This window comes from Nipponia nippon, unplaced genomic scaffold (genome assembly GCF_047370975.1).
Source record: "Nipponia nippon isolate SJK-2023a ecotype South Korea unplaced genomic scaffold, ASM4737097v1 scaffold_2, whole genome shotgun sequence".
Classification (NCBI taxonomy): domain Eukaryota; kingdom Metazoa; phylum Chordata; class Aves; order Pelecaniformes; family Threskiornithidae; genus Nipponia; species Nipponia nippon.
Window position 1 is genome coordinate 54,363,876 of NW_028262336.1, and position 72,089 is coordinate 54,435,964.

The window sequence follows — 72,089 nt, forward strand, 5'->3', positions numbered from 1 at the left end:
AAGCATAGGTAACCGAATAGATCTTCCATTCTATAACGAGGACCTACATATGTAGCTCACACACAGGTATCTACACTGCAGATATCTGAACTTACTGTCGCGTCCCACCTGGGGAGGAGGGGGGAGGAGTGGCAAAGATTTGCAAATCCTCTCGGTGTGGATTAAGGTGGACCAACGCTGAAGGTCCATACACAAACACCAGCTTTAATAGATAGCTTTTATAAAGACAAATATTGAGTACAAATATTCGATACCCACCAACACTCTCACGGTTATATCCACCCCAGCTATGTGGTTTTACAGAAAATCAAGGTAGGCCATGCAGTACTTGACTTCAATGTAACAGCTTTAACAACTTAATCACCTTAGGAAAAGTGAAAGAGAGAGAGCGAGAGAAGGAAAAGAGAATCAGCAGTCCTGGATCCAGCGCTGGTCCTGCCAACAAGGGTATTCGGTGAGGGAAGAAGGAGAAGAGTGAGGAGACGTGAAGGTTCTTATAGAGATGATGATTCTGCGCAGGGTGCTCGGTGATAATAATTCCACAAATCACGCACGCACAAACATGAGCACGAACACAAACACAAGTACCGGCACACACAAGCACACAAACTACAGCACATTTATCAGGCTACATGATTAGTATAAACCCGCCTAAATTTACACTTATTGGTTAGTGATTAACATTTCATACACTATTGGTTTACTGTATTTAAATTAGCCTTGCTTGCTATGTAAATTAGCATGCATGCTCCTTTCAGGTGTGGGGGGGCAAGTCTTTTCGGTCCTGAATTGAGTCAGTGGTTGTGAACTCCCCTCGCCACATTTACCTTTCACCTACTTTCTGCAGTTTTATCTTCTCTGGCCACTGTCCAGTCTTTGGTGCCAAGATGTTCACTTTTATCAGCTTGTTAGCTCTTCTTCAAGGTTAGAGACATTAGTTTTCCACAGTTTGTTATCTTTTTGCTCCCTTCCAAATTCCTTTCCCAAGGCACAAGTGGTTAGTAGTTTTGCTAATTGGAAAATTAGATCAGTGACCAGTCAAACCAAGAGGAGTGATACCGGGACTGTCCCCCAGGCAGTAGGTGTGGGGGGGAATAAGATGCTTCACAGACCATGGGGAAAGGGGCCGAGGCAAGGCTGCCCTGTCTCCACAGGGCTCCCTCCCTCACCCTCACTCCAGGATACTGTCCAGTCCTGAGTCCTAGCGACCGTTGCTCTGCATTGTGGTTTTAGCACCCAGGCTGTTTGAGACATCTTGTTGTTTTACACTAGCAGTTCTCTACACTTACTTGTCTTAATCAGAAGCTGACTCTCATTCAAGGGGAACAACCTAGTTATGTAAAAAAAGGGGCCCCTGTTTCAAGTATTTTAAAGTTTCACAGTTTCATCTCCAGCTGCTGATGTAAAGCAATGCAGATGCAGGATCGCATCTGCCAGCACAATGCAGCTGCTTGAATAACTTAGGCTACCTTGAAAGGCTACCTTGCTTATGAATAGGAATGAATCGAAGCCTGGGTATCCTGGTTAGTCAATGGAGAGTAGTGGTAACCTGAGCTAGTCAATGGAGAGAAACGAATTCCTTTAAGGCACATTTCATACCTGTTTCAGGTTATGACATCTGGATGAAATTAATTATGTGCTAGAAGTACCTATTTCTCTCCTTTTAACTATGAAGACATTCTAAATGACCAGATTAGCTATACATACATCACAGTGTAGATGTCTGTATTTGTCACAGGAATTCCAAGTGTCTCTACATGATGGCTTACAGGAATATGTAAACTTGCTCTTCAAGCTGTGCATTAGCCAGTTAAAACCTCTAAATTGAATAGTCAGTAAGCACAACCTAATAAAGCCCTTGAAAGTTAAGACATATTAGTTAAGTTTCAGTGACATATTAACACTCAGCTTCTGTTTCAGAACTGCCAGGTGTACAGCCAATTCAGAGAGTTAAGCGCTCATCAAACTTAAATCTAATGCAAATTTAATGCAAAACTATATCATTAATTCAAGCAAGTCTAAGACAGCTCTAATGCTTTTGCTGTTGTGTAAAAACATGCATAAAGTTACAAAATTAGTTACTGACCAGATTTATGGGTGGAATTTGATTGCTTAATTATGAAAGACTTGTATCATTTGAGATATGAGCCATGAGATCTGCTTGGGTTAAGAGACATGGCACAGGAGGCCTGCTGCAGTCTTGCCTCCTATACCAATTGCTGGAGATTAGGTGATATGCTCAAGTGAATGTTCTCAAAAAGCACTAGTAGCTGATGTTCAGGCTACTGGTTTATGTGGTTTATGTGCCTAAGCCCTCAAGAGTTGTGTCTGCTGCATATAAGTTGTAGCGGAGTAATCCATTCCTTTCTTTGTGCACGTACAAAATGAAGCTCTCACAGCTATGTATGTGAAGTGAGAAGATATATTGGTTTAGATAATGCAGTGTACACTGGAGTCTTTTCTTAAATGGCTATTAATTCAAATCTGGTCTGTGTAACCTATGGCTGAAAAAAGGTCATTATGATTAAGTAAAGGAAAGTAAATAGTATGTAATAGAAATAAATAGAAATAAGAAAAAAAAAAGAAAAAAAGAACATTTGAGAGCAGTTAATCACTAAGCAAAATATTCATGTGTATCTTGTAAAGGCAAATTTTAAGGCTGGTGAACAATTAGTACAGTATTAGCTGTAATGTCAGTTATTTTTAGTAGAAGAGAAAAAAAAGACATGACTGATGTGAAGCACTATATTATGACTATGAAATTGGCATGCTTCAAGCTATCAAGGGAACTCTCAAGTAAAGATTCTGATTTTATTACATTATTACCTATGATTGTCCAGACGTTTGTACAAATGTAATACAGGATTAAAAGGAAATCAGAATCATTCTGGAGCAGCAAGTAAAGGCTAGACAGGATATCTTGCATCCAAAATGGCAATACATACCCTTGTTTAGAAGTCTGAATCTTATTCTTCAGGCAGAATTTGGGTCAAGATTAAGATACAGATTTAGGTGTAAATGAGGCAATTGTATGAAACTTAGTGAAAGTGTAAGTTCAACTATAAATGTGACTACTATGAATAAAATATAAATTAAGCTGCCATTACATTCTTAACAAACTACGTCTTGATTTAGTTACCTGAACACAAGCATCCCGTACCTTTCAAGGTGTCTTTTTCTGGCTTACAGGTGCCATTCAAGAATGGCTTAGATATTCTGTCACACCTTACTTCTCTGTCATATTTGCCAGATAACGCAGATGCTGTGCATATACTAGGGAATCTCACAGGACATTATATGCCTCTGATTAGGCAAGTGAATCAAATTACCAGGTTAAATTGTTCATAGAGTCCAGACAGTAGTTCATCTGACTGAGGAAAACTATTGATCATTTGAGACCTGCTCATTTAGAAGAGCACAGTCAAACCTCTCTCCTATCTGTCAGGCTCATACAGATGCTTTGGATACTCTGTAGTGCTGAAATGGCACCAGAGGTGTTAGGGCTGCAGGCAGAAGACTATATGCCCGGTCGGAGTTTAAGCTAACATGGAAAACTATTGGACATGAACTGAGAAATTGCTGGATATTACAGATGACCATGTAACAAGTGGCAAAAACTACAGTACTGGGCTCCCCAGTACAAGAAGGATATGGAGCTATAGGAGAGAGTCCAATGAAGGGCCATTAAGATCATTAAGGGCCTGGAGCACCTCTCATGTGAAGAAAGGCTGAGAGACCTGGGACTATTTAGCCTAGAGAAGAGAAGGTTCATGGGGAATCTCATCTGTATATATAAATACCTGAAGGGAGGGTGTAAAGAAGATGAAACCAGGCTCTTTTCAGTGGTGCCCCCTGACAGGACCAGAGGCAATGGGCACAAACTGAAATACAGGAGAGTCCCTCTGAACATCAGCAAACACATTTTCACTGTGAAGGTGACTGAGTCCTTGAACAAGTTGCCCAGAGAAGTTGTGGAGTCTCCATCCTTGGAGATATTCAAAAGCCATCTGGACATGGCCTTGGACAAGCAGCTTTAAGTGATCCTGTTTGAACAGGCAGGTTGGATCAGATGACCTCCAGAGGTCCCTTCCAACTTCAACCATTCTGTAATTCCCAGGTAGCATCATGATGGATGGGCTGGATTTCACAGGAAGGTAGGTGGGAGTTATGTGAGAAATGATCAAATTTGACAGCATGTCAATAATACCATACAAAGCCAAATTTGACAAGGTGATGGTACAAAAAATATCAATTTGGGTATAGAAGTAAGAAAATTGGAACCAAAGGGGTAAACGTTATTAGGGCTTGTTGTTTATTTGGAAGGACACTGGAATGGAGAAAGAGAAGGACAAAGGCAGGAAAAAAGAGAGTAAGCGGTGGGAAAAGAAATTATAAGTTATCCAAACCATGTGGTCAGTGCTGTTTAGAGTTGGCAGCCACGTGATTGGTCACCATAGCCTAAATCAAGACAATAAACCAATCTTCTTTTTCTAACCATACTTCATGTGTCAAACATGTGGTCAGAACAGAACACAGGTGACTGAGTACTTTCACTGGCTAGCAGGAAATCACCTAGACAGGTGGGTCAAGCATCCCAGCATCACTGTGTTAGTGCTCATTCGAGGCCCAACACCATCAGCATCTACCTGTCTGTTTCTACCTAGATGTCTGTGTTCAAGCAAAGTGTCCCTACAGCGTCTATTTTAATAGCTGAATCCACTCCTTATTTGCTGGTTCCTACATTTCTGGGACCTATGTATTCCATTTCTTATGCCCCTTAAGTTGTCTAAACTTGTTTTTTGTTTCCAGGTGGTTTCTGCTTTTTCTTTTCATTCCTCAGTGTTCTCTTTCTTACTCTCTTCACAAGATTACATTCTCATTTTACTTCTAGGATACCAATAATTTACCCTTACTTTACTTCCCCCTGCTTTTCTTTTAAAGAAAAGTGCCGATCTCTGATCTCTTTACTTAACACTGTCCATACTCTTCATCCCATTTATTCATGTTGTTTTCCCCTCTGACTTTTGTACTATTTTCCAGTAGTGCATTTTTCTACACTATCATCTTAAATTAAGGTTCCTTGTGGCTACCTAAAAAATTATTGTCCTCATCTTGATTTAGCTCTTATACTTTGGATAAGCAAGTCAAGCAATTATTCACCTTATACTGGAAACGAAATGTACTCAGGGCACAGAAGCAACACTCTGCAGTCTTGGTGCAGTACCAGCAATCTAGTGGGACAGAAGCTTCAGGGAAAATCTTAGTTAGATCCTACAGCTTGGGCTTGGAAGAAATCTTGTCTTGCTAGAAATCTTAAGAAAGCTTGATTACTGCACTATACTGAGTCACTAGCAACATGTTCAGAGTCAAAATTTTAAAAGCCAGTCCTTAATGATATCTTTTCTCACCAGCAAAATAAGTGATCCATTCTTGATGGGTAGCTGATCCCTCTGCAAATCTTCTTATTCCTGCTCCAAGCCATCGCAGAGCTAGATTACTTTGATGTATTTTGCTTGTACCTAATTTGTTTGCTTATCTTATTCTTAGAAGTAGTTCAACCACTTTTCCCTGCACTGTACTAAGTTGAACCTAAGGAGATATCAAGCATGGAAAATCACATTCTGAATAATTAAATACTGATACAATTTTATATGTAGCTGAAAACAGTCTTCTAAAGGGAAGTCTTGTGTTGAAAGGACAGTTCTGCACCATTCTGACTGTAAAATTCTCTAGAGAGCGTACAGATTTTACTTTCTATGTGTAGATGGTCAGTTAAGGGATGGTACAAAGTCAGTCCAAGTCATGCTAAGTATATCTGTAGAAGTACCTTAAATAGTTAAAATTTAGAGGACATCATATTATCAGTTGGACTATACTGAAGAATAAAATTACTGAAGCCTCTTGTGACACATCTTCACTAAGTTGTTTGCTCAGTTCAACTATTGCATTATCCCATAAGAAAAATAATATTTCTCATAGCTTTTTCAGTCATTATTAGATTTGCATTCCAAATCTAAGACCCAAATTCTAACCATATAAACTGTGCATCATAATATACACAGGAATGTTTGTTTTTTTTTTCCCCCGCTTCACTTCCCCCCAAATTAGATTTACATCAACATAGGAATAAACATAGTATCTTTCAATGGTTAATGATCAGCTCCATATAAATAGCTTCCTACAGGGAAAGGAAAGAAAAAGGAATTTTGAATTAAAGTTGAATAAAATATTCATAATAAAAAATCTCATGACTAATCAAGAATACTTGACTAAAATCAAACAAAACCTTCCTATTAAGAATATATTCTTTTTCAGTGTTGGTGAAAGGCAGCCCACATTTATTAATATCATTCCTGTAGTTGATCTCTAATGACAATGACCTTATTCTTACATTGTTCAGATCATGTATATAAATAAAATCAAATAGATTTAACTTTTTTATTAGTTTCTGTAGTTTTCTCTGCAGCGTGCTCAGTTACAGCTGTTAGGAGGACTTCGCAGAAATATTTATACAGAGTAAACAGATGACTTTAGCAATATTATATTATAATCACAAATATGTGTGTATAGTATTCAAAAAATAGTTGTTTGGGCTGACATTTTCCATGCTCTGTGTGTCTATGTAAATGTTCTTTTCAAAAAAGTTTTGGTCAGACCATTTTGATTAATTCTAACAGGGTTCTAGGAAGACAGACAGTTTTTCTAACGTGAAACTTTGATCTGAGGTGACCTCTACAGCTGATTTGCTACTGTTTTTTAAAATCTGGGTACTTGATTTTGTAACTTCATTTCCTAATGTAAATTTACACATATAGTACACAGGATTTGGAAAACTTTTCAGACTTCCAAATTTTATCCAAAATTTTTAACCCTCTGTCTTGCTACACAGATTGTTACTTGCCACTTTTCTTTAGCATATTCTGGTCAAACAGGGCAACAGGCAATGCAAATCTACCAGTACATAGAACCTCCACGTCTTTCCAAAATCCTCTGACAATATGAGTCGTAGTTGCACCGTAAATTGACAAATATTCTTTTCAACTTTTGACCAAAGAACCCTGTATACTTGAAAGAGAACTAGGAAACACTTGTTTTTCAATAGTTAATTGTGTTCCACTAATCCTAGTTATATTCACTTTAATGTGAACTTTATATCAATGATGACAGTTACAATCCTACAATATTGTTTTTCCTTCACTGATAAAATGAGCAAGATAAAGTGATCTGGTTTATGTCGGTCTCTTTATGCTTTCTGCTGATTTTATTTGAATTTTTCTACAATCTAACTATACCTTCAAGGCACTAAAGCGCCTCTGCTGAATATTTGCAGATCTGATTGCTCCAGTATAGGAGAGAGAATATTTAGTACAATTTTGTTCCTTTCTACTGAAAGAAAAGCAGCAGCGTGCTGTCCTGTTGTCACTCTTGAATTCTGTGATTTGTAAATTCAGGATTATAGATGACTGAGGAAAATTAATTCGTGTTCCACTTTCCACTGGATTTCAATATTTACATCCAGACTTCAAAAAAGTAGTCTCATAAAAATAGTCTTGGCTGAGATGGAGTTAATTTTCTTCATAGTGATTTGTGACCAAAACAGTGTTGATAATACAGGGATGTTTTAGTTATTGCTGAGCAGTGCTTATACAGAGTCAAGGCCTTTTCTGTTTCTCACACTGCCCCACCAATGAGGAGGTTGGGGATGCACAAGAAGCTGGAAGGGGACACAGCCGGGACAGCTGACCCCAACTGACCAAAGGGATATCCCATACCATATAACGTCATGCTCAGCATACAAAGCTGGGGAAGAAGGAAAGAGGGGACATTCGGAGTGATGGTATTTGTCTTCCTGAGTAACCGCTACATGTGATGAAGCCCTGCTTTCCTGGAGATGGCTGAACACCTACCTGACAATGGGAAGCAGGGAAAGAATTTCTTATTTTGCTTTGTTTGAGCATGCAGCTTTTGCATTACCTATTAAACTGTCTCAACCCATGAGTTGTCTCACTTTTAGCCTTCCAATTCTCTTCCCCATCCCACTGCAGGGGAGTAAGTAAGTGGCTGTGTGGGGCTGAGCTGCTGGCTGGGGTTAAACCATGACAGCCCTTTTTGGTGGCCAATGTGGTGCTTGAGGGGTTCAAGATAACAACAGATTTGATTGGAAAGTGCTGGAGCAAATTTATAACTGTTATAGCTGTTTAGCTACTAATTGGCAGGCTCTTGTGCTTGCCACTGGGTTTGTTTACCTTACTGTATATTAGATATATTTCCATCTTGGGATTACCCTCTTCTATGAATTCTGAATGCTTTCATAATCGCACTTGCAATGTTTCAGTTTAATCTATATGCCTATGTAGAGAAATCTGCGTCTATATTAGTCACTCTACTCTCTCTTGTCACAATCTCAGTGGCATCATTTTAATCACTTATTATATCAGGGATATTCAAGATAAACATGACAGTAGTCAGAAGACATTTTACAGCTTCTGGCAGTGCAACACTCTGGTGGAAGTCATGAGTTGGAAAAAGTTTCCATTTCTGTTTGTCCATCAGGCACTGCCAAAACCTGAAATCTGTTTCCTGAATGCTTGAGAAAAGGCAGAGTGCTGTTCAGATTGTGACTATTGGTACTGGGGAGGAGTAAGGTGTCTTATCTATAGATGCCTCATCTATACAGAGATGAGAGCTACTTCTGTTCTCAGCAGTTATGATGGCACTACCCATGGCTGCCACTAGAGTTACCAACTCCTTCACTCAATCGTTTTACCTGCAAGTGCTGTAGCTGATGCTTAAGTAAACCAAGATCCAGTCAATGTTATAAGATTTTGAAAAGATGATTGTCTGTGTAAAACACTGTATATATTAGACAACTAAAGGTATTGCATAAAAATTCTACTAGCTGATTATACTGCACTTTATTACTGGTATAAAGGAAACACCATCCAGAGACAAAGCTGTAATACAAATGAAATTACTAGTTCATTGTGACATAACCATAGAGAAGTAAGTCTGCTTAAATAAGTCCCAGCCAAAACCAGGACAAACACTTATTTAATCTATAAAGATTGTTATAGTTCAGTAAAGGACAAGATATATGCATTGCAGGGATTTTGATAATTTCCTCTAAAATTGGTTTGTGTTAAGAGGTATGCAGCTTTATTGTTTTACACAGAATGCATCACTATCACCTGCTTTCAATGAGTTTTAAAAAGGAACAATGAACATAACTCAGGCAGGAGCAAAATAGCAGTGAATGAAGTTTAAGCATCTTATTTATCATTAAACAGCTTAAACAAGACAGCAAGGAGTATTGTGTGACTATGGCTCAATTTTAAGTAGAAACCTTTGTCTGAATACAGAAGCATACAGAAAGCATATTTATTCCAAGCATATTCAGAGGTATATTTATTTATATTTTGAGAAATCTATCCTACACCTCAAGTTTAACAGATGTTAGCTCAGCTAATTCAGGATTTTGGAAGATTCCATTGTATAAGTATTTAGCATCAGTGACTGAATTTATTATTCCATTATCATCTGTGAAGGAACAATGAATGATAGTGTCATAATTTCTGAGATATATAAAAGTTGGCACTGAAAGATAAATTGATGAATGCTGCTTACCTCCCACAGCACTACAGATTTGTTTTCCTGATATTTCATAGTATCTGTGTTGCATCTGACAACTTCATGAGGAATGGATTTTTGCAGTGCTTCTGATGTTCCTGTCCAGAATAACACTCCCGATTTTTTAGTGCCAAAAATTTGAAGGACTTTCCCAAAGAAAGTGTTTTAGATGTGGCAAAAATATTTTTCCAGATTCTCTCTGGAATCAATTTTTTCTATTCTCCATAAACCAACTTAGACCATGCTGTGAGTTATAAAGTTTAGCAGAAAAGTGAAGCATTTGCTTGGGAAGATTTCCGTAAATGGCAAAATGGCATCTGATTACTAAGATGGAAGTTATTTCTCTGATGTCGGGGGGGGGGGGGGGGAGGTCCTTTCAGCTCCTCGTGTTGTTTTTTTTTTTTCTGTGTAGGTCTTTGAAGGTCTCCACTGAAAATATTTAAAAAAATATACTTGAAAAGTAAAGTACGTGGACAATGTTTTGGAGAAGTAGGCTTTAAAAAGTTGGTTTAAAGCACGACTCTTGTTTGAGATCTTGGTGCCAAGATATCTTTTGATACAAATAAGCTTTAATGAGATTTCTTCATTACTTTCCATGGTTAGAGGTTAACAATGATTCTAAATGATGTCACATCTGTTTTCTTGGGAATACTTGTAAGATCATGATTCAGATGAATCATGACAATTAACACCTGAATCTTGTAGAAATGTAGACAGATATTTCTTCTCTGATTGTGCTGACACACACTGTGCTGCTATATTTAGTTTGGGTTAATGTTATAGTCATCCATTTGACTGGTGGCCATTAAATGGAATCAAAAAGGAGCAGAAATTTAAAGAACTATATAATCAAAACACTCTATAACAATTCTTTTGCTGGATTCCAGACACTTTGTACTTTTTATTAGTTAGCTATAGTTAAACTTATTAAACTATTTCCAGCTTGCTTATAATATTTGCCTTTCATGAATCTGTTTTCCTATAACAATGGACTAGTTTGGGTCGTCAGATTCATGATATATCTCTGAAAAATCTTTGACATTTCTGGCATATAGACATCACAGGTGTTGGACAGAAATGTACTCCAACTAGAAAAAAAAAAACAACAAGATTTTTTCTTATTAAATAAGGTTGTTCTGTAACTAGGGTTCTTTAACTGTCCCTTCCAAACAAACTGAAAATAATTGCCCTCTAATTTATGATGCAAGTCAGAAACATTAACTTTCAATGACAATAGGATGCACTAATTTTTGCATCAGCAAAACAATTAGAATTTGCGTAGATCAGAATTATCATCGCATATGATATACGAAGCGTGGAAGTGCAAGAATAGAAAAATACCATTATCTCAGAGCTAGTACAAGGGAAGACAACTGCAAATTGTACTGAGAGGAGGAGGAAAGAGAAGAAAACAAATCATATTCCTCAGAGATGCATTTCTTAATTAACCATTGATGATACTGGTGGATATGAGGCAAAACTAGCAAGTATTGTTACTTCAGAAGATCTAAATGTCGCATAAAAAATTATGACACTAAGAATGGGAGTAATAGAAAGATTTAACTGAGTAAGAAAAAGTACAAGGTGAAGTATGTAAAGGTTAATAAGAAGAAATTTTGCTATAAAATAGGAAAACTTCAGAAGTATTCAAAAAGGAAACAGAAAACCCTAGGTATGTTGATTACTGGTGTGCAACCGTGAAACATCAATATGAAAAAAGAATGTTAGGATGCAACATCAAAATATTTTCAGTGTCAAATTGACATGAGAAAGAAAGAGGTGAACAAGAATTAAACTAAACAACACTGTCAGTAGGAGTATAAATTGCTATAAAATAATCATGAGAATAGTTGAGAAAGAAACTGATATTTTCCAGCTGTCACAGTAGTAACATTGTGGAGCAGCTTTCTTATATGAAAGAGGATGAGGGGCAGCTAAATAGTTTTGAGATGAAATCTGATCCATTTCTGAAAAGGCTGTGATTGCCTATAATAGCTTATGACAATTCTCCATGCCCTTTCTTGTCATATTCCCACAACCACAAAGTGCTTTCTTTTGCTCAGTCTGAAATGTTTTAACTATTACATAATACACGTTAAACTAATAAATACAACCCAATAAAATGTTTTTGAACTTTTATAGAAATGAAATTATTTGTTAATTACCCATGTTTCATGAGTTTATAATTTCTGAGAAAAAAAAGTGTTCTGTGGAAAAAATTCTGAATATATTTGTGAGAGGATTCCTTTCATATAATTTTAAATATTGGACTTTCTTTTACCACCCCACAAAACCCAACAGACAAATCAAAGCATCTCCAGAAGCTGTCTTTCCACCTATCTATGACAAAAAACAGTCTTGGAATGGGAAAAAAATAACCCTCTTGAGGCATCCCTCTGTGTGCCTATAGACTCTAGAAGAATGGCTGTGAACCCTGTGAAGAGATTTATGCTCGTGCAAATAAAAATTATTTTTGCAATATAGTTTTTGTACCAGATATCAAAATCTTTGTTATTATTTGCATAAGTATGTAGCACAAACAAGATACCTGTGTAGCAATTCAAGTCCCTGAAAGGGGACGTGTAATAGCATTTAAGATGCCCTAAATTTTGTAAGAAAGTTTAGGAGCTAAAAGACAGGACCCATGGGAGACTTCCTTCTGGAATAGAAACTTTAGGCCAGATCAGAGTGCAGGATCTGAAAAACAGTACTAGATACTTAACTATGGGCAAATGAATCCTGCCTGATGGATACTAGGAGAACAATTCAGCTAATCATACACAAGTAGCTAGTAGAGAGTGACCAACCCTAGAAGCCAGGGGAATTCCAGTGTGTAAAGCAAGAAGAGATTAACCAGATAATATTAAATAGGGAAGAAGGGGAATATTTTATCACTTGTATCTACAGCTGAATAGAACCATTTTTAATCCATTCTGCTGAGTATCATTATTTATTAACAAGGTAGTAAACCTACACTGAAATCGATCCTGTTGATGAGGTTTCTCTAATGCATACCCCATACACTCTGCATATATTTTTAGTGGTTCAGCAGCATTCCGTGCTGGAAAAGTGATGATCAGTCTTGTGCTCTAGAGTATCTGCCTCTTTCTTATTGCTAAAAATGAAAGCATACAACTTCCTTTTTTGATTTTAACTCAGTATCAGACTAAATTGTATTCCAGACACTTCTAATTGCCACTGTTTTTCTTCTTATTAATTAATAGAAAGAGTTGACTCTTGGCTGCCTGCATAAATCTCACAGCTATTTATACACCTTCCTGGTACAATATATTAAGCCCACTTCTACACGAAGTGACTGTCTTGAATACAATAATTTTTGTAGCCATATAGTTTGCTTGGCTACACTTCATACATAGTCATATAGTCAGTAATAATTGATAGTTACTCTCTTTTGAATGTTCCTAAACACTTTAAACACAAAAAATAAACTTGAAAAGCATTAATTTTTCAATATAATTACATGCACACATTATGCGTGTAAATGCCACTTAATATACTCTCTTCTCAGGGATTTTTTATTTAATATTAAACTAATTATATTATGAATTTGTCACTGACATGCAAGTCAAAAGACTATAAAAGGCGTATTAAATAATGAGATTTGGCTAATTCGACAGAATTATACAGGTGTAATAATATAACATAATTGTTCCATGGAACCATCTAGTGACTGAAAGATAAAAGATCAACTTTGCTAGTGTCAAAGTTTTGAATATGTTGTCATCATTATTGTAATTGCTAATCCAGTATTAGCAATAGACTGCCCTCTATTAAACAATACTAAAAAAAAGTTACAAAAGCAATTACTCATCTGCTTAGTCTGAAATCTTTGAAAAAAAAATGTTTCTTTAAATTATTTTAAGTAACCTTCTGTTAGATTGTTTTTGATACAGACAGTATCACCAAGAAGTAATTGCCACTACTTTCAAAATTGTCTTCTTAATTTAAAAATTATTTAGGAGTTGAAGTACATGTGGAAATGTACTAAGATTCCACTGAAACATTGAGAATTGTATCTGTTGTAATACTTCTAAAAATGAAATGTATTATACAGAAAGAGGTATGCTTACTGAATTTTAGGAATTGTAAAATCAATTACAAATGTTGTCATTATACAACAAAGCACTGAACTTATGCTTAAGTTAAGCACTTATATTTGGTAAGATAATTTATATCTCCTTCTGTTAGAGGAAACTTGAGTCATACTGTTGATTTTCGGAAAACTTGTGAACAGTTCTAAACCACTTTAAGAATCTAAACCTAAGAATGTAAAGTGACCTAAAATGAGATAAGCTTTTCGACTAAATATTTAAGTAAAATTATAAAAATGTTTAGGTACTTACTCCTATTACAAAATAGACTCAATAGCATAAAAATAAGGCGATAGTTGTTTTCATTACAATTACTGTGAACCAGAGAGCAAAGAGTGCAATCTATTAACAAGTATAGAGTTGAAATGCATAAAAATAGCCCTGAGAAAACACAAGACTGAGGAAGAAAACCCCTTAATCCTCCCAGCAAAGAAGATGGAGTGCTGATGACTCAGTGTAAAAATATGTAGGAAGGATGAAAATTTAACATCAAAGAAAAACAGTAAATAGTTGTGTTGGTGGACTTTATTGTATTAATAATGATCCATGGTAGAATTGTCTGCTTGTATTTTGACTAGTAACAAGTCATTATATTTTTTATTAAATTCTTAAAACATTAGTTAGTCTAACAAGAAATTCTAATTTTTGGATCCTCACATAAGGAAAGTGTATTACTCAAAGTGTGCCCAACAAGAGTTATTCTCCAGAAAGGTACACAAAGTTTTAGTTTTAGCTCAAACTACAACTGCCCCTCTTCAGTTATATTTACAGTTGTGGGGGAAATAATGCAGAACTTTAACATATCATATTGCCAGAAACAAAACAATAGTATGGAAAATAACCCCAAGAAAATAAGATCTGATGTCAACAAAGTGCACATTATGATATTGCAGGGCTAGTTATAGCTTTACTCTTCTTTCTGTTTCTTTAATGTTACATTGCTATAACTGCATCCTTCAAATCTTCTACCCTTAATACCCAAATATATTTGTAATATCCTGCTTTATTTCTAGTTTCAGTTGGCTCTCAGATACATATTAATCCTAGGATTGGTATTTTTCCAGTGATACAACAGCCAGCTAATGGGTTTTTAATAACCAAAGAGGATATTAAAAATTATTTATTTGCCAAACTTCCATTGTTTTTAATTTTAATGGCATGCAGTGATTGGTCAGGCTACTCTGTCAATCTATGAATTCTAACCACTGCTTTCTTTCTGAAAATCTGACATAGAAATGACTGTACCATATTTTGGCATACGTATCAATTTTCCTTTGAATTTTTTTTTCAATGTTTTACAGGAATATCATTCCATTAAAATATATACCATGCAAAAATACAAAGAAAACAAAGAATAGCTATAAAACTGCTAACTGAATAAACAAGTGGTTAAGTGCTAGGCAGGGACGTCATTAGTCTTCTTCAGAGCAGGAAATATTTCAGTGCTTCACAAGACAGTAAAGTAACTCCATTGACCAATCACTGACCAATTGTTTTCAAAACAATAAAAATGTCTTCACAGAAGCACATGCACATATACTACCATATCCACATATAACAGCAACAGTAATTTAAAATGACATTTAATTTCACAACCACAAAACTTTGTCTTATAGATCAGGAATTTAGCAATAAATTGTCATTTGTGGTGGTGCCCATCAGCTAGGTGGACTCTTAAAATATTCAAAACATGTATTCTCTTTCTCCAAAGACTGCTTTACTTAAAGGAAAGCATTGATTTTTGCCAAGAGATATACAGAAAGACAATCAATCAATGACAGCTTTGCAAGAAAGCTACTAGTAAAACTACCCTTGGTTCTTACTTTGTATTCCTTGAGGTCATGCATTTATTTTTAAATTTTTGTTTACTTGATGACTGAGGTACAGCCACAATTAGAATCAGTCTTAGTCAATTTTCATTTTTGCATAAATTAAATAAAGGGAAAAATTATGAGTAAGAAAAGAAAAAATATAATTTTAAAGGAAACTTTCCATGGACTGGCCCACTTCCAGTTTGTTGCCTTTAAATGTGTTTTTCTTTTACTTCTTTATGCACATTTATATTTCAAACTATGTGTCGTGGTTTAACCCCAGCCAGCAACTAAGCACCATGCAGCCGCTCGCTCACTCCCCACCAGTGGGATGGGGGAGAGAATCAGAAGAGTAAAAGGGAGAAAACTCGTGGGTCGAGATAAGAACAGTTTAATAATTGAAGTAAAATAAATTAGAACAGTTAAATAGGCAAAGCAAAAAACCCATGCACGCAAACAAAGAAAACCAAGGAATTCATTCACTGCTTCCCATCGGCAGGCAGGTGTTCAGCCATCCCCAGGAAAGCAGGGCTCCATCACGCGTAACGGTTACTTGGGAAGACCAACGCCATCATGCCCAATGTCCCTTCTTCTTCCCCCAGCTTATATACTGAGCATGACGTCATATGGTATAGGAATAACCCTTGTGCCAGTTTGGGTCTGCCTCCCTGTCTGTGCTCACTCCCAGCCCGGCCATGCACCCGACAGAGCAGGGGAAGCTGAAAAGTCCTTGACCAGTGTGAGTGCCACTTAGCACCTATTTAGCAACAGCTTAGCACTACTTAGCAAGAACCAAAGCATCAGTGTATCATCGACATTTTTCTCATCCTAAACACAAAACCCAGCCCCATACCGGCTACCAAGACGAAAAGTAATTCTATCCCAGCTGAAACCAGGACAGTATGCCACCTGATATACCTAATTATATCTTTTAAAAATCTTAATTGCTTATGTTGCTTGTCTGAAGTAAATGGTACCTCCACTTTTCATGGCTTTCTTTTAAGGTGAGGTTATAGAGATTTTAACATCATTAAACGACAGAAGTCATGTAAGACTGAAGTAAGAAAAAACTATTAAAGTTCTGACTATTTCTCCCAAGACAAAAATTAGGTCAATACAATACAGCATTTTACAATACAAATATTTGGATTTGGAAACCGAGATCTTGAAGAGATTGACAATGTTATCCAACTGTAAAACATATCGTCATCCAAAACTACTATGTTTTTCTCAAAGGAAAAACACAAAGCCAAATGTATAAACAAAACCCAAAAATAACCTTCTCCTGATTTTATGATAGCCACAAAACTTTGTCACTTTTTGAAAAAGGTAGATTGTTGCTTCAGGAGAAGACCTACATCTTCAAATAAAAATCAAGCAAATTCCAGTCGTGGGACTTTGTCTGACACTATTCAACTTCCAACCTATAGATTGCTTATGATTAAAAAAAAATACTGTCTCAAGTCACTGAAACAGAGAAAACTGCATAGGTCACAGAGAATAAATGAATGGAAATAATTAAATAATAACTGTGTATGTTACACCTGTTATTAGCAGTTGTAGATAGATTGTACCATGAACTGGAAAAAAAGGACTATCAGTAAACATATGCTGAAACAATAGATCTGAAACTTTCTCCAGAATTGGGTGAAGTGAAGGTCAAATATACGTGTTCATTCAATAGTAACACTGAAGACAGAAACCCATCCTCAACTCCTTGATACTTCCCCCTAAAACAATGTTACTTTTTTTTTTTTCAGTGACAAATAGGTATGATTTCACAAGTATACGATCCTGCAAAATAAATAAATTTTAGAAAAAATATGAACAAAATTTCAATTTTGTAAGAGTCGTTTTCTCGGATGCCATCACTGCATGGGACTATATTTGTTCAGAAATCTGTCACCTGAAAGACATCAACTGAATACGCTGAAAATACAGAGCACTATCTACTGCTAAAGGCACAAGGCTATAAAAGTATTCTCTCTGGGACCAATACAAAGAGTCAGAGCAGTGCTTTAGTTATAAATTTATTGGATATAAGGCTCCAGTGAAGAATTCCAAGTATGTCAGGTAAGAAAGCAGATGTCTCTGTTGTGTTATGCAATATATGTTACTTTCTGTATCTCATCTGAGTTGTATAAAATGAAGACAACATACTAAGCTAGTACAGAAGACCTAAATAGCAAAGGAAACTCCCATTATGGTTCAGTAGTCAATGTAGTAAAATATAATTTAGAAGAAGCACTATTCAACTGCCAGCAACAACATTCTATAAATCAGATTATTTTGAAATAATCAATGAAAGAGAGAGAGACTATTCTTATATTCATAAAAGAATACGAGTAATTATCCAAATAGCTACTGTAGAACAGATTACCCTTTAGAAATCCTTACTCTTGTTTAACATGCATTAGCTTGCTTTTCTTCACATTTTTGGTGATTCTAGGCCAAAGATAATGCTTTTCAGCACAGTAAATTCTATGATTGATCTGATTATAAAATAAAAGTTTCAAAGCCTGTAGTAGAGGTATTTCATGTGTTCTCATCTGTGTGAAGTATTTTTTCTCATTTAATTTCAGAAAATATATAACAGTAACACAGAAGAAATGTAAATTTTCTCACTAGCTTTTTAAATAAAATGTCCTATTTCTTCACAAATGAAATACTGTAAATATAGAAAAGCATGCTCAGATAATACTTCTGGGACATTTTGCCTTATCTACAAAAACAAAAATATAATTAGAAAGGAGTTATTACAATTAAATTGGTAATTTGATACTTCATTGGTAAATTTATGTCAGGTATCTTATTTTCTTGTCAATCAAGGTTTATACTTAAGAGTCAGTATATTTTTCAGAATTTAGTCCAGCATATTTTAGTTTAGCACCTCAAGAACTTGATCTTCTACTCCTTCTCTTAGGAAATGATTCTATAATCTTGTCAAGAGATGGGTTATGCTTATTACTACCAAGTGACAGTGCTTGCAGGTACAACATGATACTCTTTTTTTAAGACCCAAAACAATCTCCACAGAAAGACAACTGAAGCGGAAAAAATCCTCTTAAATGTAATCTTTGATGGTCAGGCAAATGAAGGAACTCAGAGTGGAAACTCAAGACATTTATCATGGCTGCCTTACAGCTTAAGACCAATCATAGTGTAGTCATGCTTATTCACTCCAGTTTAGCTTTTCAATTTACTTTGCATCCGGCATCCAGCAAACTTGAACAATTTAGAGCTAAAGACCAGATCAATTATATCAATTTACTTTACCTTTACGTTATGTACCTTACTTTTATATTTAAGTTATTTATAGGCTGTGTGAAATGTCATGTGCAGTACCCTATTTATGAAGGAGTTGCTTCATAGTCACACAAAGATTTTGAACAAATATAAAACTACAGGCTATCTATATGTCACAAATTGCATGGCATATCAAGAAGGCCCTAGCCAGCAGTTTATTTTCTTTTCAAATAGCTGATATGGGAATGAAGCCTGTTTAGCTACATGCACATGTAAGATTATTCATGAGCATAAGACTTTGTCAGGTGGGATCCCTGAACATTAAATAACAGGCATTCTCATCTGAATATCAGATCTCATCACCCTAACAGTGAAGGGTAATGTATTTTATACATTTTATACATATTCATTTGCATGCATTGTTAATGGATGCTGTATCAAAATAAACATCTTTATAAGATCTTTGTGAAAAATTTGGACTGGTTTCTGACTCTTCACAAAGTCAAATAATTAGGAGTGACAGCTTTCTGACAGTTATGTTGTTGGCTTTTTCTGGTGATAGTCAAAGTAAACCTCCAGATCATTTGAATCTTCTGCCTGTGGTCTTTAGAAACTAAAAAAACTGACAGCTGTTTGACACCTGAGAGATCTCCCATCTATCTGAGAGATGCCAAGTCCTCCATTGTGATCAGTAGCATAAAATAATATATTTATTGATGAGAAATTTACAAATCCATAGGAACATTTCTTCTTTTTTGTGATGGTGTCATTTGACTACTGAGCCAGGGCGCCATGAGGGGTGGCTATCCCACAGGACGGAGCCAGGAGCAGAGGGTGAGCATGGGGCCAGCAAGGCCATTCTCTCCCTTGAGCAGAGCTCTGTCCTGCAGCACTCAGTGAGGGAGCAGGACTGTGATGGGGATGGTGGCTGGGGCCAGCTCAGAGCCCTGTAACTACCCAGGAAAGCCCTGGTGATGGAATGGTTGAGATCCAGTCTGGCCCCAGGGTCAGAATATCCTCAAGGCCTGACACATAGGGCCAAAAGGGACTTGGAACAGTCATTCCTGATGACAAAGCTGTAGAAGCTTTTTTTTATCACTGACAACTGATTTCTGGCTAACTTGCCCTTCAAGACCTCCAGGAGATAATATGCCTTTTTCAGGCAATCCACTCTAATGAGGTTTTGGGTTATTTTAATTTTAATTTTTTTTAGTTTTTCTAGTGTCTAACTTGCATTCTCCTTGCTACCAGTTAAACCAGCTACTTCTTGACCTGATCATCTTGTTACACAGAAAAGAGACTATTCCCTTTCTGTTTGAAGCAGTCTGTTACATATTCGAAGATGGGCATCCCTTCGAACTAGATAAGCCCATGTATTTCACTATTTTGTTTTATGGCATGGTTACTGGCCTTTTTTTGTCTTTTTTTGACTTACTGCTGTTTATGGTACCAGAAACCAGCCTCCACCAAAAACCTAACCAGGGATGAGCAAGATGAAAGAATCACTTGATACATCTTGCAAGCCTGACTTCCATTTATATATGTTAATATAGTGGTTACATTTTTTATTTGGGGTTATATATTTTCTTTGGCATTTCTAGATATATATTCATCTTGACATCCAGCATGGAATTCATTATGGAATTGCTTTCTGCCTGCTTCTCACCCTGTCTTGCACAGTTGTTTATATGCCAGCATTAAGAATGAAGATACACAATCAGATTGAGCTCTGATTTAGCTGATCAAACACCTCCCCACCTCCATAGAAGGTTGTGGTCATATATCAATAGAATAAAAATAATACCAATAATTCAAATATGTAAAATTGTAAGCTTGTACGAGAAGAAAACATGTTTAAATCTTCTATAAGGAAAATAAATAGCAATGGGTATTAAAATCTTGATGAAAATTAGCAAAATTACAAGTGAGATTCAGAAACAAAAAAAGCAATATTTTTGTTTAGTTTGAACTGATGTAGAAAGAATTACCACAGTTTGGAAATAAATTCCTTCTTCTTTTTTTGTTTGTTTTTTTACTTCAAGGAGTGAACTTATTTTCAAACACATTTGAATATTAGCTGATGAAATCTAACAATATGATTGAAAAATTATTTTCCCAGTTGCAATCACCTCATATTGCTTATATTGACCTTTTCTACTGCTAGTTTATCTGCCATAATTTATTGACATCAGGATTGGAGGCAGCCTCGGCTGCAGTGATCATGCACTGGTAGAGCTTACAGTCCGGAGAGATAAGGGTCAGGTGAAGAGTATAGTCAGGACCCTGAATTTTAGGAAAACAAAATTCCAGCTCTTCAAGGAGTTAATCAACAGGACCCCCTGGGAAATGGCCCTCAAGGACAAGGGAGCAGAACAGAGCTGGCAGATCTTTAAGGATGCTTTCCATAGAGCACAAGAGCTCTTGATCCCCAGGTGCAAGAAATCAGGCAAGGAAGGGAAGAGGCTGGCATGGCTGAGCCATGACCTGTGGGTCAAACTAAAGGGCAAGAAGAGATTGCCCAGGCAGTGGAAGAAGGGACTGGTATCTTGGAAGGAGTACAGGGACACTGCCTGGCTGTGTAAGGATGGGATCAGGAAGGCCAAGGCTCGGCTGGAGCTGAACCTGGCGAGGGATGCGAAGAATAGTAAGGGCTTCTATAGGTGCATTAACCAGAAAAGGAAGGTTAAGGAAGGTGTACCCCCTCTGGTGAGCAGAAGTGGCGAGCTGGTGACAACAGATGAGGGGAAGGCTGAGGTATTCAACAACTTTTTTGCCTCAGTCTTCACTGGGAACCTCTCTCCTCACACCTTCCGAGTCAATGGGCCATTTGACGGGGATCTGTAGGACAGAGGTCCTCCCAGTGCAAGAGAAGTTCAGGTTCGTGACCACCTGAGGACCCTGAATGTATATAAGTCTATGGGTCCTGAAGAGATGCATCCCAGAATCCTGAGGGAATTGGCTGATGTAGTTGCTAAGCTACTCACCATGATGTTTGAAAAGTCACGGCAGTCAGGTGGAGTCCCTGGGGACTGGAAAAAGGGGAATATTGCACCCATTTTTAAAAAGGGTAGAAAGGAGGACCTTGGGAACTACCTACCTGTCAGCCTCAACTCTATGCCTGGGAAGATCATGGAACAGATCCTCCTGGAATCTATGCTAAGGCACATGGAGGACAGGGAGGTGATTCCAGACAGTCAGCATGGCTTCACGAAGGGCAAGTCCTGCCTGACCAACCTACTGGCCTTCTATGATGGAGTAACTGCATCAGTGGACAAGGGAAGAGCTATGGATGTCATCTACCTGGACTTCTGCAAGGCCTTTGACACAGTCCCCCACATTATCCTCCTCTCTAAATTGGAAGGATATGGATTTGATGGGTGGACTGTTCCATGGATAAGGAATTGGCTGGACGGTCACATCCAGAGGGTAATGGTCAATGGCTCGATGTCCAGATGGAGATCATTGACAAGTGGTGTCCCTCAGGGGTCCATTCTGGGGCCAGTGCTGTTCAATATCTTCATTAATGACATAGCAGGATCGAGTGCACCCTCAGCAAGTTTGCAGATGACACCAAGCTGAGTGCTGCAGTTGAGACACCTGAGGGACAGGATGCCATCCAGAGGAATCTGGACAAGCTCAAGAAGTGTGGCCCATGTGAACGTCATGAGGTTCAACAAGGACAAGTGCAAGGTCCTGCACATGGGTTGGGGCAATCCCCGGTGTCAGTCCAGGCTGGGGGATGAAGGGATTGAAAGCAGCCCTGAGGAGAAGGACTTGGGGATACTGATAGATTAAAAGCTGGACATGAGCTGGTAATGTGCTCTTGCAGCCCAGAAAGCAACCTGGGCTGCATCAAAAGCAGTGTGACCAGCAGGTCGAGGGAGGTGATTCTGCCCCTCTACTCTACTCTGCTCTGGTGAGACCCCACCTGGAGTACTGCATCCAGCTCTGGGGTCCTCAGCCCAAGAAAGACATGGACATGTTGGAGCGGGTCCAGAGGAGAGCCACAAAAATGATCAGAGGGCTGGAACATCTCTGCTATGAGGAAAGGCTGAGAGAGTTGGGGTTGTTCAACCTGGAGCAGAGAAGGCTGCAAGGAAACCTTATTGCAGCCTTTCAGTATTTAAAGGGGGCCTACAGGAAAGATGGGGAGAGTCCTTTTAGCCAGGCCTGTTGTGATAGGACAAGGGGTAATGGTTTTAAATTAAAAGAGGGTAGATTTAGACTGGATATAAGGAAAAAATTTTTCATTATGAGGGTGCTGAAACACTGGAACCGGTTTCCCAAAGAGCTGGTAGATGCCCCATCCTTGGAAACATTCAAGGCCAGGCTGGATGGGGCTCTGGTCAACCTCATCTAGTTGAAGATGTCCCTGTCAATTGCAGGGGGGTTGGACTGGATGACCTTTAAAGGTCGCTTCCATTCCAAAGCATTCTATGATTCTATGATCTGAGATGAAAATATTACATTCTATGTTACGTGGTCAGCAGTACTGTTTTTATTAAAATTCTAGGTGACAGATCAATAAGGGGTTTAGTATTCCGGACTTCCCCTATCCGAAAAAAAAAATCATTAGCTATACTAGTATTAATAGAATAATTTTCTTAAATGATGTCACTGTTGTTCTTTGCATCTTTCCATATACATCATTATAAGACATAGAAACTCCTTTTACATTCTTTTGTGAATGAGATCTTGTGACTAAAACTGACAGTCACCAAACAAATGTTCAATAAACATGAAAGAATAGTTACTTAAACTTTTTAAAATTCCAATTGAAGTAACTTTTTTTGTGGATGATTTAACAAAATTATTTAAACGGTAACTAAATAATTAAATGAAAACATTTTGGAATATGTGACTTTCTTCCCTCTATATGAGATATATTTTGAGGTTATTAATGATTCAAAGAAAAACTGTCCTATTAAAGCAGGCCAAATTTTTTCTTGAAAACAGATTTGGATTTAACTTTTCAATGTTTGCAATCTGTACATTTACATGAGAGGTGTAAACATTTAATTTTGCTCTTTTCTTCACAAAGCTTTGTGAATATTAACTTACACAAAAAATGTTATAATGTAATGTTTTAGAGAAGGTAGAAGAAAAAAGAAATGTAGGAATACCTCCTTAAAAACTGAATAACATTCTTTACCCCTCTGTTTTCATCTCACTCATGAGAAATTAATAACTCTGATTAGAAAATAACAAAAAATTCTTTAGGTTTCCACTGGAGATTAAAAGTGAGGAACTATTTATAATTGCTACAGATGCACTGTATAGCAATCTACTGTCATGAATGCAGAAATTAGTCATAGATCATATTATAAATAATATTTTCTCTTTTCTCTGGTAAACTGAAGGATGATTTGCAAATATACTTGTATTTTTAGTTACTCTTTTTTGTTCTTATATTTTCAGGGTGTATATATATATATATATATATATATATGTATAACACAATTTCTGTGATTACCCTAATTTATATAATAATTGTAAGCCAGTGAAGGTAATTTAAATTTCATATATGTGTGTGGTATACTGTTATGTGTATGTAAGATAGGTTTTAGCAATAAAATGAGTGTATTTTCTTCACAAATTAATTGTAATTTGTATACAATTACAGCATCCTACAGTATTGGTAAGACTGTTTAATGTTTATCATAGAAAAGAAGTTCCTCACTCTTTTAGGTACCATAGAGGTTTACAGGATTTCTACAATCAATTGACTGAAAACAAAGTGTTGCACCTGGAGAAGGATGGGGTACTGTCTGGGTTTTTTTAACCTATAGGGATGTTAACACTGAGTCATAACTATGATCACTTAATTGCTGATTATCATTTTGAAAGCATTCATAGCTCTCCTGCTAGTAAGCTCCTTCTTTCCTGAAGAAGGAAATAAAAGGAAATTAAAAATAAAATTTGAGTGTTATATCAGTGTTCCAATCTTTCATTATGCAGATGGTTATGTAGATCATTCTCCAATCATGTACATCAGAAGACTGTCATTATTTGACTGTGCTCACCAGCTTCTGTGTTATCAGGTTTTTTGTAAGTAGACATTCATGCCTCAATGCATAACAGTACTGTTTTTATTCCAATCAAAATTAACCAGTTTGAAAATCAAATCAAGTTGGTGCATTTGAATTTGTCAAGCTAAATAGTTTGACAAAACAAAATTTTTTTCTTCTCAATTCCTTCTTCCTTTCCTCTAAAGGACCATGTTTCTTCAGGCATAAGTCCCAGGAAGGAGAGAATTGCTTCTAGGGATGGGAACTTACATGCAGCATTTTGCAATGTTCATTATATATCATATATTTATCTACATGTATTTCAATTATTGTTCATATATGACCACTATATATTCTTGTTTAATCAGAAGATTCTTTCTACTGCCAGCTATTACAGGCATATTAATCTCATGATTTCAGTAATAAAATCCACTGATTTTGCCCATTAAGTAATACCTGATGTAGTGTGCATGTGGTATTATGGGATAGCATCCTATGGCATGTATTCCGTATGGTCCAATCAACCTCAAATTATTTTCCTTTTTGTGGATTTGATTATTTTGTATTTTTGGTTTTTTGTTTTATTAGCCTGCAGCTTCAAATTAAAGATGCAAATTAAATTTCTTAACTACTTTAAATATCCTGTTTGATTACAGCCAGAGTGTTTACCTTTATTTACAATTGATGAACTTCCAGAACATTGTGTGGAGAGATGGCCAAGATCTATGTGTGGTCAGGCAGAGGCTGGAAACTTGTTACTTCTGGCTAAACAAGAAAGTGCACACCTTTTTCCACTGCAGGTGTGCACTTACAGAAAAGGTGTAGTGCCCTGGTGACAGCTGGGAAGGAACGGTTTCCATCAGGGTAGGCATACAGGCCAGCTGATTCTGATCCACATATTCCAGCCAGTCCCACAGCAGCTACAATCCTTCTAGGATCAAAAAGACATGGTGACAGAGCTTAAATAACTGAAGTCCTGCCATGGATGGATACAGGTGGCAGAAAAGCTGGGAAGTGGGCATTATATCTTACACAGAAAAGCAATCTGAAAGCATGGATCTTTGTTCTAGTGAAGGCTGCGAGCTGATCAATGGCTTATGGATTGAAATTAGAGGACAGACCAGTATCAGTGAAATACTGGCAGGTCCCTCCAAAAAAGAGGAGGAAGTTGTTTTTTGGCAACCAGTATAAGCCTCACAATTACAGGCCTTGGCACTCACAAGAAACTTTAACCACTTTGACATTTACTGGGTAGGCAAAATGGTTGGGTGCAAGCAAGGTGGTAGATACCTGGAGTGTGCTGATTACAGTTTCTTGATACAGGAACTCAGTGAGATGACTAAGAAAAGACTTCTGCTGGTTAGGAATAGTCGCTAACAGCCTCAGCTGCAGCAACATCAGCTACAGCAAGGTGGTTGAATTTAAGATCATGAGAGAAATGAGGAAGGCAAGTAGAATTACAGTCCCCAACTTCAGAAGAGCTGATTTCTGTTTTTCCAGGGAACCAGCTATTGGAATCCCATGGGAGGCTGCCAGCAGGGTGAAAGGACACAGGAAACCTGCCTGATCTTCCTGTACATCCTCCTCAAAGCACAGAAAGGGAGCATTCTGATATGCAGAAATTGAGCAGCAGTAGCAGAAGGTGGACTGAACAGGGAACTCCTGACCGAGCTCAAATGTGAAAAAGGAGCACATAGAAGGTGGAATCTGGGATGCGCCACATGAGAGGAACACAGAGACTGCTCAAGTGTGCAGGGATGGAGTTGGGTTTGGTATGGAAAGTGAGAAACTGCAAGAAGGTCATCTGTAAATACATTGGCAGAAAAGGAAGACTAAAGTAACTAAGCCAAAGCTCAGTAGGATGGGGAACACAGTGATAAAAGATATAGAAAGTTACTTTTTTCATAGAACCACAGAAAAGTCCAGGGAAGTCCTAGTCTAGAAGGGACCTATAGAAGTCTTGCAATATAAATTTTGACTGGACAAGCCCTTGAGTAACCTGATCTAACACTGAGTTTAACTGTGTTTCAAACAAGGTTGGCCAGATGACCTGCAGAATTTCTTCCCAGCCTGTATCTCCATTCTACTTTTACTCCCTAAATTATGTTCTTTTGTATTTTTCCATTAATGGACAGAGATGTTTTGTTAAGTAAACAAAGTTTCCAGGGAAGCTGCATCTGCAGTTGACCTCACATGGATTGACTACTTCCTTGATGTCTTTTCCAAACTCTTCTTTGTTAGAATCAGTGCTTTTCTATACAAGTTTCTTTTTTTTTTTTATTTCTGGCTGTAACATGTAAGTAGCTGTGAGATATCTTTTCTTTTAACATTCTAATAAGAAATTAGTTTCTTATTGCACAGTCTAAAGGGGTTGAATGAAAATGTTGCTAGAATCTAATAGAAATTTATTTTCTGAGAAAATAAATGAGCACATCTGTTGACTCACAATTATATAACAGGGTTTATCCTTGTTGTCCTTTCTCAGATAGATCTTTACTAACATTAATGGCAGGTCCTCAACACAACAAGGTCAGATCTTTTAAAATAAAGAGTGGTGGTGAAAGCAGTTGTATTCCCTAAGCTATTTGAATAGTCTCTCTTCTGTGCATGGTATTTTGAAAGCAAAAGCAATTTATAAATTAACGCCAAGGTTACTGAACCATTCAATGGTCTAAGAGCTCCCATGAATTCCAATTACTTCTCTTTCACAAACTTATTCCATAGTTATTAGTATGGGGTCAGTACAGTGAAGTTCAATGCAATCAAAGTAGGACAAGGTTTACCTTTGTTTATCTTCTTCATTCACGAGTTGTATAGATTCATTTGACTGTAATCTAATATGTTTGTGGGAAGGGAGTGCTGCTACATTACTTGAAATATGTGCCAGCTCTCAGGCTAAGACTGAGATATATCTCAACGAATGGAGACAGGAGCCTTACTTATACACCAAAGCCTGCTAAGGCAAATGGATTTAGAAATGCTTTATTCCATAATAACTTTAGTTTTTAACTTGCAAGTAATTAGATATTTTACTGTAAATGACCCCAACCCCCTTTCAGCAACATGACCTTGTTATGAGAAGACATTCTGTCCTTTTTGTCTATACTATTTGTATTTCTGTTCTAAGATCTCAGAAGCTGGGGGGAAGAAGAAAAAAAAAACAAACAAAAACCAACCAAAAAAAATCCGTCCTTTGTGGTTGATTTGTGCCAAGGAGTTCTGTTTGGAATAATTTCTCAGTGGAGATTCTGGAAGACCATGTCTAGATGTACCACTTAAAGGACAGGTATAATGAACTGAATTTCTTTTGACTGTGTTTGATGGGAGTCAGACTTCTGAGAGGAGGTCTTTGAGAGATGAATTAGACCTTCTCTGGAAAAACATAGGACTGTCAGGTAATGAAGGAAGACACTGAGTTTCATCTCAAAACTGGAATAGTTGCTCAGTTCTGACAGTATGTATGTGAAATGTATAAGGAGCTTGCTGTTCCACAAAAGGGGAGAGTGTGTTTTGCCCTGAGCTATCCATATCTTTTGTTCATTTTTTTCATATACTAATGAACATAATGAGAAGAGTAAGTCATTAAATTTAATGTTAACTTATTGGGCACTTCAAAATAAAACAGTGCTGTGCTGCCGAGAACAATATAACATACCACTCACAGTGCACAAGTCCTGCAATTAAAATGTTAATTAACACTTTTTATTTATAAGCAACACGGTTATTTGATTATAGTCTCATTTTCCTTGCTCCCTTCAGCAATATGGATTGATCAGTTAGAGTAACAACAACCCATCCCAGTTGCCTGAGGAATGATTTTATTTTGCTCTCTCCATGTGGATCTGATATACACCACAAGGAAGACATTAGCCAAATTAGGCAGAAACAACTTAGAAGTTGTTTCTTTCTTTCTCCTTCTTTCTTTGTCCTTCCTTCCTTCCTCCCTTCCTTTGTCTCCATAGAGAAACTGCAGCTGAATTTAGCTTTTGCTCGTCACAGTATGCGGAGAGCTTACTTGGAGTCAGACCCCTTGGTTAGTTACTGAAATCAGAGTACATCCTTCCAGACCAAGAGTAAGTAAATAGGAATTTATAATGTTCAGTTATACAGCAATTAAATAGAACATGTATGTTTCTTTATCTGCCTAGACTGTTAAAAAGGAGAAAATGGGAGAAAGAGGCAAAATGCATATCTATGTGCATACATATAAATATATATACATTATATATACATTATACACACACACACACGTGGTTGTATAAAGGTGCCAGTGTAATATATTTATTCTAAAATTTGTGTCTCAGGTACTTATAAGCTGTACTATGCTGTATTTCTATACTATAGAAATAATTCTATGTCAATTTATACCTGAAGTTAGCAACATATGGGATGGAATTCCTCACAGATTTTTCCCATTCCCATTTCAAAACATAGTAAGAGAAAATAAAAAAAAAATATTTTGTTATGTATATGCATTTTAGCCACAGTGGAGTGTATCTTTCATACAGAAACTTGAAAACATATGATAATATTGCTCTTCAGGAGTTTCCAGCAATCAGGGACTTGTTCTACCCATTAGAATATAAAGCATGTTTATACAGAGCAAAAAGAAGTAACACAGACAGAAGAGACATGAGCTGTCCACAAAGCCAAGCTTGCAAGTGTGCATGGAATAGTTGCGTTTGTGAACCACTGAACCTGAAAACACTGAAAAGACAACTCTACTTTTTTCTGATCCAAGATGGCTTGTGCACCACCAGCTCTTTTATCATTACAGAATTTCTTACTTAAGGCTTAAAGTAAATGGACCCAGCACCTGTGTCCGTACCAAATCTTTGATACATATCGATATGAACCTCTTTATATTGAGCCACTGAAACAGGGAAAGCATGATTTTCTTTACATTCTTGTCTTTCATCCTAGATGTTTAAGACATCTAGTACAAGTTTATGAACTTTATATGTTATTAGTATAATAGCATGTTTTATACTCTTTACTCATGTCCTGTAGACAACTGTCTTGTTAGATACAGTTTTTCCCTCTTCAGGACAGGACTGTGCCTTCCTTTTTTACATGTATGGGAAAATAGAATCTTTGCTTAATCTCTATTGTAATGAATACAACTATCCTGAAATAGTCAACATTTACCATCATTTTCCTTTTTACATCACTGTTTTACTTAGCTTGTATATGCAAAAATAAGTTCTGTCTTCATGGAACCGCAGACTGGGATTTCCTTCTTTATTTAGTTCCATCAGAGTAGGGAATAAACTCCCACTGGAAAACAGAAAGGTGGGCAAAAAGTGTGTCTGGGTCTTACAGTTTTCTCACTAACCTCATTAACCAATTGTAGCCTTTTTGTTCACATGAGTTCTTAGGAACATTTGACTTCCTAAAGTGTGGTTTGGAATAGATGAAAAGACTGGACCACTGCAAAAAAAAAAAAAAGAAACTCCAGCAGATATTAGCTCCTGTCACTTCTCAATGAGTCCCCTGTATTCAAGGGAAATGTCACCCACTGTCAGATTCAGACAAAATTCAGACTGATGTATACACATATGCATATAGATATTAGGATAATTAAGATTCATAAGGGACTGATAAATTTCTTTACCAAGGAGGGGAAACTTATGGTTTCCAATAGAAATAACAAACACCTGTTTTTGTTTTTTTTTTAAATCTGAATACTTTTTGTGGTTTTTGAAAATCAGGTTAATAATCCTGTGAATTAGAAAGACTAAGTTTCATATATTTTCAGCACTGCCAAAGCTTAAGTCTGTATAACTATAATTTAGAATATTTATGTATAAATAACTGTGATATTTTGATAGGATATTGCTAAATATTCCCCTTCATTGTTCAAGCTATGGCCACCACTATATGTGGATGGGAAATATATGGGGGTAGAAGACCTAAGATATTTTTATAACTATTTTTGGTTAAAAAATCATTCAGGAGATAATCTGTGTAATTTTCTTAGAAAGGTTTATAGCATATATAATGGTATTTGGCGTATATAATACCACACTGAAATGGTTGTACCTCTCTTGTTCACAAAGCTGTCTGTTCTAATAGCCCTTCATCCCTGCCTCTCCTCATTCCCTTTGTAAATAATAGCATTTACTTTGAATAAAAACAGGAAGTAAATTCCATTATATTAAACTAGAAATTAAAATTTATTAAGATGAATTCATAAAGCTGTCTAAAAGCATAGATGTATCTGGCTATGTAAGATTCAGCTCCCTTTAAAATCATCTGCACAACAACACTGATTTCAGTGCTGCGGGAGTGTGCTTTTTACTGTGAATTGTGGATTTCAAAGAAGATAAATAATTTTAGTGGTTGTTATTTTGTGCCATTTAATACATTCAGTTCCTCGTACATTTTCCTCAGTAAATGATCCCCAGATGTAGTTCAAAGGGCCACAACTAAATAAAATTATATGAAAAATAATACTTGGAAACTTCATCAAGATCTATAGCAAGATGATCTTCACTTTTTCACTGAAATGTCAAGAAAGCATTGTGGTGAACAACTACAACGAAGCAGCTGAATGAATTTCATTGAGAATAGTGTACGCGTAAGTGTATACCAAATAGGATGAACCTGAAGGTGCCATGATAGCTGGCTGCTATCATTGAAAGTTTTTTTTTCTGTCTTTGAAATGTCACAGCTGTCAGGGTAGATTCCTGGTGATGGCAGATAGACAAATGTTGTACTCATCTTCAGAAAACAACAAGAAGGTCAGACTGAGGAACTGCAAGCTGGTCAGCCTCACTTCAATCCCTGAGAAACTTATGGAGAGAATCCTCTTGGAGCACATTTCTGACCACATGAAGGAGAAGCTGCCTGAGAACAGCTAGCATGGAGGTACCAAGGCTAAATCACACCTAACTGGTCTGATTGCCTTCCATGATCCATGACTGGATCTGTGGATAAAGAGACACCCACGGATGTAATTTACCTTGACTTTAGCAACACTTGGACTTTTAGCAACAAGTGGAGTTCCTCAGAAGTCTATCCTGTGACTTCTTCTGTTATCTTTATCAATGATCTGGAGCAAGAAATGCAGTGTATGTTTATTAAGTCTGTGGATAACACCAAATTGAGAGAAACCACTTATACACAAAAGGTCAGGGTTGATTTTCAGAGACACCAGGCAAATTAGAGGAATAAGCCAACAGAAACCTTAGAAAATCCAATGAGAACGTACGTGAGGTTCTGAATTGGGGTTGAACTAACTTCTCTTAGTGGAACAGGCTGAGGAGTGACTGGCTGGGGAGCAGCTCTGCAGAAAAGGGCCTTGGGGTCAAGGTGTCAGCAGCGTGGCCTGGCAGTAAAGAAAGCCAACAGCATCCTAGATGTTATCAACAGGAACACAGTACAACAATGGAAGTGATTATTCCCTTTTACATATCACATGTTAGACTGCATCTGAATGTAGTATCCAGTTCCAAGCCCACCAATGCGAGATGGATGCTGATAAATTTTGGTTAGCTCAGCTGGGAGCCATTGAGCAGCTCAAGCATTTGCCCCATGAGGAGAGGCTGAGGAAGCTGGGCTTGTTCATCCTGGAGAAGATATGGCTTTGGGACCACCAAACAGCAGCTCCTCAGCATCTATAAAGGGGTCATTAAGATGGATTTGACTCTTTACTGACATTTATGGTGAAAGAATGAGAGACAAGTCATGCATTAAAACAGATTATTTGCCTGGATATAAGGGGGAAAAAACATCACTGTGAAGATAATGGAGCATTGGAACATCCCAGCTCCCGAAAGGTTGAGTGTTCTCCATCCTCAGAGGTTTTCAAGACTCAGCTGGACAAAGCCCTGAGCAACTTGATCTGACCCTAGAGCTGGCCCTGCTTTGGGTGGACTACAAACCTTCTGAGGTCCCTTCCAAACTGAATTATCCTATGATACTACATGAAAGAAGAGATATCATATATTGTGATTATTTATCACACCACTTGTGTTGCAATAGACTTGCCTAGGAAAAATAAAGTTTTTTATTAAACAATTTATGCTAGATGTCCATTACAAACAACAGTCCATTAGGACTTCCTCTAGAGTATTTATTTATATATATTTATTTATATATATCAAATTACTTAAGTAATTTGACCTTTAACTATTCGTGCTGGCTTCATAGTGGAGAATTTATATACAGTTAAGACATATTAGCAAAAAATATAAGAAATTGCCTTTACTGTCTTAGACAAGTTTTCAGAATTTGTAGTCCTTACTACTTACAGGACACGTAGAACTTTTTAGTTCTGGATTAATAGTCTCTGTCTGTGTGAGATGAATGCTGATGACAATTCATCATCTTGACACCTGGACAAAAAACCAAAGGGATTTCTCTTGGTTGTAAAAGAAAATACAGGTGAACAGTAAATGTAGAAGCTGGAGAGGTGCTACAAAGTATGTGCACAGCTGAAAAAACAAATTACAACTCCTTACTGGAGAAGCACCCTTCACCTGAGAAAGAGAGCCTGGGGTCAGGTGTCCCATTATTCCTCTGGAAGAACCTGCAGGCCATCTCTTCACATTGCATTCAAATAGATTTTTTTTTTTTTCCTGCTCTTATAGGTAGCCTTCCCCTTATCAATCCCATAGGCTGCCTGAAAAATACTGGGAAGAAGAGGAGCCAACAGGATACTTCGTGGTAATTTCTAGGCATCTAGGAAAATCCTGTCTTATGGTACCCGAAGACTTCATATACTTTTGGTGCAGCGAAGTGGTAATTTAGTTGAGAGTTTAAGTTATGGCATTTAGTCTTATGTACAAGCAAAATAGATTGCTTTGAATGTGATTTGAACTTTATTATTATCTTAGGTGTGTAATTTCAAAACACACAAATAAATAAATATCTTTCCTTTTACACTCTTTTAAGCGTAAAATTAACTTCAGCATACTCTTTACTATAAGATCCAAATATCTGTATTTTTTTAAAGACTTCAACAAGTATAAATTGATGTTAAATTGCCTGTACTACATGCAACTATATCATTGCTAATATCCTACTGTCTCCCGTGAATTGCTGGATTTATTTGGTTTCCTTGAAGATATGAATCACAAGAGGAGACTTGTCTTCCTGCCAGGAGTGTTCCTGCAAATAGCTTTCCTCTTTTTGCAATTTTTTTTCAATGTCATCTAGCAAGTCTGAGGAACTTTGTTTCTATTGAGGAGAAAGACAGTTCATCTTTGCAGCTTCTCTCTGTAAAAACGCATTTAAAATAACTTCAAAAGCACACATGTCCTTGGTTTGGGCTTAATGTCTCTGCCCCTATAGAAGATGCCATAAATCTAATGAGACATAAGAAGAGGTGAAAAACAATGAGGAAGAGTGAGAGAACAAAGGGGGGGGGGCAGGAAAAAGAAACATCATTATCTCAATGAAAAATAAAATAAAATGGCAACTGCTGACAGAACCCTAAATTATTGAGTAAAACTAATCACTTCAGAGAAGATGAGATGTTAAGGAGAATGATTTAAATCTCGCAGGCTTTGTGTTGACAGTAATTAGATTATGTTACCTCAACTAACGAAAGATATCTCAACATATGTATGAATTGCACCCATAGTAGGTGCTATGGGTTATTTAAAACTTTGGCTTGGATCTTTTCTAGTAATAAATTTAGGATAAAGATTGACTATTGAGAGGACGCTTAAGAGACTGCTGGCTAGTTTTATAGGAAAAATGTGTGTGTTGATAGATCATATTGATTTTCTCAGTATGAACTGATTATAAAACTCTGAGATACGGATCATATTATAACAGCAATAGTAACATATCTGAACTTAAAGACTGAGCTTAACTGAACATCTGTACCACTGCTAGAATTGCTGTGCAGAGTTATTATCCCTCCACTGCCTTCAAACATGTGGCAGATTTGGAATTCTTTCTTGAACAAAGTTGCTAATGATTTGCTGGGAATACTTAATTTGTTAGTTGCTTAATAATATAATCATGAAAATGCTTTAGGACATGTCTTTGTAAATAGTAGCTCATTTACTCAGCTCATATGTTAGAATATATTCTAATATATATCAACCACATTTCATATTTACTACTCTTCTCTAGAAAATTGTTGGTATCTATTTTAAAGATAAAACTCACTGGATCCCCTTAACCTCCTTCTGCCAAGTATTCTATGTTCTTACAGAACTCTCATTAATAAAAACTGGGCAAGACCTTTTTCTGCTATGAATTGTTGTGGATCTTTTTAGTCAGTGGAACTCTGCTGATTTTTGTCAAGTTGTGGCACAGACCTGGAAGTTTTCTCCATGATCATAAGAATCTTTCAAAAGAAATAATTTTTTCTTAAGCATGTCACCTGTTTGTGACCAGCTTCATAACAAAAATTAATAGTTCATGAACAGGTAAATATTAGGTTACTGACCAACAGAACATGATAATAACTGACATATAAATTTAAATCATCATTCAAGAATGATGTGATTACCAGAATTTTGTTGTTGTCTTTCTGTTTTTTTAAAGGTGGAACTGATTTTTGCAATGAATGGTTTAACATTTTTAATATACTTATCCTACTGTAGGCTACAAGTAACATAACAGGAATCTTTTTCAGTACGTTAAGTGAAGGAAATAGAAGCTTTGCTCTGCCTTGACATGTGTTGGATAGCTACATGGTGTGTATGATGAATCATAATTTGGCCCTAGCAAATTAAAGCAGTGTGTCATTTTGGCCAGAAAACTCAGTCTTCCAGCAGGGGTCAAATCCTTTACTCCTTCTTCAGAGCTTAAAAAAACCCCAGATTTTGAAAACAAGTATTGTAGCTTATTACAGGAAATAAAATAAAATAAAAATAAAGAAAAATACAATGTCCACATTCAGCATTTTGTGGAATAAGAATTAGTATTTATACAGTGCTTTGAATATTTAAAACATTTTACCAAGACTATTCAATTATTTTATTACCTTTTTTGTTTGGTTGTTTCTTTTTTTTTTTTTTTTACAAGAACTATAAATGTCTTAAACTACAAGCCTCAAGAATTACTTGCTTTTTTCTGGCCTTGAGGTAATAATTATATTCTTTTTTGCTGTTTCAATTTACTTCTCTACAATATATGAAAGTATTTTCCATAATCTTTTTCAGTTATTCCAAATTGATCCAGGTATGAAGTTCAAGAAAAAACACAGTCCTTAGAGCTTTCCACAAACCATGACCTGTTTATTTTAGCTGGACTTCCAGTGAGATTTGACTGGCCTCTCTGGATTCTACAGCTTCTTTTTGATGAGATTTGGATGCTGAATTGAGCTTGCATTCCTTAACCACCCACTGTAATCAGACCTGGCATTTTTGGTGACAGATGTGGAATGTTTACTGAACTTTGATGATACAATGTACAACCCAGCTCCCCTGCCCCCTGGGTTTTGAGGATCTGCTAGACTAAATGGTCTTTCTTGGTGGCAATTATGTATGAGGACCTTCTTCAATCCTTAGAACACTTTTCAGAATTGACACTGAGTGGACTAAATTTTGGTCACCCTGTAAGAGCTATTTATAACCAAACACAAACTGGCTTGCATTAAAACAAAGCAAATGCACAAAGTTATTTCTTCACCACTGCTAAACCTGGAATTAAGCTTTTATATAACCTGGAAATGCATTTTCTGAGTGTTTCACTTTTAGCTGGAACTAAGGCGATGATAGCAAAAAAAGCAGGGTTACTTTTATACTATTCTTGTTCTACTCTGAGACTTCCTGGAGGGAATATTACCCAGAAGCACTACTGAGAGAAGTGAGACCTTGACTACATCTGCCCAGCTCTAACCCACTAGGTGATTCTGATATGTGTTGGGAAAATAAACAAAACACACATAATGGTTATAGGTGCGGCTTATCCAAAAGCATTAGACTACATTTCCTAGGCATGCACAGGAAAGAAACAAAGCAGCACAAATTAATTTTTAACAGCTTTAATCCTTATAAAACATTGCTGTGGGACACCAAAAGGTGATAGTAACCTATGTAACAACAGCTAATATAAAAAAAAAAAAAATTATCAAAGAGATTAGCCTGGGGTGACATGAAAAAAAAGGCCATTGGTGGTTTATACCAATGATTTAACTTAGAAAGCAATAAATAATGGGAGAAACAGTGTCTTGGGGAAACATATCCACAGACATCCACCATTGCTCTGTGTAAAGGCCAGGCAGGCAGACAGGACATAGACATTTAGACCTGGTGGAGTCCTCTGCCCAAACAGAGTTCCTGCAGCTGGTCATGTCTAGCCCAGAGGCTGTGACTGGTGCCAGCACGTTTTCTACAGGACACGTGTATGTGTGTATGTGTGTGTGTTTATGGCAGAACAGAAATTACTATCCACTTGCTATGCCCATCCTGCTTAGCGAGTGAATCCTAGATTTTATGTCATTGATTGGTGTACTTTTGTTCTTGTGCCTACCTCACCCCTAAATTCCCCTGTGACAGAGATTGAAAGAAGCTGGTCTTTTATTTCAATTTTTGTATGTGAATTGATTCTGGCAACTGTAATTCTGTAGCACCAGAATCTGCATTATTTCTTATTCATGTAAAGTTTATGTACCCGTTCAATTCTGTATGCTCACCCAAGCCTCACATATATGCAAATCCACTTAGAATTAGTGAAGTTATGATTTATTGCAATAAACTTCATTTAATACACCCTATCTATGGATATATTAGAGTAAACATATCTATTGTTAAACTAGTCAAAATGTTACAGTGGTCAGCTGAATAGACATCCTATGTTTTAAAAATGTTTTTTATTTAAATGCAGGAAAAATAATTGTTATGGAGTTAGAAATTGTATATATATTTGTAGATAGATTGTTATAAATATACAAGATTATCATTCTGATTATGTATACCAGATCTGCTTATTGTTTCATTAAAGTAAAAATAGAAATAGAATTCATTGCACATTTATACTGACAGTCATCTCTTCTTTTAACTTACCTTGTGAACTATGATTGTTGAATCAATGAACAGCTGTCAGAACCCAGCACAGCAGCACTCTTGTTTTCTTTTTCTTTAAAAGAAGAAAGCACGTATAAAATGCAGCAATAGATTTAGGCATTAACTATTTTCATCCTGATTCTAGTCCTCAACTTTTAAGTATCTGTCCTACATACACTCTTGAATTTCTTACATGGGGCTCAGACAGAATTAACTGCCTAAGACAAGCCACGGTCTAATATACCACAGTCAATGTACCAGCTGAACCTGTAGGTTGATCAATAGAAAATACCCTGATGGCTCTCAGCAGTGCTTGTTATGTCTTTTGAGCTTCGTTACCAACAGGAAATCTCTGCTTGCTCTCAGGGTATACTGTAGGATGTGAGCTTGCCTCCTGCCTCCTGCGGTATTTAAACCACTCTCTTAAAAATTTGAGAATTCAGTATAATTTTTTTCTCTTCCAAGATCTTGGAAGGTCAGAAGGTAGAATTTCATTTCAAGACACCTTTCTTTTGCTCAGATAACATATTCTTTGTTCACAAACTTTTCTGATTTGTGAACTCCCGATACAAATTATCCATGCACAATGATGTATTACATATTTGAACTCCCTTTTCTTAATCACCTTTCATAAACACCTTAGAATTATTTGGTGGGTGCCTAGAGGTCACTAAACCACTCGAAGAAAGCAACTGTAGGTATGCTATCATCTCGTGTGGAACAAGATGATGATAGCATACATGCCCAGGTAGCCAAGAAGGCCAACAGCATCCTGGCTTGCATCAGGAATAGTGTAGCCAGCAGGACTAGAGAAGTGATCGTCTCCCTGTACTCAGCACTGGTGAGGCCACACCTCAAATACTGTGTTCAGTTTTGGGCCCCTCACTGCAAGAAGGACATTGAGGTGCTGGAGCGCATCCAAAGAAGGGCAATGAAGCTGGTGAAGAGTCTAGAGAACAAGTCTTATGAGGAGTGGCTGAGCGAACTGGGGTTGTTTAGCCTGGAGGAAAGGAGACCTTATTGCTGTCTACAACTACCTGCAAGGAGGTTGTAGTGAGGTGGGGGTCAGTCTCTCCTCCCAAGTAACAAGCGATAGCACTAGAGAAAATGGCCTCAAGTTGCACCAGGGGAGGTTTAGTTTGGTTATTAGGAAAAATTTCTTCACTGAAAGGGTAATCAGGCACTGGAACAGGCTGCTCAGGGAAGTGGTTGGGTCACCATCCCTGGAGGTATTTAAAAGACTTGTAGATGTGGTGCTTAGGAACATGGTTTAGTGGTGGACTTGACAGTGCTAGGTTAGTGGTTGGACTTGATGATCTTAAAGGTCTTTTCCAACCTAAACAGTTCTATGCTTCTATGATTCTAAGGTATCTTCTGCTCTTTGCTATTAAAGAGTCATGTAGCTTGAAAATCTTAGGTTCTCAAAAAAAAAACAAAAACCAACCAGTGTGAATGTGACATTCCACCCTTATGCTTAAAGCACTCATGTATGAAGAAAACTAGGATTCCTATTTGTGGGATGGTTTCTCTAGAGAATACTTTCTTGAATACAATATAATCCAATTTACAAAGCTTTAAAATACAGAACTATCTTTGGACAAGAAGTAAATGAAATTAATATTCCTTAAGCCCCTAGCTGGTGCTCCCAGCATGTGTCACAGAGAACTGCTTGCTGTTTTATGACATAGTGTAAAGTAAAATAGCCCCAGGAGGAAGCTGTGAACGCTTCCTTTTATGGTGTTAGAAGGTCGGAGTGGTTTGTACACTCAGAAATGTCCCAGCTGCATTTCCATTTGGGCATGCTGTACCAGCCTTGCTCTTAAAATACACATGCTGAGGGATTGCTTGTGCCGGTACAAAAAGTTAGGAGAGTTCAACTCTGCAGGTATGTGATACTGAGTTGCAGAATAGACTTCATGTACCTGGCATGAGTACTCCTGAAGATTAACATATGGTCTCTTTCAGACTCTCTTTGTTGGTTTATACCTCAGGGTGACTCTACCTTCCCTTCTTCCTCCCCCAGGTGGATGTCATTCAACTGGGATGAGCAGTGTGAATTTAATTATCTTCATTCAGAGAAGAAAACTGAGCTGAGATATGGGTAAACAGGGTATGGTATTAAATGAGTGTAGCAGTATTCACAGCTGCTATTGGCTTTTGTTAGAAATTGATCTGCTAGATTGGTTGAAACCAGTTGGATCAACTTTATCAAGGAAGATAAGCGGAATGATTCTGGCAAAAGTTGTAAGAACGAAATACTTGTTAGCACTCAGAAGCTTCTTAAAAACTTTTGTTTAAAACTAAGGAGGTTTTTATGTGACATCTAGACAAGGTTTTTGAGGCTTACAGTTCTAAAGACAGCAATTCTTTCCTTAGGTCCCACTTTTTGTACACATGCTTTATAGCTAGCGGCTTTAGCTATCTTTTGCTTCTTGTTGAGTTGTATTTTTTGATTGATGTGGATTGTTTAACACTGTGAATAATATTAAGAACATTTTCTTTACATTATGAATAGTTATTGCTGATTTATGAAAAATACTAAGTTGTCCTACAACCATGAAACTTGCTTTTTGACATAGGTATATCTTTTGCCCCTAACATTTCTCCCCTTGTTCTCTCTGAGACAACTTCAATTCCCCTTTCACTAAGATATTTCTTTTGGATGAGACAGAATTAGATCAGTAGCTGATCATTATTCATGTGCTTCTATTTCTTAGACTCAAAAGGGAGTTGTATTATGTTGACTCAGTGAAGACATGTATTACGACTCAGTGCAAATAATACTTCGGGTTTCTGTCCTCTAATGAGAAGCCGTATCTAACTGGGGTGGTGGGGGAGATGGGGTTGTGGTTGAAATTTTTCCCAAAAAGGTGACATATATTTGGCAAATTTTCTTAGGAGAAAAATTTCTAGAGAAGAACTTAAAGGCAGGCAAAATGCAATCCCTTAAAAAAACTTGTTAAAAATATATATATATACTTAACCTTTTTTTGTTTGTTAGTCTGCTTTTTTGTGGTTTTTTTTTTCTTCTTGTTAAAACTCTTTCTGAAATAAACTCTGCTATCAGCAAAAAATTATTCTAGAAATGTATGAGGAAGAGGTAAAGATTTTGGCCAGAAATGAATATCCCCTACAATTTCACATTTCATGTAGGGAAGAATAAACTCCCAGTGTTGCTGAAACACAAATAGCAATATAGTAGTTGAAATAGCTAAGACATACTGTAAATTTAGGTGCTGAAGCCTACTTTTTTGAAGAAATATTACTTTGTTACTCTGCCAGAAATATCCTGATAGTGAATTTTTAGGAACCTAATGCCTTACACACACTTATACCAGTAGAAACAACTAGTGGAAAGTTATTGACGGTTTCTGAAATAGATGCATCTATGGTCTTTTTAAATCCACTGATGATTAAAATTTGAGTAACCAGCCAGCATAAATGTCAGAAACTTTGCAGACATAAGCAAAGAAAGAAGAAATGTTGGCTCACTTCTCTGTTCCTGGAGTTTTCCGTTGCTTTAAATGGTGGATTTCAAATAAACAGGGCATGAATGTACGGCAGACTCTTCATTGCCTCTTCCAAGTCTACAACAAATTATGATGTGTTGCTTACAGAGTACTCCTTTTTTATTCACAGATACATTAAAAATTGGTTGCTGTCTGTGTGATCTGTGAATAAATGATGTTTCTTAAAGAAGATTCACCACAGGTTTTGACATCATTATTTTTCTCTGATAAAACGCAGGCAGATCAGTGTGTTGCAGCCAGCCTATTCACTTCAAAAGCTGCTTTGTATGTTTTTTAGTTTCAGAATGATCTATTGGTTCAATTATGAGTTCATCATAGCCCCTGTACCCTGTGACAAAATCTCCAATTTGATAAGCTAGTCAGAGTGGTACACAGTCAGAATAGCACAGAAGTCACAGAGACTTCTATAATTTTCAGAACTCTCTAGAAAAGACAGTGGAAAAATGTATCAGAAATTTTTATTATTTCTCTCTGTGTCCTCATCTGCTGGACAAAGTAGTTACCATGTTGTCATGAACACAACCTACAGAGTTTCCATGTAGGAATTGCCTTTATAATTATTGGAGTGGGGCTTATCTGGTTTTTTTTAGGTGTAACAAAGGTGGTACAGAATACATGTAGGTACTGCCAGACAGAGATCATGAAATTCCCTTGAAAAAGTAATCTTACTTAACTTTATATGTCTACAGCTGATTTCTACATCTTAGTTTGTCACCGCTTTACAGTCAGTGGAGAAATAGGCACCTCTGTGGAATCTCATAAAGCGGATGTCCAAAATAGTTCATGAATCATGCCCTAAAATGTCCAGTTTCTCTCCATTTCTTCTAATGAAATACTAAGCTAACTTTCTCAGAGGTAGATGTAGACTCACTATAGACTTCTGGGCACAATTCAGTTGCCAAAATATAAGTATCTAAGGCCATTTTTTGTAAAATTGATTTATCCTACATTGCCTCCAGCTGACTTCCAAACTCTACCCCCTGCCCTGAGATGGCTGTATTTTGGATGGGCAGATATTACACAGAACCTGGGAGAAACCCAGTTTCGTGTTGACAGAAACCTAGAAGCTAGGCAGACCCTCCAGTGCCTAAAATGCCTGTAGTAGCAAAAGTTCAGGCAAGGCAATTACCCCCATGAAATTAAGTACAATAAATCCCTGACAGGATTTATTTAAATGAGAAGGTTTGAATGATGTTTGAATTATTATGGAAGCATAACAAGTTCCTAGCAGACACATGTTAAAAGCATCCTGTCAGGCTTTATTCCCTTACTGTGAAACAAAGGAAGACATTTTGAAGAGATTTATGATCTCCTCTCTTAGGAATCCTTTTAGGCTTGTAAGAAAGCTGTAAGTACACTTACATAAGTAACATGATTCAGTACTGGTATTTCATTCTCTGCCAGAACCTTTAGTCAGCTCCCTGCTGTGCAGAATGCAGCAAGCAGGCAGGTAAAAGATATTTTGGAGACATACAGATATTTTTGACAGCTGTTTTTTACCATTTTTATTTTTCTGACTTGGGGAGGGGGACTTTTTGGGGTAGCTTCTTGTATTTCTTCCCTTGTTTTTTTGGAATTATGCATGGGTGGTTGTTTTGGGGGGGTTCTTTCCTCTTTTAAATTTCCATTTTTATTTTCCTCCTTCTCTGTGGTTTTTTTTTTTTTTTTTGAGCAATAGTGACATTCCTATTTTTGGCAGTTTGTTAGTGAGTTTGTATGATGTTTTATTTATTTATTTATTTATTTATTTAGACGTGACTTTAGGGGTGGATTTTTTGCTTGTTTTTCAGAAGCTTTTCTTTCCTCCCATAGCACTTCCTTATTGGGTTGGGTTTGTTCTGGGTTTTTTTGTTTTCTTTTTTTTTGTTTTTTAATGCTTTCTTTTTTTAGACAAGGGATTTTTTGTTGTTGGAAGTTGCTGGGTGTGGTTTTCTTCCCCCCTCCCCGCCCCAGCAGTTACCTGTGGGCAGTTGTTTATTTGTCTACTTATTTCAGTTCTTATGTGGGGTTTCTTTAGATATTTAGTTAGAGAGGCTAAGGACAGACGGGAAGTTTCTAGCAGCTCCTCACAGAAGCCAGCCCTGTAACACCTCTGGCTACCAAAACCTTGCTACACAAACCCAGTACAACATTCTTTTGTTTTGTTTGTTTTTCTTGGTTTTTTTTCAGATTTTTATTTAAGCAAGGGCTGGGGGAGTTGGGTGATGGGGTTGGTTTTTTTTTTTACTCCCTCCCCCCTCAGTTTGTGGGGTTTGTTTGTTGCCTTACTTTTGTTCCTTTTTTCCCCCTAAATAATGCTTTCTGTTTGTAGTTACCTCTGGAAGCTCCTTAGGGCTCCCGAAGCCCACAGTTTTCTGTTAGCTGTTCCCTGCTAGGAAGATAACTCTTGAGTGAAAAGGGTGCGTACCCATACACTATAGCTGACTGCTGCACAGGGTGTATCAGGCTCCTGCCCACCTCCAGGGTTGACACCTCTTTCACTGGTGAACAAGAGTGCATCTAACACAAGCTTTGGCTGTGAAGGGGCACAGAAACTTCCTTCCAGGCAGCTGGAGAAGGACCCTGGCACATAAAAGGCCTTGACTTGCAAGGGAGGGTGATGTCACCCAGGTCAGGGTGGCAGGAGATATGCTCTGGGCCACGAACAGAGTCCTCATGCAAATGAGGAGTAAGTGACGTTGTGACAGTGGATGCAGATAGGGCTGAGGTGCTTGTTGCCTTCTGTGGTGGGTTGATCCTGACTGCATGCTAGGTGCCCACCAAAGCCGCTCTATCACTCCCATCCTCAGCTGAACAGAGGAGAGAAAATATAATGGAAAGCTCGTGGTTCAAGATAAGGACAGGGAGAGACTGTTCACCAATTACCATCATGGGCAAACCAGACTCAACTAATTTCCCCAAAATTTGTTTAATTTATTACCAATCCAATCAGCGTAAGGTAATGAAAAAATAAAAACTAAATCTTAAAACACCTTCCCCCCACCCCTCCCTTCTTCCTGGGCTTAACTTTACCCCTGATTTCTCTACCTCCTCCCCCCACAGCGGCACAGGGGGACGGGGAATGGGAGTAGTGATCAGTTCATCACACATTGTCTCTGCTGCTCCTTCCTCCTCAGGGGAAGGACTCCTCACACACTTCTCCTGCTCCAGCGTGGGGTCCCTCCCACAGGAAACAGTCCTCCACAAACTTCTTCAATGTGAGTCCTTCCCACGGGCTGCAGTTCTTCACGAACTGCTCCAGCGTGGGTCCCTTCCATGGGGTGCAGTCCTTCAGGAACAGACTGCTCCAGTCTGCGTCCCCCACAGGGTCACAAGTCCTGCCAGCAAACCTGCTCCAGTGTGGACTCCTCTCTCCATGGGTCCATAGGTCCTGCCAGGAGCCTGCTCTAGCATAGGCTTCTCATGGGGTCACCGCCTCCTCCAGGCATCCACCTGCTTTGGCATGGTGGTCCTCCATGGGCTGCAGGGGGACAGCCTGCCTCACCATGGTCTTCACTGTGGGCTGCAGGGGAATCTCTGCTCTGGCACCTGGAGCACTTCCTCCCCCTCCTTCGTCACTGACCTTGGTGTCTGCAGGGTTGCTCCTCTCACATACTCTCACTCTTCTCTCCAGCTGCAATTGCGCAGGTTTGGTTTCCCCCCCCCCCCCTTCTTAAATAGGTTATCACAGAGGCACTACCACTGTCACTGATTGGCTTGGCCTTGGCCAGAGGTAGGTCCATCTACCAATTGGCATTGTCTCTATTGGACATGGGGGAAGCCTTTCGCAGCTTCTCACAGAAGCCGCCCCTGTAGCCCCCCCCCCCCGCTACCAAAACCTTGCCATGCAAACTCAATACTCCTTCTTTGCCTCAGCCTTTATCAGGAATGTCTTCCAGGTCTTTGTACGTAGAGATAGGGTTCAAGAAGGAGAAGAACTTTCCAATGGTGGTAGAAGATTGATTAAAGATTATCTTGAAAAATCTTGATCCTTACAAGTCCATGGGACCTAATGGGATGCATCCAGTCCAAAAGGATTAACTTATCTGAGTCAAACTAAGGTCCCCTAAGGTGATTGGAAATGGAGAACTTGCCCTGCAAGGAAAGGCTGGGGGAGCTGGGCTGGAGAAGACATGGTTTGCAGAGGAAACCTAACAGTCATCCCCTACTGCCTACAAGAAGTCATTGAGGAGATGGATCCAGGACCAGTGGTGCCTGGTAGAGGAATGAGAGACAACAAATTGGTGTTCCACCTGGTTATAAGGGGGTGTGTGGCATGGGAATGTTTGGTATGAGTTTTATTAACCACTGGAACAGGCTGCACAAACAGTTTGTTGAGTATCTGTCCTCAGACATTTTCTAGACTCAGCTGGACAAAGGCCTGAGCAACCTTGTCTGAATTCAGTGTTGACCCTGTTTTGATTAGAAGGTTGGACATTCTCTCCTACTTGAATGTTTCTAGGTGTGTCACTTGATGGGCATTTATCTTCCTAGTTTCTATCTTGTGCTGTCATATAGTTCAGTCTTCAGAGTTCAGGAAAATATGAAATATTTATTTTGGAGTACCTGAAAATTAAACATTATATCTTCAAACTTATTTCTGGACTTTGTCAATTTGGGAGTTTACTGGGACTGGTAGGATCACATCACAATAAGGAGAACAAAACCAATATGGTTCAACATTCCTTTTGCGCATTCTTGTAGTGAAAGCTGAATGAAAGGAACTGAAATGTCATTTTCTAACTGTACTGTTGATTGGTCTTTGACAAACACTACTTGGTCCTTCAGTAATAACAAATTGATATTTCCTTGATGAATCCTTTTAATCATCTTAATTGCATACCGGATTTAATGAATGTAGTGTCTACAGATACAGATGAAGGAAAGAACTACACACTTCATTCAACACAAACCATAATGATTTCTCCTCTTTATTCCAGTGGTGGCACAAGTGAAGAAAGACAGCAAATATCTATCTCATGCATTTTGTTTGTTTTTCGTTTTGGTTTCTGCCTCCCCCCCAACTAAGATGTATCATAACTGCAGACACGGGAGAACTCAAACCCACAGATTTTCAAGCTGTCAAGTTTTTCACAAACATAAATTTTGCAAGATTCCCCTATCCCTACTTCTTTATTCCAAGAAGAAAACTATTTCTGTCAGCACTTTTAAATCCAGGAATTACTTCTCTGTGCAGTAAGTACCACAAAATTTGGAACTACCCATAAACAATGGGCAATTTACACAGACAATTGCACTCTGATGCTGTCACTTGCAGTGAAGGAAAAGTTGCTCGTTCTATTCAGCATTCATCTTGTTATTGTTTATTTTTTTTGTTTTTCTGAATGCATACGAAATGTTAGGCAATTTTTTTTTTTCCTAAACATTTTTTAGCTAACAATCAAAAAGTTCATAGCAGGTTTTAGTGTACTGTTTATTTGCTTTTTGGAGCCAATACAACATATATAATTTTCTTGTTAGAATTTTATTTCTTTTTCTGGCATATTTCACCTGCTCATCAGCTTAAACACACTTGCGTTTCCCGAATGTACCTATTTTAACTGGAGCACAGTCCCTCCCTGCTGTATTCATGTCTATGGTACTCTTCTTAAATAACAAGGTATGCTGGTGTGATTGCACCTGTTCATGTAGCCAAAAATTGCATTAAAATATTTCAAAGAAATTTTATTGCTGAAAGTGAATATATACTTTGGTGACAATGTTCTCCACTCCTTTCCAATGCTGCTAAATGCATAACAGTTATCAGATAAAGAAAGCTGCGGTTTCCACCAGTGCGAGGGAGGAGAAGAATCCTACCTATTCTACTGAAGCAGATACTAAGGAGAGACCACCTGAAAAGGTGGGAGAAAGAATGTGTGGAAGAAGCTTTTCATGTGAACTGATTTGAACTTCAAAGAGAGTTGATTTTCTGTTTTGTTCCTCACCTCCCCAAGAGTTTCTGTTTTGGTTTGTTTCTTTGTTTTATTTTCTTCTTTTTTTCAGATTTAGACTAAGAGTACAGGAAAAGATGGTTTTTTTCTCCTCAGATAATTTTATTTATTTTGTTAACTATTTTTAAAGCAGTTCTCCTATCTCTGTCTACACCTTCATCTTACACTGGGTTTTACTATCTTTTAGTAGTCATCAGTACAACAAACACAATCTTTTGGGGCATTTCATTTTCTGTGATATAAAATCCATTTCTCATTTTTTTGCATGGGCTAAAAAGTTTTCAAAAAATTTGATATCCTGATTCAGTTTCACATAATACTGATCATGCCATCCATGCCTGGAAATGAGGGATCTGTTCTAATTACTAACTTAAGAAGACTTACTGGTATTGATACAAATGGAGGTTTGAAATATTTTGTCATCAGAACATGTTAACTTGTCCTTTCCTGTGTTGTTGAACAAAATGTAAGCAGTTGGTTTTACCAAAACCTAATTACAAAACTGCTACAGTCTGCTTATTATTGCTTGTAAGACGGTTGGTGAATGGGAGCTGCTCAGAAAATAAAAGATATTTCAGATATGTGAATACAATACTTAGATTTATGAAGGTTATCAATTTCAGAGTAAAAGACAAAACTGCAGAAAGACAAAAGCACTTTGAAACATGATCAGATAAATAATTCGTTAATAAGAAGGTTCTACAAGTTCTTTTCATCAGAGAGAAAAGAATGCGTATGGAGCAAAAAGAGTAACATATCTGGAAACAATATCCAGTAATACATGCAGACATGCGGAGAACCATTCTAACAGTTTCATGGTGTCAAAACTACAGTGGAAATAGTTATTGATTACAGACTAAAAAGAATATCAGATAATTTATTTTGGATGCTTCTTTCTCATGAAATCTTTTTGCTGTTGCTTATTTTATGAATCATGAAAGTTATATCATTACAGGTTAATGAAAAAAAAATGCTTTTTGGCATTTCTAACTTAACTTGATAACACATATTAGCGCAAGAGGTAAAAATGTTTCCATAATTGAATTAATAGATAAGATATTTGGTCTTAAAGTTGCCCTTTGTCAGAGAGAGATGGTAGAACTACAGATGCTGAAAAACTTGCTTCCTCTAAGAGGAATTTTAGGAATGTTTAAGTGGAATGGATTCTGTAATACACAAAAAAATTAATGATCTTCTTAACATCTTTTTTTCACTCTACTGCTTCTCAATACTAGTGCCTGTAATCATTGGTCATTGAGGCACATTTAAAAAACCAAAAAAGACTATAAAAAATTCTGAAGAAGGGAATTGCAGTAGACAAGCACGTATATTAGGGACAGATATTTTGATGTGTGGCTAGCTGATTTTAAAGATAAATGAAAAATAATTTACAAAATGTATGATTATATGTGTTCTTTTACTGCCTAAGGAATCACTGTAGCTTTTAGATGGCCAAGGGAATTAATAGAACATGTACCAGCAGGAAAATGTCTTGCAGACTAAACAGTAATAAATTAAAACCATTTTGTTCAGTGGGCTAGAGGTGTGGCTCTGTAGGCTGGAGTCTTATGAAACTAACTTGAAAGAGGTTTGTTTCATAAATTTTAATTGTAAGCCAATGTAGGTAGGAGTAGATCACTTCAAACAATAGATGGATTCATAGTCAGTCAATATTTCACGTAACACTGATGTGTTTATATTTTAAGGTTTTCATAATTTTATTCTAGAACACACTAGTCTTCATGGTAATGAAACAACAAGGAGAGCAAATGCACAGTCAGCTAAAAAAGAAGCCCATTCTTTTTTTTTTTAGTTATTTTTTGTTATTATATTATAGAGCTCAACCTGGAAAGTATACTAATGTATGTAAAAATGAAAAAAAATGCAAGTGGTTAAGACTCCAAAAAGATAAGGCAAGATAACATAGAACACAATGAATCTTACTTTTAATGTAGAGGTATCTGTGGTAGAAGCTCAAATGTCATCACTTCAGAGCATTAAAAAAAATGAATACTTCTTTGAGAATCAGATTTGGAAATCATTGTGACAGAAATCCCAATTGACTCTTGGGAAATGAGGGAACTGGAGAAAGTAGAAAGCAAAGAAACCATCTGGCGTTTTGTGATAAAGGGTGGAGGGAAGACTAAGAGACATTCATCTCAGCTAGAAGTTCATATTATTGTGTCATCATCATGCCTGCTACGAAGCAATCTGCTTTTTGGAAGAATGGAATAGAAAACTATATGGGAATAATCTTGTGGGCCTTCTCACAATATGAGAAAAAACCAGCTGTTAACTGGAGTGGATCACTGGGTGTCATTTTTATCACTGAACACTTAATAGGATCAGTCAAGGTGAACCTGGGAAATACAAGGAGAAGTCAATAACTAGTGTTCTCATTCTCAAACCACACAGCAGTAATCCACTTCTACACACGTGTCTTGATGCTTGTGATTAGGGAAGATTTAAGTGTGTGCCTGTGAGTCTTCCTATCCCTGTCTTGCTTTCAGTTTTGTTGGATAGATAAATACCCGCATGAACATCGCAGATTTTTTTTTTTCTGAAAGAGTGTTCCTGCCAGCGTAAAGAATCTAAGAACATTTTGTATTTTTCTATGTTCAAATACCCTAAACTGAAGTCCACAGAAAATTGTCACTAGATTTAATAAGGTTGTACCAAATTGAAAGTGATACTTTTCTTCTAATTTCCTTCTTGCAAGCACAGAAAACCTGTTTTGTGCTAGAGTATTTTCCTGCCTTCCTTTAAAGCACTGAAAACTGACCACATCTGCAGATGGGACACCTCCAGGATTCCCTGGAATAATTTAAAAAATAAATGTTTCTTATCATTATTGTATATTTAGTAATAATAATAGATGATTCCCCTATGTCACCGTGTTCTTTTTTTTTTCTTTTTAAATGGAGCACATTATATATGTAGCTTTTTATATTTTACCTTGTTTCCTATATTTCTTATGAAGTGTGCAGAATTATTTTGTGTTCATAGATCCTGTGTTTGTAAATACTGTATGGGTCCTCCTAATATAAACTTATTTTTTGTTGCCTGTCATTGTAGAAAGTAGGGACTAGACTGGATGGGGGAATCCAGTCCCTCATCCTTTCAGTCCTGTGTGGTGTCATTCCTAAAAAATTGTCTAATTGAATAAGAAAAATGTATCTGATATATCGTGATAATGAATTCTCACAAAGGCATGTAAGGATACAAAGTTTTTTGTAGTAATACTATAAAAATTGCAAACAACATTTTCTTTGACTTTCCTTCCTGGCTGCTTAAATTTTAGTGGTTAAGACAAAGATAATAGAGACTGTTTATAGTCCTACTGCCTATCCAAGCTATATATCCTCAAAGACTTATTCAGGAAAAATAAAATAAAGCTTTTTAAATTGTGAGTGTTCTTACTGAACAAACAACCAAAGAAGACCATGACTACTCTCAGCAGAAAATGGAAGTGAAAAAAACAATGAGTCATAATCAGGCTTAGTTATCATGAGCAGCAAGCATGATACCTAGAAAAATGCAGCAGATTTGAGCAGGCAATGGTGCAAATCAATATTTTGGCTGCAAGAGCTCAGTGAAATTTCTGAGGTGTTTCACATGTTTCTTGGACCTATACAGAAAGAAGTGTTGAAAGATAAAATAAATATAACAGCATACAACCAAGTTATTTTAATTTTTGTTTATAATCAGAAAGCAAGTTATTAAAGCAAAGGATACTGACCAGATCTTGAGTAAAGAGGACAAAAGTTATTCAGTAATTTTTCTTAGGGACAAGAGTTTTAAAAATTCCTATTGTATTCCACATAATTTTTAGCTATATATGAACTTTGCCAAGTTTTTCATAGTGTGTTGAAAACGTCAACATTCTTTTTATATAAAGAAAATCAGGCATAAACATGAATGAAATTTAGTGTTGAATTACAGCATTCCATTGGAAGGAAGGAAGGAAGGAAGGAAGGAAGGAAGGAAGGAAGGAAGGAAGGAAGGAAGGAAGGAAGGAAGGAAGGGAGAGAAAGAGAGAGAAAAAGAAAAAAAGAAAAAGAAAGAAAAAGAAAGAAAGGAAAGATCAAGAGTATTAGAAAAGTTTTATGTTTCAAAATAACTAGTAATTTACTGAATGAAAATTACTGGACAAACCTGTAAAGTGAGCGACATCCTCCTACACCAAGTGCCAAATAGTGAATTTGACTTGTGACCTATTCCTTCTTGAAATTGGTGTTTGGCTAATGAGTAGCATATAACAACAATGCATATATGAGGTTTTCAGTTACTTTTGAAGAGGCAGAACACCCAGCAAAACACTTGCTAATTGCATGTGAAATGAATCTGAGCCAACATCCAGAGATCATTTTGGTGACAGGAGCAAAGCAGCATCACACATTTATGCTTTCATGAGGAAATGGAAGTTATGAACTTTGATACAGGACAAGATGCCTTAGAATGTCTGATTATATTTGTTTCTGGATTATGATCCCCACAAGATATTTTACTGCTAGTAAATAATTCTCTGTGTTTTTCTTCTTCCTCTTCTACATATTTGAACATAGAGAGCTTGAGCTCTGGTTACAGCTAGAAAAGTGTAAACAGAAAATAATGTTTACCTGATCTCACAAATCCATTCCTTAGCCATTTTTACTTTCATTGATAGTTTTGTAACTCTGTGGATTTTACTGAAGGAGTTTTCTGTTTAATCTATGTACATGTGTGTGTATAAACAAATAAACTTACACGTATATATACTCCTGTGCATATCAGTTTATACAGTATGTGTTATATATACACACTTATGCATGCATATATATTATTTACACCTGATTATGTATCTATAGAGATATTTTTGACTTTTAATTAATTTAATGACTGAGTAAAAAAGTTATTAATAGCATCCATTCTTCCAATAGAAATGGAAAATGCAATGCAAAACTAGAATTTCCTGTAAGTAGGACAGAATATATCTTGGAAATAGAAATAATCAGAGTAATGAATCTCGCATTTATTTTTTGACTGTGCCATTGTTTAATTTTTTCATATTTGTCAATCTTTATGTCTGAGTATGACATGATGGGGTATAGGAAAAACAAATACATGTTTTTTTTATTTTACTTAGTTTTATTTTATTCTGAAATAGGAGATTATTGTTTATTTGCTCCTGTATTTATTTTATTTTGGGAAGAATAATGTGATAGTGTATATGCATTTTGTTCATGATCAGTCAAAAAGATATGACAGTCCCAACTGCAAATGAGTAAAGGAAAAAAAAAAAAAGGAAAGAAAAAAATAATTCACTAGTATTTTCCAAATAATTATGAACCTCCAATAAACACATGGATAAATAATTTGTTACATCAAACTGTACTAATGTCAGACAAACGCATCCTTAGGAACACACAACTTCAGTCGGAGCTGACAGTATCCCAGTGAAGTAATTATCCTCACTCTGCTGAAAGAACAGAAGCAACTGACTGGGGAGACATGCTACTGCCGAGGTTCAGCATTGCTCACACAGCAGGAGTGGGGATGAAAGGCACCAGACAACATCATAGAAGCCACTCAGCCACCAGGTCAAGATAAGAAAAGAAAAACTGTTGCCGTCAATTCCACCTTTCCCTGAGGAATAAAAGAGCAGCCCTAGATAGCTCTCAGGAAGGATGACAAAAACTGGGGGAAATGAAGACTGTAGAACACCTGCACTCGAGCTACGAAGAAAAGGAAAAACTGAATATCTGTTCGAACCAAGTGATAATCTACTGCCTCAAGGTGCCAGGTTTGTAAACTGTACAATAAAACTGGTAGGTATGTTTATATGTTATTTTCAAAACAGTATGAAAGAAAGGTTAAAAAAGAGGAAGCCGTGTTGTATATTTTAAGGGATAACCATTATCCTAGGAAATATACTCTAAAATGTGTATAAAACATAGAGTACAATCTATAAAAGGTTCTACAGAGAAAAAAGGATATGCTTTTTTTTAATACCTAAAGGATTTCATTATCCACATTCCATAAAACTCTTGTGGTATTGCCATATAGAAAATTTACAATTAAATCAATACGTATTGATAATTTCTGTTTAGGAAACATTGAACTGAAAACATATATTGAATAATCAGTATAGTAAATTTTATTGTTTGCACCACTGTGAATGAATAAAACCCCTGTAACCTAGTAAAGAGGAAAACAAAGTAAGGAAACTTAAGACTGACTAGTATAAAAGTTATTCAAAAACATCACTAGTTACATGGAATTTTACACAGACAGTAATAATGATGCAATAATGATTGCGAAAGGAAATGCCAAGTCCCGCCCCTGGGGAGGAATAACCTCTTGCTCCAGCACAGGCTCGAGACTGACTGGCTGGAAAGGAGCTCTGCAGAGAAGAACCTGGGGGTCCTGGTGGACAACAAGTTGAACATGAGCCAACAATGTGCCTTCCTGGCAAAGGTGGGCAACAGACTCCTGGGCTACAGTAGGCAGAGTTTTCCCAGCAGGTCAAGGGAAGTGATCCTTCCCCTCTGCTCAGTTCCACGGAGACACATTTGGGCTGCTGCATCCAGTACTACTGCTTCCCAGTACAAGAAGGAAATGGACAAACTGAAGTGAGTCCAGCTAAGGGCTAGAAGGATGATTAAGGCACTGGAGCATCTGATATAGCAGGAGAGACTGACAGAGTTGGGGCTGTTCAGCCTGGAGAAGAGAAGACTCAAGGGGATCTTATCAATGTGTACAAATACCTGATAGGAGGAAATAAAAATATGTATGTCCCTATTAGGGGTTAGAGCACGTTTGGGATGCAGCTGGAACAGAATCACATGTTTAGTTTCCTCTAAAAAGAAATATACTTAGCTTGCACCAAAACCACTCTGCAAACTGAGCCTATGGAAATCACAGATGTATTTATGCCAAAATCAAACTACAGTTCCAACTTAAAATAATAATGCAGATGCAGCTTCATGTTTTTCAGCTTATACTATGATCCAGTGTGAATGTCAACATTTAATAGTCATTGAAAAAATGCAGAACACAAAGCTCATTTGTCATAGATTTGTCACTACCAGAAAATGACATCAGTATAGACAATCCAAAATTGTCTGAACGTCTTGAGAGAAATCTCAGTTGAAAACACAAAATGTGACACTTTCATGAAAGAAAATCAGACAAAATTTCACTCTTCATATGGGAAGACAGAGCTGGAGCATATGTGATGAAGGGTTATAGAAAGACAACTAAGCTGTAAGCAAGGTAGGACTAAATACCCAAAGCATAGCATCATGCTGAGAATGAGTTAACTTTGGGTCAAAACCCTCCCACAAATGACTGCAACATTACCAATGATTAATTCACTGGTTAATTAGCTGAGACACCATGTGGCTTGCAGAATTAAACCTAGTCACAGCCAAACAACAGGAAACACTGTTTCTTCCTCACATTCAGCCCTTCTCAGTCCATAGCTGTGCCTGCCAGCAGTAGCATATTCCCTGACTCCACAAGGCAGAAGGGATGGAAGGTCCACCTGCTGCTTCCTCATACCATCTACCTGCCTGTCTACCCCACTCTACTGGGATACACAGTGCTGGATTGTACCCAGGAGATGAGGGTGATGTCAGGTGCACAGCTGGGCTGGCGATATTGGTCTAATAAAACACAGAGAAGCAGTTCTGCTGCCACAGTGCGTTCACCATCATCACCAATCTGCTCCCAAAGGCAACGGAGTATAGACATGACAGTGATGATGTTGAATTCCTTCTGGATGACAGTCAGGAGTGCAGTGTGTGCTGACCACTGCTGATGGTTACACCCAGACACTGCGCACAAAGCAACTTACCTTAAAAATGAGTTCATACACCTTTGCCTATTCCCTGCCTGTTGTGTCCTATAGTTGAGACTATAAATGTCTTTGAGGCAGCAACCATCTTTTATTGTACTTCTATGTAATGCTAAGCATAAGTCTCAGGCACTTAGGAGCTCCAACAATGAGAATTAGAAGTTAATACACAGTCCTTTATTCCACCTTTTCTTCCAACAGGGCTGAATTTGATCCTAATATTAAAGAACAAAGTAGAATGAAAGCAGCAGGGAACAAGCTGCGGCTACTTTTTGTTCCACTGCCAGTTTCAGTAGCAGATCTGTTAGATGTCACTTTATTCCTCCCATCCCTATATCATGATCTTGAGCAGGAAGCATCAAGAGCTGCAGAGGGCATAAAGAATTTACTAACAACAGAGACAAAAGTCATTATCATTCCTTCATCTCCATTATTTCCTCCAGAAGAAGTAACAACATCAGAAGAGAGTAGGTTTATATTGTTCTTTTCCTGTGCTTTTATTTTCACCTTTACCTCCTCTCTCTTTCATTCCTCAGACTGGCCTTTGGATGAGTTTTTCAACCTTTGAAGGATTAAAGGCATGTTGAACACACTAAGCCTCACACAAGGAAAGTCCTTGTAGGAGCACAGGAAAATCATTATGCAAAATTGCTAAGGACTGTAGTGAGAAAAGAAAGTACCAGGGGAGAGTGATGAGCTAAAGGATGAGTAAAATACAGGACCTGAAAAAGAAGACAATGATTATCAACCTTCTTTTAAAAGGGCAGAAAAGTGGTTTCAATGTCCTTTTTTGATGATTCCAAGATCCTTTCACCAGCAAATAGGTCTTGTTACGTAAAGCAATTTTACAGGGAAAAAAAAAATTGCAGAGACAAGTATTTTGAAATTAGGAAAACAACTGGCCTAATAAAATATCTGCATGAAATTCACAATACTCAGCTGAATTCCTTAATGAAAGACCTGTAGAAGTGGCAGTGAGGGGTTACTGACAGAAATACATGTGAAAAACACACAAAAAATAAATATAAAAAACATATCTCATTAGGAATGATTTTTTTTTTTTAAATCTCATAGAAAAAGAGGGAAGTTGGTGTCCTTATTAGTTTTCTGATCTTGTCAGAGCAAGAGGGAAAAAAAAAAAAGTTAAATCAGGCTAACTGATAAAAATAGGCTGAATTCAAGGAGAGTCTAGTATCAACAGAAACAATGCTTTTAATAAGTACATAGTAAGAAAATATTTTCTAAAATTATTCAGTGTAAAAAAGTCTCATAACCCTTTTGAAAATATAGTAAGATTAAAATCTATAAAAAGAGAGATTTCTCAAGTGCTTAAAACAACCTTATGTGACTAAAGCTGATGCAACATAGTTTGATACAGAAGGCCTCGAAGGTGCTTCTGCAGGGTCATTGCAATAGCACATGCGTTCTGACTGCTGCCTCCTCCATGTCCCTGTCCCAGCCTCCCCTGCAGCCTCCTGAATGATAGAAACTGCAGTGGCAACAGCAGCTGGAGAGGTTGAAAGGTGATTATGATGTTTCCTTTGCACTCTTACTTTTCTTACAAAGCACTGCTTATTCGGTTTTCTCTCTTGGTCAACTCCAATTTAAGCTACCATAGTTTCAAGACGCTACCAAGCACAGGGCAGTGACTCCACAAGACCTTCTGATCACACTAAGGAGAGGCTCAAGTTACTACAAAGCTTAGGTTTTCATATGTGGGTAGGTGTTTTTTAAGGTTGTTATGAAGTAGAGTGTGCTGGAAAGGTTAAATCATTAACAAATTTGGATTAATGAACATGTTAGTAATAGGAAAATACTGTTAAAATTATACTTAGTCTACAGGCTTCTGGGATTCAGGTCCTGCATCTTGTTTTTTTAAGGCAGTTGCTCTGAACTACTTTCTTTCAGATAGGTTAATAAACAACTCATTCGCCACTCACAAAAGAAAAGAGATAACTGCATGAAGAGGAATTGTCTGTGCAGACTGTTGCAGTGCTTGAGAAATCCAGCAATGAAAGCTGTTTCTGCCATACCCAGGACTGTGAGCGCAAGTTCCCTTCTCAGTATTGCTGATTATTACCTTTTAAAAGTTCTCATGATTCCCTCTACCCACCATTTTTCAAAGCATAGATTTAGCAATGTAAGCAACTTCAGCTTCTTTTCTTTTGTTAAGCCAGATCCTTCAGTGCATGTTGCATTTCCAGTGTTTCTCTGGAATTCTGAGGAGAAGAAAAAAGAAAGAGAAAACATGAAAATAAGAAAAAAAAAAAAAAGAAGAAAGTAAGATAAAAGCAACCCCACCCTGAAAAGATAGGAAAGCAAATGCTTTAACTTACTCATTCTTACTCATGTAAGAATAGAATCTCAGGAAAACACTAAAATGTTATGAAATTAGTGATAACATAGAGATACCTCAGGCAGAATATGTAGGAAGTCCATACTGATATCAATTACTTGAATTACTTCTGCTACAATCTTCAATCTACCGATCTTGAAAGCTGAAGAACATTTCTGTATATACAGATAATACAACTATAAATGCAACTGAAGTTGAGGGTAATATCCTTCATTATTTGTTTTCTAACTAAATCAGGGGAAGATTTCAGAGTAGCTATTTTATTTTTTACCAGTAAAAACAAACATTCTCTTGACATGATGTAGGTTTGAACAAATGATTTCATTTGTTTGATTTTCTTTATTTTCAGTTAATAACAAATAGTCTGAACATCTTGGGTTTGTTTTTTGGTTTGTTTCTGTGTTTTGTTTTGTTGTTGTTTTTTTTTAAAGAGAAAGGATTAGCAGAAGGCTGGAAACCACACAGCCTTGAGTACAAATTCATGTACAGTTTGACTGATTTGAACAGGTAACTGAAGAGGGAGAGGGGGGAAAAAGTTGTATTTCTCTTTTTATGCCTAGCTTTTCTCCCCTCGGGAGAATTCTAGTCAGAATACAGTATCCTGGTAGGCAAGCAGTTACAGATATGCTGCCATTATTAAATAATGACAGTGATCTAATCTAGTCTGATCCCAGGAACTGAAAAATTGCAAACATCAGGACTACTTCCAGAAGCCAAGAAAGCCAAGTGCCAGATTTCACTTGTTCTGTTCTCAGCCAAGAGCAAAGTGTCCAACATAGCCGAAATACCAGCCCACAGCAAAGACATATCCATTTTTTTTCTGCTAGTCTAAGGAACTACAGTCCAAACATTGCTTTGAAGACATAAGCAAAGTCTGTTATCAAAGACAATGTGGTACAGTTGTGTACAGCCCCAAGAAACTTAAAGAAATACCTCAATACCGCTGACAAAATGTTGAACTGAGTCAATGGGGAACAGCTATTCCTACACTTCTTAGGATTTATCAGTCTTACCTTCAGCTAATCCTGAAATTTATTGCAATTTATTTAAACTAGACAAAATCAGCTGCATACATTTGTATGTTGATTCTTTTCCTGTAATTATTTCATATTCCTCATCATTCTAACACAATGAATATGTATTTCTTAAAGGCCATTTTCCTTTCCTTATGCAGTTCATAGAATGACAGTGCTCAAGGCATTCCTGATATGTGCCAAATGCTACAAAATCAAGATGATGCTGTGGATTTTTTCAGGATTCTTTATTCTAGGCAGCAGCTGATCTCTGTCTTAATAACCTTTCAGGATTTCTGCTAAGTCCCAAATCCCTTCTCAGTAAGGGTGCTTATAGAAAACCTCAACAGTCACTTTGGTGTTTCAGCTTAGAGTGTACAAAACCTTATGTGCAAATCCATGTACAGTTCTTACTGCCACTCATTGACTTTCTTTCCTTGGCACCATTATCACTAAAAGAAAATATCTGAACTCTTCTCTGGTTCCACCTCCCAGGCTGAAACAATCTGTTTCAAACACAAAACTAGCTGAATGCCACAGGAGTCATTTAGCAGGAGCAGAATGGCCTGATTTGGATCTCTACCTGCCTCAAGACACTTAATTTAATCTTACTGTTTGCATTTACCACATAGTATTGTAAGGTATGGCCCTTCAAAAGGAATGTGATTGTGCTGAAATTAGAGAACTCAAAATACATTTTAAAGTTGTTGATTTTTTAAATACAGACGTGAGGATTTGCACAGAATGCACATTATAGGTAGTGTTTGTACCTATCATATACCTAGAAAGAGAAAATGAGATGTTATTTTGTTTTTCAGCTTATTTATATTCATATGTAAACTATTTTATTTTCATATAATAATTTTGACATTGATTTTGTTCTCTTTGTGCAGCAATTGTTACAGCTATACTTTTTAATTTATAGCAGCCTTTTACGCTTTAGCTCTCCTGAAATGATCATCAATAATAAAACGTATCCTTAAAGAAGATTCTGTGCTGTTTTGGAAGATATCATGCTGAGATAGTACTTCTGTATTGACCTATGGATAAAGTTAGTTGGAATTGAAAACTGTGTTTTAGGTTTGCTGATTCATTTCCCTGCTCTCCATAAACCTGACAGCTGTACTTGGAGGTTGATGTGTGTTCCCATCAACGCTTTGTGGAGCACCAAAGGTCTGACACCTTCCAAATTTTTCACTCTATGGTACTCAGGATTTGGTAGGGGATCTTCAGAAAAAGCCAAATTGCAAGATAAGTAGTCTCTCCTTTCCTAAGTGACTTCAGTATCTTTAAATCATCTTCTTGCTCAGCAGGACCATTGTGAAAGCCTATTATTCTGTCTGTGAAAGCATGTTCCCTCTCACTGTGTGCACTCAACCTGAACTGCTCTTATACCTTTTTGTTTTACATTGTGTTATCCCTTTTTCTTTCACCTGTGTGGTGCATAAAATTATCATCCACCCTGACATTACTTATATCCTTTAAGAATTTTATGTTTCCATTAAAGTATAGCATCTTGCATTTTGTCCCTTGGGCAGTATCAATAAAGGTTGTGTTGAGTTTCTAATTGGAGATTATCCTTGACACCTTGAAGAAACACAGAACAAGAAAATGTTTTGCCCCCACAGCTCCGTGTTGCAAGGGGGTAGTCCACTCATCAAATTTTGTTCTGGATGTGAGGGTAGTTGTGTGCTTTTCTTGTTAATTCTCTTTTAGGATCAAAATTTTGCATGATCCCCTCTTACCTTGTTCTTCCACATGTATTTTCTCAAGTTTACTGACAGCTTCAATGGTCAAAGCTACCACGGTACCCAATCAACTCTTGTTCATTGTTCCACTCATTCAGTTGTGCTGGGGCAATTATTTGTTGAGCTGTACTGTGGTATAAATCAGGGAACTGGGGGAAAAAAAAAAACCTAAAACACTGGGTTATTTTCACCTGGATTAATTCCTTGATTTTTTTTGTGTCATCCCCCCTCCCAAAGTATTCTACAAATACAATAAAGAGGACAACCTGCCAAACAACAGATGTGAGAACAGGTAACATGCAGAAGAAACAGAAGGAATACCATATAGCAACACATTTTTTTAATATCCTAAATGCCATGAAATGTAGTGTTTGCTTAAGTTTACTCTGGTGCAGGTCGCTTAATAGATCAATGTTTTTCAGGGTCCTTTAAATTGTTTAGAATCTTTTGGATAGCTGCTCATTTTGTTAACTGAGTTAATAATCACCCCTGTCATATATTATTTAACCCTAACTTACTAAGCTTTAATGAATCAAAACCAAAACCCAACAACCTTCTAACTATAAAAGATAAAAAAGGTAAAACATTAAAACATGTAGAACAGAAGTCAGCTGACAGACTAAGGCACCAACATTTATGTGCCTACAATATAGATTCTTTATGTCAGATAACTGTGTAATCTATTACTACAGAAGATGACTATGTAGTCTGTACAGTCAACAGAGTCTGGAAAATAACCCACATCTTCTAAAAATAGCCATATAGGTCTCAATTAATTTGGCAAAGGTGAATGTCTAGTTACACTTGATATGAAGTAGGATATGTACCAACATGATCAAGTTTGAGGCAACCTAGAAGAATAAATCTTGATATGGTAAGTTTGAATGGGACTTAAGACCCTGTCAGTCTCAGCTGTTTAACATGCTCATGATACAGCAGGTGATCCTAAGGGTCTCTAAACATGCAACTTTGGGAACTTAAACTTAGACATCTAGCAGAATCCCAGGATATTAACAGTATTTTTGAGGATCCAAATGTTGAAAATAAGCACCTAATATGATAGCTAGGTGCTTTAATGTGACCTAAATTTTTTCATAGAATCATAGAATCATAGAACATCTTGAGTTGGAAGGGACCCACAAAGATCATTGAGTCCAACTCCTGTCCCTGCATAGGACAAGCCCAAAAATCACACGATATGTCTGAGGGCATTGTCCAATTGCTTCTTGAATGTTGCCAGGCTTGGCGCGATGACTGCCTCCCAGGGGAGCTTGTTCCAGTGCTCCACTACCCTTTGGGTGAAGAACCTTTTCCTAATGTCCAACCTAAACCTCCCCTGGCATATCTTCCTGCCATTCCCCTGGGTTGTATCATTGGTCACCAGGGAGAAGAGATCAGCACCTGCCCCTTCTCTTTCCCTTGTGAGGAAGCTGTAGACTGTGATGAGGTCTCCCCTCAGGCTCCTCTTCTCCAGGCTGAACAGACCAAGTGACTTCAGCCACTCCTCGTACAGCTTCCCCTCTAAACCCTTTGCCATCTTTGTGGCTCTCCTCTGGACACTTTCTAGTAGCTTTGTATCCTTTTTGCACTGTGGGGCCCAAAACTGCACACAGTACTCAAGATGAGGCCGTGCCAGTGCAGAGTAGAGCGGGACAATCACCTCCCTTGACCGGCTAGCAATACAGTGCTTGATGCACCTCAGGACACGGTTGGTCTTCCTGCCTGCCAGGGCACACTGTTGGCTCATGTTCTACTTGCCGTTGACCAGAACCCCCAGATCCCTCTCCGCAGGGGTGCTCTCCAGCCTCTCCTTCCCCAGTCTGTATGTACATCCAGGGTTGCCGTGTCCCAGGTGCAAAATGCGGCACTTGCCCCTGTGAAACTTCATACGGTTGGTGATTGCCCAGCTCTCTAATTTGTCCAGATCTCTCTGCAGGGCCTCTCTGCCCTCGAGAGTGTCAACGGCTCCTCCCAATTTTGTGTCATTGGCAAACTTTGATAAGAAACCTTCCAGTCCTGCATCCAAGTCATTTATGAAGATATTGAAGGTCACTGACCCCAAGATGGATCCCTGCGGAACCCCGCTAGTGACTGGTCACCAGCCTGATGTAACCCCATTTACTATAACCCTTTGAGCCCGACCCATCAGTCAATTGCACACCCATTGCATTATGTGTTTATCCAGCTGTACGCTGGACATTTTCTCCAGGAGGATACTGTGAGAGACAGTATTGAAGGCTTTACTGAAGTCCAGAAAGATTACATCGACTGGCTTTCCTTGGCCAGCTAGGTGGGTAACCTTGTCATAGAAGGAAATCAAGTTTGTCAAGGAGGACTTTCCCCTCATGAACCCATGCTGGCTGGGGCCAATGACTGCGTTGTCTTTCAGGTGTTTTTCAATAACTCCCAGAATAATCTTCTCCATGATTTTGTGAGGCACAGAGGTGAGACTGACAGGCCTGTAGTTACCAGGGTCATTCCTGTTGCCCTTCTTGAAGACTGGGACAACGTTTGCCAGCTTCCAGTCAACTGGGACCTCCCCAGATTCCCAAGAGCATTGAAAAATCCTCTGTGGATCAAAACATTTTCTTCAATGCTTCTAAACTTAGAAATTCTGTGATCAGAAAAGCTGAACCTACCAAATATTGATGAAGGAGATGGCAGATAAGTAACAAAAGCTGTTTTACAGATTGCACTGAAATAATAAAAAAGTAATTGAACAAGGTGAAAAATAACATCACTACTGTAGAATATAATATGCACCAACAGAATGAAAATAGAAATTGTTTTTCTAATGAGTTCTTGTCTGAGTATAGAAAGGGAAAAAGAGCTATCTTTCTTGAAAAAGAAAGGTTTTTATTGGACTGATGACTAAATGCCATTGTCAATATTGGCTTAAAATTTCAGAAATAAATTAGCCAGGTAACTGTTTTGATATAATTTACCTCTTATATGACTTATGGTTCATAAATCAGAAGCAGTAAATGCACTAGAATTCAATATGAGTAAGAAAACTAAAACAATTGTAATTGCAATTTTGGTCAATTTATTTTATAATGTTTTGCTTTCCTCCTCTGCATATTGCTTAGTATCAGCATACAGAATCCACTTATGATCACATCTTTAAGACAAAATGAGCACCCATGAAATACATTGAATAAAATAGCAACTAAAATGTTTTATTTTAAAAAAGTATTACCTCAAATATCTGTTAACGTTATATAGTACAGTAAATAATTCTAAGTACTGTTGTATAATATTTATACTAATAATAGCTAAATAATAAAGTGTCTAAGAACCAAGCAAAATTGTTGCTCACTGTGTAGGTGGAATAAGATTTTGTTACTGCTGTGTTAAACTTATAAATGAAATAGATGAGGCAAAACAAGAGAGGGCAACCAGATACAACCTGACATCAGACAATAATATTTTTCTGAGTCTTCTGTCTTCTAGGCTTAATTAGGAAGAAAGAAACTAAATAGCAGAAAAAAAAGAAAAGCAAAAAATAAGTTGAGTTAGTGACACCAAATGGGAAATGACAATAGGAAGGGAAGAAAACTGCTCATGAAGAAGAAGGAACTAAAGAATAAATTTAGAAGTTTTAAAGAATATAGTGAAAGAACAGATTGATATGGCAATGAAACAAGAACAGCATTTTCTGCAGTTTCAGAAATTAATCATAGAATACCTCATCTTAATAGTGGTTGCATTCACTGATCTGGCTTATATTCATTGCTAACACTGACAATTTTTTAATTGGTATTTATCTTCACACTGAGATACATAAATTTAGGTTTACAACACAAATGCCTACCTACTATGGTGTTATGCAGTTGTGTAATCACCGATGTCTGGTGCCATTTCACATGCCCAAGGTTATCTGAGACTTCAAAATGTGACAGATACATTGCAGACTTTATAGGTTAACTTCTGATTACTCATAATTGTCCTATGTCCTTTTTAGCATGAACTTTATCAGGTAAGTTGTAGAATTATAGAATCAGGGAATGGTTTGTGTTGGACAGGACCTTCAAAGACCATCTAATTCAACCCCACTACTATGGCTAGGGACATTTTTCACTAGATCAGGTTGCACAAAGCCCCATACAACCTGATGTTGAACACTTCCAGTGATGGGGCATCCACAACTTCTTGAGACAACCTGTTCCAGTGTCTCACCATCCTCGTTGTAAAAAATTTCTTCCTTATGTCCAACCTAACCTACACTCTTCCATTTTAAAACCAGTGCCCCTTGTCCTATCACTACAGGCCTTTGTAAAAAGTCTCTCTCCATCTTTCTTATAAGCCCCCTTTCTATTCTATTCTATTCTATTCTATTCTATTCTATTCTATTCTATTCTATTCTATTCTATTCTATTCTATTCTATTCTATATAAATATATACTATATATGTATGTTATATTGAAAGGCCACAATAAGGTCTCCCTGGAGACTTCTCCAGGCTGAACAACCCCAACTCTCTCAGTCTTTCTTCATAAGAGAGCTGTTCCAGCCCTCTGATCATTTTCATGGCCCACCTCTGGAGTTGCTTTGACTTGTCCATGCCTTCCTTGTTCTGGGGCCTTCAGAGCTGGATGCAGTACTCCAGGTGGTGTCTCACGAGAGCACAGTAGAAGGGGCAAATCACAACTGGGGATTGCCCTTACGCAAGTGCAGGACCTTGCACTTGGCCTTGTTGAACTTCATGAGGTTCACATGGTCCCACTCCTCAAGGCTGTCAAGGCCCCTCTGGATGGCATCCCTTCCCTCAAGTGAACAAACTGCACCAATCAGCTTGGTGTCATCTGCAACCTTGCTGAGGGTGCGCTCAATCCCACTGTCTATGTCATTCCACTAAATGGGCTGAATTCATTGAAAGCATCCAATCATTTTGACTATGCCCCTATTGCCTGGATACAATATCTTAGTTTAGATGTCTTAATTGACCTATGATCTTTTTTAAGTAATGAAGAGTTGAATTAGATAGAAACTGTTGGGATTTGGTTGTGTTTTTTTTTAATTGCTAAGGATGAAGTGTTGTCAGTGATGCAAAGAAACAGTGAAATATCTTTAACAACTATTTAATAAAAACATACTGTAATCTGCCAAAACTTTTTTATTCTTCAGAGCTCAGCAAAATTTGAATGGTAAATTCTGAATTAAGTATCCATCATCTTCCTATCAGTTATGTAATATCGGTTTTCCTGAAGCATATTTCAGTTTATACTTTTTAAAATGCTTTACATTATTTTCTAGTAAATAACTGAACTCATCCACTAATAACAAGTCTTTTTGATTGTTTTTTTGTTTTAACATCAGCCTCCGTTATTCTGCTGACTAGTTATTGTGAGTTTAATTTTGTGAGTAGCATGATAAGCCACTGAGATATATCTGCCTAGCCATTCACATAAATTTCATTATGAAAGATTTACATATTTTTAATTTGTATTCTCAGTAAGGACTGATTAGTTCAAAAAGTAAGGAACTTCTAAAAGTAAGATTTAAGATTTTTAAAAAAACCTTAAAGCACTTAATCTTCTCATTTATGAAAAAAAGAAAAACAAGCTGAAAACACAGCCCCTATCATTAACAATAGATACGTCAATTACTAACATGTAATTAGCCCAGTTGTACTGTACTGTAATTAGTATAATGATCTGCACTACTAAACTTGCCAAACATACTCCCTCTACATCCTCTAAAATCTGTTACCTCCAATGATTTCCCAAAGGTTTATATGGAATACTGGCAAGAACATTTTTAATAGCCCAAACCACTTTTTCATACTTTTATTCTTAACTGAGTAGTATTATAAATGAAGACTATTCAATACCAGATAGAAATAGAGATTGATTAAAAATGTTTAAACAATTTGTATGGAGTCTGATGTACACAGAAACGAAGTTGAGGACTACTATCCTGCTTTTTAAAAGTCTGCTGACATTGAGGTTAATGGGATTTCCCAGCTAAGACCAGAAGAGAAAGATATATGAAGATTGCAGGATAATATTGAATTGCTATGTATTTCAAAAGCTTTTCATTGCAGTATATAAATGTGGTGATGTATCCACAAGCATTATCCCACATATACTTTAGTATCGAACAAATCAATATCAGGCATTGCAGTCTCACATGAATCCTTACTGCTGAAATCTGAAAGAGTTTTGCATATGTTTAAAAGGTTAGACATTTCAAATCAATTTATAAAAAGGGGTCTGCTTTTGTTTTGTTTTTACTTGTTTTCTCCTGTGGAGTCAACAACACTAACAGAATCTACGCAACTTTTAGAATCATAGAATCATAGAATCGTTTAGGTTCGAAAAGACCTTTAAGATCATCAAGTTCAACTGTTAACCTAACACTGCCAAATCCACCACTAAACTATGCCCCTAAGTGCCACATCTACACATCTTTTAAATACCTCCAGGGATGGGGACCCAACCACTTCCCTGAGCAGCCTGTTCCAATGCTTGACAACCCTTTCAGTGAAGAAATATCCAAACTAAACCTGCCCTGGCACAACTTGAGGCTGTTTCCTCTTGTCCTATCGCTTGTTATTTGGGAGAACAGACCGACCTCCACCTTGCTACAACCTCCTTGCAGGTAGTTGTAGGGAGCCATAAGGTCTCCCTTCAGCCTCCTCTTTTCCAGGCTAAACAACCCCAGTTCCCTCAGCCGTTCCTCATAAGACTTGTTCTCCAGACCCTTCACCAGCTTCATTGCCCTTCTTTGGACATGCTCCAGCATCTCAATGTCCTTCTTGTAGCAAGGGACCCAAAACTGAACACAGTACTCGAGGTGTGGCCTCACCAGTGCCGAGTACAGGGCAATGATCACTTCCCTAGTCCTGCTGGCCACAGTATTTCTGATACAAGCCAGGATGCTATTGGCCTTCTTGGCCTCCTGGGCACGCTGCTGGCTCACATTCAGCTGGTAGTCAATCAACACCCCCAGGTCCTTTTCTGACAGGCAGCTCTCCAGCTGCTCTTCCCCAAGCCTGCATGAGGTTGTTGTGACCCAAGTGCAGGACCCAGCACTTAGCCTTGTTGAACCTCATACAATTGGTGTTGGCCCATCAATCCACCCTGTCCAGATTCCTCTGTAGAGCCTTCCTACCCTCCAGCAGGTCAACACTCCCACCCAACTTGGTGTCATCTGCAAACTTACTGAGGGTGCACTCAATCCCTTTATCCAGATCATTGATAAAGATATTAAACAGGACTGGCCTCAATACTGAGCCCTGGGGAACACCACTTGTGACCGTCTGCCAACTGGATTTAACTCCATTCACTACAACTCTTTGGGCCCGGACATCCAGCCAGTCTTTTACCCAGTGAAGGGTACACTCAACTAAGCCATGAGCACCCAGTTTCTTCAGGAGAATGCTGTGTGAAATGGTGTCAAAGGCTTTACTAAAGTCCAGGCAGACAACATCCACAGCCTTTCCCTCATCCACTAAGTGGGTTGCCTTGTCATCGAAGGAGATCAGGTTAGTCAAGCACAATCTGTCTTTCATAAACCCATGCTGACTGGGCCTGATCACCTGGTTGTTCTGTACGGGCCACATGATGGCACTCAGGATGATCTGCTCCATAACTTTCCCCAGCACCGAGGTCAGGCTGACAGGCCTGCAGTTCCCCAGATCCTTCTTCTAGCCCTTCTTGTAGGTGGGCATCACATTTGCTAACTTCCAGTCAACTGGGACCTCCCCAGTTATCCTGGAATGCTGATAAATGACTGAAAGTGGCTTGGTGAGCACTTCCACCAGCTCCCTCAGTACCCTTGGGTGGATCCCTTCTGGCCCCATAGACTTGTGTGTGTCTCACTGGTGTAGCAGGTTGCTAACCATTTCCCCTTGGATTATGGGGGCTTCATACTCCTCTCTGTCCCTGTCTTCTAGCTCAGGGGGCTGGGTACCCTGAGAACAATTGGTCTGACTATAAAAGACTTAGGCAAAGAAGGTACTAAATGCCTCAGCCTTTTCCTCATCCTTTGTCACTATGTTTCCCCCCGCATCCAATACAGGTTGGAGATTCTCCTTAGCCCTTCTATTGTTGCTAATGTATGTCATGGTTTAACCCCAACTGGCAATTAAGCACCACAGCTCAACATGGGGCTTGAAGGGTTTGAGATAACAACAGATTTTATTGGAATGTGCTAGATCATATTTACAGCTCTTATTGTCATTTAGCTATTAATTGACAGGCTCCTGTTCTTGCCATGGGGCTTGCTTGCCTTACTGTATATTAGGGTCTAGTGCTCGTTAGTGGCTGCTTTTTGCTTTTGCTGCTTGCTGTATTCTGTACTGCTTATTTTCTTACTCTGCTGTGCCTGGGAACATTTTGATAACAACAGTGCCATGTGTCTGGGCTGGCAGGTGGCCAGGCATCACTGCTGTTTCTCTGCTTCTGTACTGGACTGGCTGGAATTCCAGTGTGAACTCGAGTCAAAGAAACTGTGATGTCTGGATAAGCCCATGCCAGAGCAGGTACATCTCGAAGCATCTGTGGCCATGGTTATGTCTGTGCTGCAGCAGGTATATCTCTGAAGGGATTCTGGCCCAAGGATAAGTCCATGTTGGAGAAGGTACACCTTGAAGCATCAGTGGCTGTGCATGAGGTCATGCTGGAGCACCTCAAAGCGTGTGCCATGGATAAGCCCACGACAGAGCAGGTACATCCCTGGAGGTACTGCAGCCATGGGTAAGGCCATGTTAGAGCAGGTTTACTTCTGAAGGGACTGTGGCTGTGCGTAAGGCCAAGCTAGAGCAGGTGTATCTCTGAAAGCATTGTGGTCCATCGATAAGGCCATGCTGGAACAGGTGCACCTCGAAGTGATTGTGGCTGTGGATAAGTCTATGCTGCATCAGGTATACCCCCAGAGAGACTGTGGCTCAGAGATAAGCCTCCACTTGGAGCAGGTAGGCCCCTAAGGGACTGCAGTCTGTGGATAAATCCAAGCTGTAGCAGGGGCAAAGGGAGGAGTTCATTGCAATGTTAAACCCTATGGCCTGGTCCAAAGGGGTTATGAAAATACTTTTAAATTGTTGTAACCCATGATTTGAGTTGCATGTTATAGAAATTGCTATAGCAGGAACCATGTGAACCAATGGAGGACAAGCCTTACAAGAAGCAGTGCAAGTGCAGCAGTCACCTGACTTGAACTGGCTTTTGTGCCCAATAACTCCACACAACACACCACCTCTCCTGTCCTGAGTGACCACCATAACAGATGGATCCCAAAGTCATGGACTAAGTTAACTCAATGGACATTTGTGGACATTTGTGGACATTTTACAGACATTTTACAGGGGTGGTCCATAGACTAAGGGAATGATATCTGTATATTATGTCAAAGGATGGGAAGGGTGGTGGTGGTTAATGAGGATGCATTGGATAGTGTGGGACCTGAGCATGATGTCAATGGTATGGAATAAGGGGTGGAGAATGTTCTGGTTTTGACTGGGATAGAGTTATTTTTTTCCATAGTTGCTAGTAAGGGACAATGCTTTGGATTTGTGCTGAAAACAGTGTTGATAACACATTGATATTTTCATTATTGCTTTGCTGAGCAATGCTTACACAGTCATGTATGTTTCTGATTCTCACACCACCCCACCAGCAAGTAGGATGGGGGTACACAAGAAGTTGGGAGGGGACACAGCCGGGACAGCTGACCCCAGCTGACCAAAGGGATATTCCATACCATATGATGTCATGCTCAGCAACGTAAAGCCAGGGAGAAGAAGAAGGAAGAGGGGGACATTCAGAGTGATGGCATTTCTCCTCCCAAGTAAGCATTACGTGTGATGGAGCCCTGCTTTCCTGGAGATGGCCAAACACCTGCCTGTCAATGGGAAATAGTGAATAAATTCCTTGTCTTGCTTTGCTTGCATGTGCAGCTTTTGCTTTACCTGTCTTTATCTCAATCCATGAGTTTTGTTGCTTTACAGTTCTGATTCTCTCCCCTATCCCACCACGAGGGAGTGAATGAGTGGCTGTGTGGTGTTTGATTGCCTGTTGCGATTAAACCACAGCAATGTATTTATAGAAATATTTTTTATTGTCTTTTTCTGCAGTAGCCAGATTAAGTTCTAGTTGGGCTTTGGCCCTTCTAATTTTCTCCTGCATAACCTCACCTTGTAGTCCTCCTGAGTTGCCTGGCCCTTCTTCCAAAGGTCATAAATTCTCCTTTTTTTTCCTGAGTTCCATCCAAAGCTCTCTGTTCAGCCAGGCCGGTCTTCTTCCCCACCAGCTTGTCTTTCGGCACATAGGGACGGCCTATTCCTGCGCTTAGGATCATTCTTATCCCGATTGGTAGATCTAGGAGTAATGTGTAGTTATATGGGGTTTTTTTAGGAGCTGTTGAGTACGTAATTTTGCTTGAGGATAAGCATACAGGACAATGCAGAAGTTATACCACCTTCTGATGTACTTGGTGCTTCCTAACCTTTCCTCAGGTGACTGTCTTAAGACAGAAAGCAACCTGGTGTTAGTTGCTATGTTATTTTTTGTGTATTACTCTAATATATAGAGTACTCGTGTATTTGTGTATTACTGTAATACATAAACTTTTTGGTTTACTGTGAATGTGATCTGTACATTTACTGAACAGAGGGACAGCTAGATTTTTTGTTCATGAATAACATTCTAGACATGTATTATATCTGTGGATTAGTAATAAACAAAGGAAAACAGTTTTTACCCTCAAGGTACAATGAAAGAGCAGTGGAGATGCCTAAACGTAGTTGACTAGTGCCATTTTAGATGATGTAAAGCATCTAAGACAAGCCTAGGGTTGGCAGGTGAGATATGGGACTGTGGGACAGCAGCATCTTTCTGGAGCAGCAGCTCAGGACCAGGCAGGATACCCCAGAGTATCTTAATTGTCCCTGTATATATAGACCCCTGAATTCCTCTCCTAGACTGTTTGCCTGTGGTTTAGAGGCAATAGGTTTCTTGTTTCATTTGAACAGTGAGAGTCAAAGGTGACTTGAAAAAATTATGGGTACATTATATTTCTACTTCCCATTCCGTGGGCCTTTGACAGCAGCTAGCTGTAAAAAGGTATAAATGAGCTTTTAATGCTCCAGTTGGCAACACCTGACCCTTCAGGTGGATGTATAATATGCTTTCAAATAATCTCTGTAAGGCTATCGTTTGAAAGGGAGGTTTGCCATGGCCTGATAGCAACTTGTGATTTATTAATTTCTCTGAACAGGATTTATAAGGAAATTGGATATCATTAAGAAGCAGTTGTTTTTACCAGGTCTGACCTAGGTCAAAGTGGCTTCAGAGTGTTAATGATTATGTTTGCCTGTCTCAAGTAAATTGCTTGTGGATGACTTTGTGAAGCAAAATTGCTTTAAAATAGACACTGGTGATAGCATGCTGCAAGTTATTAGCATGTTTGCTGACCACAAAACCATAGAAGGTCTTTAATATAATTCCTGAATGAAAACAAACAAATAAAAAAGATAAAGCTATGCAAGACACATTTGTTTTCTTTTTTATATGCATTTTATGGGGAAAAAATCCACTATCAATAGGAATGAGACTACCTTTGAGTATTAGATTACTTTATAGTCCAATGTCTAAATAGAGAAATTAATATATGATAATCTCATCTGATGCAGTAGTCAAAAGAAATATAATGAAGTTATTTTTCTGCATGTCAAAACTTTGGTTTCAGACAAGAATTCTACTTTTTCCAATATTTAACTTCTATCAGATATCAATTTTAAGTATAAAAACTCTAGATTTATCAAAAGCAAATGGGATTATTTTGGTTTAACATTAATAATTCTTTAAACTCTGGAAGTGTATCTCCCTTTTCTTTTAAATATGATATATATGTGTTTGTATGTGTACGTGAAAGTTTGTATATGTTGTTAGATATAT